This window comes from Toxotes jaculatrix, chromosome 8, assembly GCF_017976425.1.
Source record: "Toxotes jaculatrix isolate fToxJac2 chromosome 8, fToxJac2.pri, whole genome shotgun sequence".
Lineage (NCBI taxonomy): Eukaryota > Metazoa > Chordata > Actinopteri > Toxotidae > Toxotes > Toxotes jaculatrix.
Window position 1 is genome coordinate 23,788,149 of NC_054401.1, and position 69,379 is coordinate 23,857,527.

A 69,379-nucleotide genomic window follows, 5' to 3' on the forward strand; every position below is an offset into this window, starting at 1 on the left:
TGTTTTGCTCCTTTGTTCCTGTTCTTACTTTCATCTAACAGACTTTAGCATCACTGTTTAAAGAACCCTCCAGAGGAAACTATAATTGTCCATACCCCCACACCCAGGGCAGGCCATGCTTTTCATCCCTTTGTTCAATCAAGCTTTAAAATCATTCATTATTCATTTAAAGAAACACTTTGTTTTATTTAAAAAAAAAAAAAAAAAAAAAAAAAAAAAAAAACACTGTTGGACAGAATTCAGGCATCAATGGATTTGAATGAATTACTTGATTTAAATGTTGTGAGGGCTACTGCACCTGTTGCACCATGATCCTCAAACAAGATTCACAATAATGACTCAAACTGATTTTCTTGGCAAACCAGTTTCTACTGTCTATAGTCACATAACAACAAGTGCCAATGATTACAAGGTTAACTGTTCATACCATTAAGCAAAGAAGCACACTAAACTGATGCACTGTGTCAAGACTATGGGGGCAAAGACTAGGACCCAAATGCACGACCCCTCAGACGTAGTCAAAAATAATAATTTTATTCTAACAAAGTAGCAAAAGAAAATTACTCACGAAGGAGGAAGGCAAACCAGCTGGACAAAGTAACAAACAAGAATCACCCATAAAGGGGAAAAAGGCACAAGAACAAAAGTTACAAAACATGAACACAAAATCACTCTTAACGAGCAGAAAAGGCTAAACAAGAAACAAAACCTAACAAGAAACAAAGTGACAAATTCATACAAAACTTGACCTGGGATATTATGAAGACGAGAGATCCAAAATGAAGCAAAAGACATGAGCCAAGGGCAAGAGACAAAGCAAGAGACAAAAGCATGGGACACAGCATGAAACACGGCTTGAAACATGGCAGGAGACAAAAACAAACTGACACGAGACAAGGGGAAACGCAGACTATATATACACAACAGGTAAGGGGAAACAGGTGGAAACAATTAGGGCAGGGAAAACAATTACAAAAGCGGGAAACAAGACAAAGACAGGAAGTAAAACAAGACCAGATGCACAAGGGCAGTGAATTCAAAATAAAGCAGGAACTACTAACAAACTAAACAACCTAGACAAGAGTCCCAGAGTCCAAAAAGGGGTTCAAAACATAAAAGTTTTCAGAAAACAGCCCCCTAAGGGGCTAGTCATGACACACTGTGTCTAAACGACAAACCTTCAGCCTGAATTTCATTTTGGGGAAGAAGAAGAAGAGGTCACAGGGAGCCAAATCTGTTGAATAGGACAAGTATGGAGTGACAACTGTGTGCACCTTGTCGTGATGGAGCAGGCTTAGGGTTAGGGTTGTTTGGAGTTACCATAGCGCCACAGTTCAGGTCATGTGGAATACTGGTTGGAGCAAGATACTTTTACTTCCACACTTCTGCCACTGGCATCAGGTGCAGGCACACTCCAGCTAATCTGTGTTATGAGCCAGGACGTCCACGGTAGCTGGGGGTCAGTGATCATCACAGTGTCCCCTATTTGAAGGTTTATAGACAGAATTCCACTCCTGTCATATCTGTAAACCAGGCAAGAAGAATGGGACGAAAACTCCTCCAAAACTGCCCACAGTTGGCTACTGCAGTGTTCACTGGAGAGCTCTGATTCTGGGTATATCACCTGGATCAGTGATGAATCAGGCCATTTCCTAGTTGTACAAATCACGTGAGCTGGCTTTGTCCTCTTGAAAGTTTTCAAAAAGCCTGTAGAGACAGATATATTACAAGTATGTCAAAGATCTTGGGTGATTTGGTCTGAGTGGAACACAACAAGGATCCACTTTCTGGTGGACTAAGCAAAGGAAGCGCATTGCTGGCCCCAGTAAAAAACATTTGGTCTTTGTAAATGGAATCCATGTTGCATGTTTATTTGCATATAGAGCAGGGAATTGAGATCTGATCACAAGTGGTCACTCGAGACACGTGGAGATGCATTTTAATACCAGGTGTGAATTGACGACCTTAGAGTCGTCCACTTATGATTGGATTACCCAGGAGTCATTTTAATGCCAGGTCTGAACAGGGGCCATTGTGCCTGTCGATCTCAGCGGGGGCACAGGGCTGCAAAGACAGGTCTCATTCACAATGAACGAGAGCAGTCTCAGCTTTTGGAACCTGTGTGTGTGTGTGAACGGTCCATTATACACCTTCACTCACAGACTCACACCTGCTGGGTTCCCCTCCTTCTCTAACTGAAGAACCGTGTCAAACTGCTCTGAGGGTTTTTTGAGCCCTGAACTCTCTGCTCTCTGTAGATTGTGAGACAGAGACACAGACACACACACACAGACAGACAGACAGACAGACAGACTCCTGGGAAAACTTCATGATTATTTTGCTTACTGTTTTGCTTTTATTTTTTTTACATATACTCACGTGTAGGTTTACAACCATCTTCTTAATACTGAAAAACTGCATACTTCATATACAGTATTTACAATTTACCCATATCCTCCAAAGCTCAGACTCTTGTCAGCTCCTATCTATGGCTCCCCATGTCCAGAACTGTCCCAGCTCAGCCCATTAACACCATCCAGAGGGGAACAAATCATTACAGTGAACATAGTATACAAACATGTGCAGCATGTACAGCTTCATGCTCACCCTCAAGCTGATCTAAACACAAACAGTAAACAGAGACAAATGCACCCGCAAAAAAAATATATATATACACAAACACATTCACATCAACCATGGCACTTAGAAATTACATTTATTTTGTGACCTCAGCATTATTACACTGTTTTATTGTTATATTTAGACTCTCACAGCACTGGCTTAAGGTTAGTGAATGATGGTGGTTTGGTTTAATAAAGAAAAATGTGTGATGTTGTTGCTCAAACCTAACCAGCAACAGGACAGTGGATGTAGACCCTGGTTCTCTGGTGTGCCATTCATGTACTCTGTACACCTGCCATCCACCCCAGCCAACTCCTGATGCCTCCACTGCCTGCAGGTAAATGTCATACTTCGTTCATTTAAAAAACATTGTCCCTGAACATAATCCCAGAGGTTGCATTGCCACCACAAGGTAACTGCTAAATCAGTTTAGTTTGATATGAGCATATACACCCAGTGAGCCACGGTTTCAACTGGCCCAATGTGTACACAGGCATAAAAACACATAAAAATAAATCTGTACATATACTTTTTAACACATCTACTCAGGTACATGTGTTTGTATCCACACCCCTGAAAGCCTTTTCTCTTCTTTCTTAAATTCACACTTTTCTAAATCTGCTGTTTTCTTTTTGTTTGTCTCATTTACTTTCATGCTTCTTTTCTCTCGTCTCCAAAGCTCAGTCCTGCTCTGTTGACACATTCTTTTAGTCACATTTCTTTGCATTTCCCAAATTGCATTTAAATATGCTAATACGTTTAACACTGAGTGCTTCGGTCTGCTTTGAGTCTTACAGCTCCTCCTCTTACACCTTTTGCTGAAGTGTATGCTGAAAGAGAATCACAGAGAGGAAAACAACAGAGAGGAAAGAGTGACATTCAGACACAAACATGGCCTGTGTTTAAGGTGGAATGATGTCATTTAATCATGTTATAATAGTGACCAATTGGTGAGTCTACCATGCCCAGAACTGGAAGCGTAAACATTTTTAAAAAAAATATCAGATGTGTTCTGTTGAAATTCATATTTGGATTCAAGTAATTTTGGATGGAAGACAATTGTATTGTCTCATGAATCACAGACAACTTTCTCTGTCTCTAGTCTTCCATAGTAAAGAAAACAATATTCCTTTGTGCTACAAGTACTGTGTAATGAACCCAAATGTTTTTGCTGGTGGCTGAACCTACTGAGAGAACAGAGATGAATAAAAGATGAAGAAACAATGGTGCAAAGAAGAAGAAGGAGGGAAAAAAAAAACTTTGAACACACCGAAAGTTTTCATTAAAGAGTCTTGCATTAAACAGACATGAAATATTCTGTTGTTTACTCTAAGAAAATGGGCGTCTCTTTTCATCACGGCTTTGATCAGAGTGACACAAACAGATCCGCAGAGAGAAAAACAGGAAAAAAGAACTAGTCTGGTTCCTGATTGACAGCTTTAATTAACAAAAGAAGAGTGGGCTCTGTGCATTTCCTCTCACAGCCTCTGGGGGCCTGAGCCGTGATAACAGGGAAATGCCAGAAAACAATACCTGACTTTTCAAACAAATTATCTATTCTCCTACCGGTTGCATTCGTGTATATTCATGTAGGATTTTTTAATGAGGATTTTGAATTTGCTGAGATACATCAAACTGGAATTCAGCTCGATTGTGTGGAGGTGCTACCGAAAATATTCCCTTAAGGAAATTAGTGAAAGACCATATGTTTCACTTGGTAAGAGGTTCACAGTTATACTGTGTTGTCTGTATAAGAAATTTTCACCTTCAATACACATGTGATATGATAACAACAAGTTGAGAATGCATTCTGTGGGATAAATGGAAAATAGATAAGGATAGTTTTATTCCACAAATATCAAGCATTTTCTTGCTGAGCCTTTATCCATAAAAACCTGTGAGACTGTGATTATCTGTATGTGGAACAATAAACATGAAGGGTAATATGAAGGGATTTGAACAACCAGAGACATTTAAATTCTACAATTAAAAAAAAACCTTACACATAGTCTGTATTTTTTTTATGATGATTCCAGTATTATAAGACTCAAATATTATAATAATTATAATTGACCACCTTTAGGCCAAGAAAATGACTAAGTCAAGAAAATATTGAGTATTACCCCCAGAATTTTATTCCTGGCTTCACAAAATGGCATTTAGAGTAGTGAGAACTCATCAGGATGACGAGAACAGGATTAAACATTTAACTGAATGAATGAAATGGGAAAATTATCAAATAAAAAATATTTAGACTTTCTTTTTGGTGTGTGGGAGGTGCTGGGATGGGCTGTGGTTGCACTTTCTGTACTGACCTTATACAGGAGACCCAATTTGCTTGACACGAGGAGTCTGCTCAGCCTTTGAAAACAGTTATATAATGAAATAAATAACATAGGTCCAGACATTATGTTACAGTTAGTAGACTTGGACTCAGTATCTTTAAAATCCTGGTTACAGACATGACTATATTATTTGTATTATGTTCAGAAGAAACAGCCTGATTAATAGAAGGTTAATATTAATTAATATAAAGATCTGTTCTGAACTTTATGACATAGAAAAATATTCTTGGAATAACAGTTTGTGTCTGATATGGTTTTTTGTTTTTTTCCCATATAGGTGAATGTGAAAACACAGTCTGTACACACATCAGTCTGCCCGGTGAAGCTCAAAGATCCATGTGAAGGAGCAATATAAGCAAAATACATTTTTGAGCGTATGTAGGGGATTTTACATTTTCAGAGGCCTAGAAAAAGTGAAAATATCCAGTATCTCAAGTAAAAACGGGCTTCTTTGTAAATTACAAAATGATGTTCCACTTATTTTGAGGCATAACATGATAGTTTTTTCACTGACAGATGTTGACAGATATTATAAAACCTTTTTCTCATAATGTCTTAATTTTTGTCCATCAAGTCCTCCAACCTTAACAACCACATAGGCTGCTTGTCCAGATGCTTGGATACAGCCCATAGGAGCAGACCAGACCTTATGGTGACAATAATAAACACTTAGTTAAGGTTGTGTTATAGTGATGGTTTGGTTAGGTTTAGTCAGAAAAACAAGACTCTGTGTTTCCTAGGTGACCTAATGTCTTCTTTTTCTCCCGTCTAGAGGTCACCTAGCAATAACCTACATTATCGGTCATAATAGGCTGCTTGTGTAACCTGTGGGGTTGTTTTTTTAAGGGAGGACAGTATCTGTTTGTTCCCTACATTTTAAGGTTAAATGGCATAAAAATGTATATATTTTTAAGTATTTTATTCCAAACAGATCACATTAGTTCTGATTGCAGCCTGGCTGTTTTAACTGTCTTAATAATATTACATGTGTGGGGTGAAAGTGTTTGATCAGAGGTTTTCTTTTTTTAATGCCAGGCACTCAGCAGCTTTCTGTCAGAAGACATCCAATCACTGCTGGCAAACAAGACTAAAAAGAAACAGTACTATATGTGCTGTATTGTACCTATGAATTCCTTACACAGCTAATGAAACGCAGCTCCTATTTAAACACTAAGTAACTCAGTGATTATGGTGAAGAGCGGTACAAATAGCAGGCAATGGCAGGATGGAATACAGGGACAATCCACTCTCTATTACTGTATGTACTTACAGAAGTCCCTGCATCTGAATCATTATGTGCAGCGCAGGGAAGTGTGTAACAGTCACTGATTAGGGTTTACAGGAGCAGAAATGGCAAGCAGGCATTAGCGCACACACATTAGCATTGTCCCAGACAGCCTGTTAGCTGAAGTGGGTTTTAATTAGCTATTTTCCAGTTAGTAAATGGGGGAATTATCATTGGCCCCAAAACAAGACTGAAACTGGGCATGCAACCCACGCACAACAGCACAAAAACACACATGCACAACCATGAGAGTGCTCACATGTATTACCTGATTGTGACAAATACAAAGCCTGTCTTTGTATGTCTTTTCAAGGCAAACAGTCCAAGTAAATGACAGATACAGGCATGTTATATTAGCATAACTTTATTATTATTTTCTATGATATATTATTTGATTGTTATTATCTATGCCTTCTTCTGTAAGCAACATGAAGTGGAGTTGGGCGTTGGGTGTTCAGTCTGCACCAGAAAGTCATGTTTTATAAGGCCGTCATGTGTTTAGGTCTGTGAAAAATCTCAGAACAATAAATATTACATTTTTTCTTGAAATGAAAAATGAAAAAAATATCTACTATATTTAAATGTTTCCAACAGAAATCAGCATGTTTTTTTTTTACTGAAAAGGAGTTCTTTGCTGTAGAATCGAGAAAAAATTCCACATTCATTAAACCAGTTCATTTCTACTGGAAACAGTTCAAAATGATTTCTTAGAATATCATTTGCAAATTTTTTTCTCTTTTCATTTTTCACTTTTACTTAAATAAACAGTGAAATGAAAAATAAATTTTCCAAGTATAAGCCTGTGTTCATGTATCTCTTGTATCTCTCTTTTTCCTTCTTCTAAAACATACAAACATTTTGGATGACTCATCTTGAATTGAGGGGTGACACACATTTACCTTATGAAATGCTAAGACCCATCATGGTGTATTGTGAGTAGCTTTGAATAGCTCTACTCTCCAACGTTATTCTTTTCTGCTCTTACCTGTACTGAGTAAACAACAGCTATGTGTATTAAAGAGATGACTAAATTCTTCTGTTCATAAATACTTGTGTTAGTCCTTTGACCTGAGGACAGTTCAATTACATTTACACTGAGGTCTGGCAGTAAAAGAGAGGTTTGCCTATCAAGTCAACACACAGTGTTTGCCTGAGAGGCTTTAATGCTGTGTTGAGTTCAAAGGAGAAATTTTGCCACAGAAAGTCCTGAGGCTTTGTCAAACAGCGTGGAGGAGACTTAGTGGTGGTGTGAATGAACTGAAGGTGAGCAAACATCTGAAGCTTTTCCAAAATGAATAACAATTAGTTGATTTGAAAAAAAAAAAAAAAAGTGGTCCACTCCAAGTGGTGTGTAGGAGAGACATCTGTTCCTGCAAGTAAGCTGAGGTGAACAGAGAATAGACACTAAACTCCCTGATGCGACAATGGAGCTGTCGACATTCTTGTTTCACAATTTTCCCGGGGCCTTGCTATGTTCGCAGGCTTGCTTTTGCCCTTATTGCACTGTGGTTAACGTAATAGCAGCACAATGATACTTCAAAACAAGATGTGCACACCAAGATGATCAATGATGCCCAGTGGACACCAGGTGTTACGCTCTGATGAGGTGTGATTCCAAGACTTCCTCCAGGAAACAGGCCTGAACTTTCAGCTGTAGCTGAGCACAAAATTAGCAACGATCATGTCAATAACACAATAACACTTGGGTACAGTCTTAGCTAGTCTATATAAAGTCACCCTCACAGGTGGAAGGACCCTCCATATCAAGGAGCGAGGGTGTAAATTAATACTTACAGTCTGCCCCACACACTCTCCCCCTTCAGCAGGAAACAGCTGTCGCCATGGTTACTGATAGACGACTTGGCCGCCCAGCCGCTGTGTCTTTCTGAAAATTTAGATGAGGAAATACAGTATAAGCTGTAAGGCTGCAAAACAGGTCACTTTAAGGACAAAGGGATATTTACATTTTTATTTTATTACATTTTTTTTTATTTTCTCTAAAAAGAAAATGCAGGATCATAGCTACCGGTCATGGACAGTGGCGTCATGGGGGAATGTTTTTTAGGTTTTAGCAACCTGAGGGGAGTTCAGTCTAAAATGAAGAATTTAGAAATAGCTGGCATTTTGTCCCACCCCAAATCTGAGGAGGGAACACATCAGGAGGTCCTAGAGTAAAGACTTCAGTATTTTAGAAATCCTGGCTGTAGCCCTGCTACAATGAAAATGTAACAAAGGTCTATGGACACAAGTAGAATAATATTCAAAGCTGCTATAATCAATTATTTTTGTGAACATCACTTGAGCCCATAGGTTCGTCCATTAATCTAAAGTTCAGTGGCCTGTATGACAGGCCTATGATCACACAATGTACATCCCAGTCCACATATTTTAAAAGTTAGAAAACTGATCTTTTTGAATTAAACTGTAACTTGCTGCATAAATTAGACGTCTCCCTCATGAACAGATGCCATGTAAACATTCCCCCATCTTTTCCAAATCGTAACAGCCTTGAAAAAGTCATGCATGGAGTCATGGTGAATTCTGATTGACTGTGACATCTCTGTGATTTAAATGGAAGACCTGTGTACCTCCGAAGTTTACCAACATCAAATATAAAACAAAACAAAACCTCCTCGCTCCAGTGAGACCGCTTCACTGTTAAATATTTCAAAAACCTTCCCCCTTTTCCTCTTGCCGGCAATCAGGAAACAATCTTTCCTTGTCTCTCCCCAGCATCTTCAGGGACTCTGGGTACAGAGTGTGAGGGAAGACGTCTGAATTCAAGATGACTGCTCCAGATCCGATGGCTGATGGGTGTAGCTGGTGGAGGGTGGATTAATTGGAGATGTGGCTGGCTTCTCCTGCGGAGGGAGAACAGGAATATGAGTGGCTCCCAGTGGCTCGGCGCGTCGCATAACCAGTGACCTAGAAAAGGAACACTTATCACTCCCTGGAGCGGACAGCAGAGGAGCCTCACTGCTAACGAACACACGTAGCTGAAGTCTGCCGCTGATCAGAGGAAACAGAGGCATTGTGGGTATGCGGGAACGAGCAGGAGCGAATGCGAGCCCAGCGAACTGAAGAGGAAGAGATGCAGTGAGTTATTGCAGACTGCTTTATTTGAATAAAAGGATGCAGACAAAATCAAATCAATCCATAAACATTTAGTTGCAAGATCAAAAATTCTGCTGTGTGTCATGTGACAGGTCAGGTGTACTCTTACAGTGTAGTGCTGAGTCATCACTGGGACAGAGCTGGACATTTAAGGACATAACCTGACAGGACACGGTAGGGACAGAGGTTGCTAAGGAGGCAAGACTCTAATCTAATCTGGAGCACCTCCAACCCAGAACTAACTAACACTAGCAGAAAACATTCTTGCTTCTTGCAGCTTCTTTGTTATTTGGCATTTATAAGCACTATATAAACATTTGATGATTGCAGTTGATTGCAGCTGATTGCAGTTAGCAGACCACTCTTACTGATTCTTCGTGTATTGTCAAAGCATGGAAATGCTAATGTACTCTGAGAACTCAGACCACAGTGAGCTAGGCTCAGCTTTGTTAGTGAACAGAACCAGTCCTCCCAGTTGCCTCTCTGCTCGCCACTGGAATATAAATGTATGAAAGTGAAATGTGGCCTGAATAGTCATCAGCACAGCTGTCATTTACATATGACCTATGAGACCATCTCTACCCTTAAAATGCCCTGAAAATGCTAAATTTGAAGCATCCGTTTCCCATCTAAAACCAATTCAAGGGTCCAGGTACCTGTGTGAAACGCGAACGTTTCCTCTGACCTTCCCACACTCTGTGCTTTATAATGAGGTGAATCAGGCGGAGAAACAGAGAGACTCCCATTAGGAGGAGGGGAAATGACTCCTGCATATCCTCCATCAATTAGTACTGCAACCAAACCAACGGAGAGCTGCTGATTACTGAAGGAGCTGCTCCAGCCAGCAAACCTGCCAGTCAGCCAGTTCTTCAATCAGTTGATATGGCAGCATAGTCACTGGATAGACTTTGATTCAGCAGGCTCTGATGGGGGGAGGGGGGGTCACAAAAAGCCAGCCCCAGGATGAAAATCAAGCAAACTCTGTGCACTCAGACACCTACCACCGGGCCGTCAGCAGGACAGCTCAACACACACCCAGGTAGTCCATTAGCCAGCTACGTTATCAACAAGTCTGAGGTACGGCTCAGCCAGTCCTCTGATGTAGCTCTTTACACTGACTCATTTTAATTAGCCTTACCTGCATGCTCTGGGTGTTTCTTTATATGGTTACTGCTTTTATACCTCAGTATTACTGGACAATGTCACTGCAGCACCCTGGACATTTCACGGGCTCTGATTGTTTGCAAGATTCTTACGGCATTAGTTTGTGTTGTGTTGTCAACAGTTATGGCAAGTTGATTCTCATTTGTGGTGACATGTTTTATGCTTCTTTAATGCATAGTAAGTGATTAATGTTAGAAGGTAAAGCTAGCTTTCAAAGCTAACGCAGGCAAGTGGAGCATGTTGATGTACAGGAAAATGCAGAGTTTAACTGCTGATGTGAACAGTATTCTCTTAGTGAGCAGGCTGCATGTTTCATATTGTATATTGATAATTCCTTTACGGTTTGACAGTTTAAGTTACACTGTTTACTGATTGTTGGCTGTTATCCTTTATGTGGTAACGCAGGACAGTCAGAATAACAACGAAGGAAGCTGATACTTAATCAAGACTGTGTTTTTGTTGTATTTTCAGTACAATAAATTTATCTGGCACTTGGATAGAAATATTAAAATAAATGCATTAAACACTGCACTTGGGTTGACCTTATCCTAATACATTCATATATTCAACCAGTGGCAATAGGTCACAACGAGACTCTGCCTTGTTTTTGGAGTCAGAAGCCAAAGAGGTTAGGAACCGTTGGATTCTATGTCTTCATGCTCAAGACGATTCCTCAAATAATCTACTCAAATACTCACAATAACAGGGCTCACTGCAAATGAAAAATAAATGCAGAGTATCTAATATCACACAATCTTAATCTAGGTGATAACATCAAATATGGGTTTAACTGTATTTTTATAGGCGCAAATTTTTACTATATTGCGTCCTCTTTTCCTTTTCAAAGAAAACTCCTCTCCTTCCTTTCATTTGTCTCCCCATTGACGTGCATCACAGCCTTCACATTAATCACCAGTCTGTCGCTGCCTTTCTCTCCTCCTCCTCCTGGTCTCAATTTATTCACATTCCTCTCTTTCCTCTTCCTTTACCGTGAATCACGCCTAATTAGGCGCTCTCTAGATCTGATTTTCATAAAAGGCTCGGGGGAAGGGGTGGGGGTGGGGGGGTTGGTTATGACAATTATTTTTCATATATGGAACAGGGACAAAGTATAAATGGTTATTAGCATACATCGCCTTAAAGAAAATTACCAAAAGATCCTGCTTTGATTTCGATATTACAAAGAGACGCTGCTGTTTTTGAATGTGCGGGGACAATGTCGAGGCATGGCAGATAACAGGCATGGTCACGTTACTGCACAACTGAACGTATCATTTGGGAAACTGAACATTTGATCTGATAAGAAAATAAGCATGTACTATATGTTTATGCACTCTGGAAAATATAAAAAAATACCAGTACACAATTCTTGCAAAATATCAGTAATACTAAATTAGAGATGTACTGTTGTGTTTTTTTTGGTCTGCATTTGGTTCTCTTCAAAGTGGGTCTACTGCATTAGGCCCTTTGTTCTAATTAGTGGCTACCATGGTTGCAAATGCAACACTCTCAAGTGGATCCATGTTAAAAACAAGTGATAAGAAACTAACAAATAGAGTAGAAATAAACAGCACATGCCAAAGACGGACATTAAAAGATACCAACATAAATGACCAACATAAAAGGTGAAATCGTCCAAGAACTTTGTTCTCATCAGCACATATTATACACACACAGAGAAAAACAAGCATATGTTCCAAATACACACACATACACACACATTCTCCAGCTTTTAAGTATTGAATGAATGAGTTTTTACATTATTCAGAATGTATGTGCCTATTGTCCCATTAAGAGCAGCAGTACCTAACAGCCTCAGGGTGGATGCAGGGGGGTGAGAAAACATTGGTTTAGGTGGGGAATATCCGATGATGTCCCCTGTTATATTAACCACACACACACACACACTCATATATTCATGTACACTGATGATGTGCCATACTGAGTGCGCTCTATTGTTTACAGCCCCCTGGACAGGGTCTCCAGATGGCAGGGTGCCTATTACTGCGGCCCCTACTGTGAGGACCCCACTGCGTTTGTGCGTGTGTGTGTGGGGTTGCATGAGTTTATCTGCGAGTGTGTGTAGATGCAAATACACAGAGAGGGAGAGAGATTTTCACCCCTGTATTTGTGTGCATTTCTGTAAATGCGAATGTCTGCAGGGCAGGCTGTGTCTATGTGTGTGTGTGTGTGTGTGTGTGTAAAGGTGAGCCAGAGGCAACATACAGTGAGACACCGGTGTGGCATTCCTTCAAAGGCCTCATCAGAGCCTTTTCCCCTACAAAGGAGAGTGCAGTGTGTGTTCCTCCAGAGGATTAGCTCGGCCTCGGTCATTAGGCCTCAGCCAAATACCCCTGAGGAGACGCTGGCTGGATCTATAGCATGAAACACATACAACACTCACACAGCTGTATGCTGGGCCCAGCTCATGAATATCATTACATAGTAATGGAAGATAACTACCCAGGGATAAAGCTCAGCATCACACAATATGTTTTACTGTGCAGTCAGGATGGGATTCAGAGTCCATGGACATTAAATAAAAGTCTGTAATTTTAAAGATTCTTGCCTTTTAGAGTTGAGGGAAATGTTTTGAGTCACTGCTGTAAAATTGTGGTTAGGATGAGAAGCAGGGCACTGTCATTGTTTGAAATGGTCCAAAATGAAAAAAGTTGAAAAGAGGGGGGGAAAAAAGTCAAATTAAAAGTGTGACACAGAAGAGAAGATGTAATAAGAGAAGAGAAGCTTGTTAAGTCAAGATGTTTTTCCATCTCTATCAGTCTTCATTGACAGCTATCCTCCACCTCTGACCTTTATCACTGATGGAGCCCACTGTTCAACATCACAACACATTGATCAGCAGAGGAAGAACCAAGCATCAATAGTTGAATCAATCTTCATAGGTCACTGAGGTTAGGAACAAACAGATTGCATCTAACAGTACTATGGCAGATTGGATTAAAAAGACTGGTAGACTGATGGTTTATTAACATTATTAAAATCAAACAATTATGTAAAAGGAATGGTTTGAATAGCAGAAGAGGTGAGACTATTATACTGTAATAGTATATATTATATACTACTATATACTATACTATACTATACACTACTATTAAAAAACTATTTTGTAATAAAATATATTTTTTTTGGAGTGATGAAATATACTCAACTTACTGAATAATCCTTCCAATAGAACTGACTTGTTTATCATTTCATCCTATGAACTGTGTAGTAAAAATCTGGAGTATTTAAATAGTAAATGAGTTTGGTTCTGGTTTGTTTGGAGGTAAAATGATCTGTTGATTGGTTGATAGACAATTAATTAGCCACAGATCTGATAAGCAATAAATCATTGTTATTTGAACAAAATTCCTATTCCTATACGAGAAAACCTGCATGTCTAAAGTGAATACCTTTGGAATCTGGAATATTGGTTGGACAAAACAAGTCATTTCAATTTGTCAGCTTGGGTTTGGGGAAATTGTGATTGGCATTTTTTACTATTAATGAATAGACTAAACTATTAATTGATAAACCCAGAGCAGAGCAAATGAATGATTAATTGACAGAGAAAATAACTGTTGCATCCGTAGTTTGTGAGATGACTGAAAAGTCCCCTACGAAAAATGAAAACAAAAAATGATTTTTTTAAAATTATATCTGTATAGTTTTCCTTTATTTTTCTATTCCCAAATTAATTAGTTTGTCTGTGTCTCTTTTTCATACTCTGGTGTCCTGATCACCCTGGAATCTGTGAGAAGAATAGATATTCAGACAGGTTGTACCTATTGTGGATTTTTTAATTGTTTTACTTTAAATATTTTTCTTCTGCTTCTGCGTATTCTTTGCGCCATTGAACAAATGAATCTGGATTTTAAAATTAAACTTGATTTGATTTGATTTAATTTGAGTGTTTGACAGACCCTGACAAAAATTCCTTCCAACAGCAGTACACAAGTCTTTCTAAATCTATAACCGTGCTCTTTGTTTTTAATACATTCAAACAAGTCAAAGTAGAAGAAGTAGAATCTGCTGTGTGCAAATTACACAGCCACAGAGAATAGATAGAGAAAAAGATAAACATAATATCAACAGAAAATTCATGGCTCGGTCTATATTTCCTGCCATCACAGTGACAATCTGAACTGTAGAGACAATTCATTACCTGCAGGATAGCTGACAGGACGTGCTGTGACGCTTCCCTTTGTACGGCACAGAGAGACACACTGACATTTCAACATAATGGTGCCAATAATGCATTCATCTGTTCACCGTTTATGGACCAGCAGTCAGGACTGATGTGATAGTCAGGAGTGACATGATATGCAGCTCAAGCTGCTGCTGCATCTTTGATGGGAAACATTTGACTTTTAGCATTTGGATAAACAGAGAATTGAAAAAGGTAAAGGGAGACAAGATGGGTTTTATAATGTTTTGCTATCTATTTTTAATGATAGAAATTCAGCACTATAATACACTAATGTTCATACAGAGAGTTAAAATTCAGTATTGCAAGATTATTTAGACTTAATTGGAGTTTATCACACATTTGCATCTGCAGTACATCCTGTAGTATTTTTTAGTCATTTATAGTAGTTTACTCTCTCCTCCTTCATTCATCATCATCATTCTTTTCTGCCCAGCATTGCTCTCCCTCCTGTTCCCCTTTTCAGTCAGTGATAAATTATTTACTCAGAGTATGGATCTACAAGCTCTCAACTGTGTTGCAGTTGCTGAGCCACATTGCCCAGGGGCGGAGGAAGGGGCTGGGTGAGACGGGTGGCCGAGTATTTTACAAAAGAGCGAGCAAGCAAGGCAAAAATGCAGCACTCTCCAAAGGTCATCGCCACCCACTGGGTCTCCTGTGATATTTTCATCTCTGAGGTGAAAAACAGCCGCTCTGCCGCACTCAGCTCTCTGTGTACGTGCACCACCTTCAGGCCTGCCGCGGTAACCCCCAGTGGCTATATTACGTGGTAAGTATGATGAAGGGGAAAGGAAGCGGGGTGTTTCTGGTGTGCGTCGAGCTGCGTTGGGTAGAGAAACTAGGGAGGAAACACAACGAGAAAGGGAGATAGGGAGGAGAAATTAGAGGAGAAACAGATGAAAAGGAGGGAGAGCATGTAGGGGAAAGGAAGAAGGAATAAAAGAGAAAAAGACAAAAAGGAGATATAAAATACAACACTGAATGAAAGAACAGAGAGAAATGGAAAGACAAAATAAGACAGGAAAGGGGAGCAGATGGAGGTAAGGAGATAAAGGGAGGAGGAGAGATGAGGGAAAAAGAGGAGAAATAAGAGACTGCATTACAGCGACGAGAATCCTGCTAAAGCTAGAAATCAGATAGGCTCTGATTGTTTTTTCTTAGATACACTGTAATCTCACTGATCTCCAAATAGTGCTGTAATTGGATTCTTCTGGGATGATCAGGAAAAAAAGGTCCTATTAACTATTGTCTTTTTATATCTAAACAACAGGATCGAGACAAGGAAAGATGATAACCGAAAAAATAGAGAAAGGTTTGTATTTCTGTAAAGAGGAATGATAAGAAATCACATGATTTTGTAATAATTAGGCTTTAAAATATTACATGTAGACATGACCTCACATATTGTGGTGCTACAATATGGATTTATTACATTATGGTAGTAACTGTTAACAAGAGATCCACTGATATTTAAAGTGTATTTATACATCTCATTATTTATGTGATGTTAAATTTTCATTTTGGGAAATATGCATATGTTTTCTTGCCAAGAGTTAGATGAGAAGGTTGATACCACTCGCATATCTGTCTATTAAACATAGAATAAGGTGACATCCAGCAGCCTGTTAGCTTAGCACAAAAACTTGGAACAGGGGGAAGAGAACAAAAAACTGTTCAAAATCCTGGGAAAGTGTGATGTTCTTGCCAGAACAAAGATATTGTCAACAGAGTAGACATGGATTCTTATGACTCCTTTCATTCAAGAGATGTAATTAAACACTAGTCTGTTCCAAATCAGTCATCATTTTATTTTCAAGAGCTGGCCAAAGCGGTGATCCCATTTATCTGTTTGGATGTACCCTTTATTATTGCAAGAGAATATTGTTCTGTTGCAGGTATTTCTGATCATCTTCATAAATATGTGTAATAAATTATATAAGAAATTATAAATTGCTGTAGGTAATTTATCTGAGGAGATGCTGCTTAAAGAAAGTAATTGATTTCTCTCTGTGTTGGTGATCAGTAATCAGAGGTCAGTGATTTTTTCCTCTGACGTGAGCTGTACACATAAATAAACACAGAGCAAACATCTGCCATACCGGAATACCAAAGCAGATTCCTTTTTAATTATATGACAAGATATTGTGCTTTGAACATTTCTCATATAACCCTGAAGCAATTACTGTCATTGAAGGTGTGTCAAATTGGTGTAAAAACGCTAAAGCTGGCTGTTAATTAATTCTCCCTTTGAAATGGCATTAAAACTCCCCTGAAAATATAAATCACTAATTGCCATAGTAAACTCTTGAAGGGATGGTGAGGAGGATATAAACCGGGCCGAGCAAAACAACTTTGCCGTAAAAGGTTCATTTAAAATCTTTCATCCGTTAACATTTTGTCATTTCTCCCCCTCTGCCATGGGGCAGGAAAGTGAGCGAGTGGAGGGAAGGGAAGGCGGATGGTACAGAACACTTTTACATTTCACTTTCCCCAACAATCCCGGCTTTTTTCTTTTTTAATTTTTCTTAACCTGCCTGCTCCTTCCCTTTCAATCCATTTCTCCTCTCTCTCTCTCTCTCTCTCTCTCTCTCTTTCTCCATCAGTTCCTTTATTCTGCAGCCAGGGCTTCCATTAGAGGTTCAAATCAACTGATGTTCCTCTGATGCCAGGGCCAATTGAAACTTCTTTCAGTGCATCTATTGCTCTTCTGAGCCGGTACCACCTCCCTCTCTCTCTCTCCCTCTCTCTCTCTCTCTATGTCTCTCTATCCCAGTAAACAGAGCCACCGAGGGTTTTTCTGTCCCTGCTGGTTTGACCTTTTAATGAGACTGGCACATCTCTGGCTCCTAACCAGTACCATCTCCTGTTAGCAGTCTAGTGCCACCGCTTTCCATTTAGATTCAACACACACACATCTCTCCATTTTTCTTTTTCTAAAAAAATATGTGGCCAACTTCTGATGGTGCAATAAGTGGAGCAAGTCAAATCTGTTTATACCACTACAGAAGCCACTGACACTGCCCTATCATTAAAAATGATCAGAGATGGTTTTTGTGCAAGCAACTATTTGTCACCCATTTTACTGATAAGCAACATCTAGAGGTCGAGTGAAAAAAACATGTCATTCTGGAGCAAATATTCCCAATGACAAAGCTTTCTAATTATGATGGAAGCAAAGGAGGAAGGCAGGTGACATTGTTATATAGTGACAAAGTTAACGTAGGAGGAGGTGGATGGATGGGTTGACAAAACACTGAACATTAACAGGCTAGATGCTGTTTGTTTCCTGTTTCCAACCAACAGCCAACACTGTTTTTTCATCAAAACAAGTCACGATCATGACAAATGTTTCTATAACCTTAACCATGTATCCATGACAATGAAGGTTGTTTAAGCTTAAAGAAAAACTTATTTTAACCCCGATCTTTCCCTAAACCTAACCTAACCAAATGTTTAAAATAGTATTACCATATCATAAAAGGGTTAGTTTATTAGTTTAGTTTATCTTTCTGTGATTTGCATCACTTGATCTGTAGGGGGACTAATTCAGGAGATGCTCCTTTGGGTTGTATCAGATGGCAGTTAGCAATTTTACCCATCTACCCCTTTATAACATTCCCCATTTGGGAAAACATGGAAATTTGTAACAGTCTTTCCCACTGGATATCACATGTAAATAAATATTAACAGTAATACAGCTGATTTAATTTGATTTAAAAGGAGCGACACAGTTTGCTTGTATGTGGTTTCACTTGGTAACAAACCCACTCCAAAAATGTTAACAAAGCAAAAGCAACCAAATTAAGCTATTTGCCTGCTGTGATAAAAGGCTGGTAGTAGAGTAACCGTCTTGGAATAATGTGTGAAGGAACTACAGGAAATGTTCCCGTTTTTACACGCATACAGCATAACTAATGCTAACAAATAAAATTTTAATTTACACTTTTTATAATTACCTCTAGTCACCTCTAGTCTTGTTAGACCTAACTTTTCCACCAAATATTTCATCTGCTATATTGTTTTCTTGCTTTTATCCCAACATTTTCTTGACATTTCTATTTCTATTTCTTTCACACTTTCCTTTCCTCTTCCATTTTCTTCCCCCTCTGCTCCATTTATTCCTCTTTTACCGTTGCTTTGGCTCCTCTGTGCTGCTTCACAGCCCGCTTTCCCCTCCGACCTCTCTCCCTTTCTTTTGATTGACCACCATTTCAATAGCAGTGGCCAAGGTTATTTGGCAGCCACCACAGAGCACATTTGTTTGTCCCCCCTCTGCAACTGAAGAAGACACTCTGCTATTCTAATGGACTCCAGAAGAGAGAGTCCTTTAAATTGGTTTAAAAAGAAGGCCAGCAGAGTCCCCTCTTTCTCTCTTTCCTCTCTCCTTCTCAGCCTTTGTAGACGCGGACAAAGGACTCTCTCTGTGTTTGCCATGGGACCAGATGTACCCAGGCAGTAGACAAGATGCTAACCCCTGGAAGGCCTTATGTTCCTCATGCTATAGAACATTAAAGCCAGACTTGGCAGCTTTGCATGTTGGCAGCTCCAAATTAGTGAGAAGTAACCAAAACCTCTGATTCTCAGTAAACATCAAGCATGTCGCGTGATATCACTAAATTGCACTTCACTAACTCCTGTTTTCCAACAAGGACGGGCCATGATACTTTACAATAGAGGAAACCAAAGGGATGAAAGACGCAAAAGATGTAAGACTGGTGAGTCCAAACATTCATTCAAACTAAAGGACAAAACAGACTGTTCCTCATTCCAAAAAGAATATATATGAACATTTTCTGATATGATGCCCCGCTCAGCAGTAAGGTTTGGTTTCATTAGGCACAAAAAGCAATTTGGTTAATGTTCATTGCAATCATCAATGCAATCATCAAAGATTCAAAGAAAACAATGTTTTAGTCTGAAACACAGGGTCGGAAACAGAAAGAAAAAAAAAAACAGTGTCCTATGCCTGAGTAATACACTTTCTTAACCCATCAGGAAGAAGTTTTGCAGTATTATTATTATATAGTTTTTGGATTATGGAAATGTGGAGATTTCTTGCCATTTATTGTTCCCCACCAATTTTCCAAGCATGCAAAACACCAGTAAGCCTCATGTATTGACTATAGGACTTTTTTTTCCTGAACATGTTATATAGATCTTGGCATCTCGTGGCACTGGACCTGAGACTCTGTTGCAGAGTCAAAGTGGTCGAGTAGTACCCTCATACATTTTCCCTTCTTTTGTAATTCCACATTGTTTTCAAAGCACAAAACTATTCATATAACAGTTATATGAATAACCTATTCAAAGCACATAATCAGCAGCATTTGCTAAATGAGTAATCCAGAAATAAAATCCCACTTTTTAAGGCATCATCATTTGTCCCATTGTGAATCACTTTCTTCCTCAGTTCTCACATGGAGCATAATCCAGCTCAGTATTAAAGGCTTCACTTCTGCCACCAGCTCACAGTGCAGCTCTGTATCCCCGCTGCTTCATGCACACAATAGCGGACAATCCAGAGTTGGACTGGAGTCACGTAGGGGTCATTGGGTCCCGTGTGAATGTTCTCCCTGCTGCGCCGCCTCTCTGGCCAACACGGAAACAGAAAATGTTGATGCATCTCTGGGTAATAGAGATACAGTAGCACTGAGACACTGCTGTGGAAGTTAATTTTTAATCATTGACTTTGCTGACAGCAAAGAATTTCTTGAAACAATAAAGGGTAATTTTCACCTTACTTCTATTTGTCCTATTTATTTATTTTCTAAATACTGGATCCAGTTCAGTTGATGAATACATTTGCTCTATTTAGGATGTTTTCATTCAGCAATGTTTCTTTGGTTTCTAGTTTAATTTGATTTCTAATCCACCAGGTGCTGCAATCTGAATCGTTTGAAGTGGGGTAGTGGGAGGCTAAAAACTTTTTTTTTTCTTGATGAATCTTATATTTGGGGTTGGCTCTCAGGGTTTTCCTGAACCATCCCCTAGTTATGCTGCTATGGGCCTAGACTTGATGCACTCCACCTGCGCACATTCATATCTCATTAATACATAGTACTAACTTGGCTTTTTCTCTCTCTTCAGATCTGCTGCTGCAGGCTACCCACTGCCTCCATTATTAGTCTCATTAATTACTATCATTAGCACTATCATTATTATGGTCTTTCATTATTTTTGCTATTGTTATTGTTAGTCTTATTATTAGTCCTTCTTATTTTTATTCTTATTATGGAACCTGCACTGTGACGCCAAGTGCTTGCTCATGGGGGAAGTGTTGGGTCTCTGGAAATAATATTATAAACAGTGTAGTGGGAAAGTGCTTTATTTCTGCTGTTTGTTGTTTTTTTGGATCCATACAAACGAGAGGAGGATGTGATGTGAGCTGGACAGAGCAACTGGATATCAATGTGGACACTGGAGACACATATTAATACTAGTTGTAAATGTAATGAGGTCACATTGTAAAGAAGAAGCTACCCACTGCAGTTCAGAGCAGATAAAATAAAGTGATTCAAATGTAATCAGTCACATTTTGTAGTTTTGAAGAAAGCTCCGACACATCATGAAACATCTCTGCTTCAGAGAATTGGAAAAAGGCCTCGTAACACAGCATCTGATGCAACATCACCAGTAAAATACCTATATCTCTTTATTTACACACATTTATAGTATATGGATGTACATGGATATTGCTATGGGTGTCTCTAGACACGTATGTACTCTATGGATGAACTGTGGAAACAAATTTCTCCCTTAGGGTAAGTCCAGTGTTTTTATTAATCCATGATTATTTTTGAACAAACTGTGCAGCTGCTCTTCATTATTTTTGTGAAATAAGAGATATCGTGTCAGGGTTCAAGTTATGGAAAGAAGCAAATACTCTGACTATTTTCGCTGCTACGTCCCAGAATTGGCCAACATCACAGCACAAGTGAATGCACTGATGAAGGTGGTGTCAGAGGAGGACTGGGGGAGTTGAGGATCCTGCCTGCATCTCCTGTTGCTCTTTTCCCTGTCCTTTCTTCTCTTGCATCCAACAACAAGCTCATTAAACTGCAGGCAAACTGACATTTCACCCCAACTTCTCCCTCTCTCTCTTGTTTTACATCATTAAGTGCCAGCGTCAGGCTCAAAGGTAGTCGGGCAAACTCTTTGAGAGAAATGGCTCGCCTGGCATGCAGGCGTTTTGATGAGCATGTCACTCCCTCACCCCAAACATGCCTCATTAGTAGTTCAGTCGAAACACCTATCTGCACTCCCTCCATGTCCTTCTCCTCCTCCCTGTTACACACACACACACACAAACATTTTCTTTCTCTTTCTGTCTCTCCCTCCATCTCCCATCTCCCTCTCTGGCCCCCCTCCTGTTTTTCAGCACTAATTAGCTGGCTTCTCCCTCTTCTGTGCTTCCCCAGTCACATCTCAAAGGGAGATGGATATGATTTTTCTTTAACCCAAAGGCCAACTTAATCAGCTGAATTAATGACTTTATTACCCGATAGGCTCCGGGCCATGCAACACATTTCTCTCCAATGCCCAGCGCTCCTCTCTGTATCTCTCCCACTCCTTCTTTTACCCCCTGCAGGAATTTTTACATTTCAAAAATAGAAATAAGACAAGAGAAATAGAGGTGCAGAGACCAGGCGATGGGTGGCAGGCAGATATTATTATCAGAAATATAATAATTGCAGAGATATACAGTTACAGGTGCACTCTAATGACTACTTTAACAATTAGCTTCCAGTCATTTATGTGTAAACAGTGTGTGTGTGTGGGTGTTTCCAGAAAATGAAAAAAAAGCATACATAATAAAATTGTCATTTTTTTAAAATAATCATGTAATCTCCATATCTGGAAATAAAAGAAGCTATCTGTGGTTCTTACCATTTTTGTCACATCAATATCACCCATTCTGTCATTTTAATATGTTTAATTAATCAGTACCTTTGTCTGTCAAAGATGGCGAGACACACACACGCACACAGTAACCACAATGAAAATGACTGCAGACCTCAACGTCTAAACACTCCTTTTTATATGGCTAAAATACGGTAATTAGTCGAAACATCAGTGTCTGTCAGTAGATATATTACCACAATTGAAAAACACCACTGATAAGGAGATGCGCCATTAGTCTTCTCATTTACTTGACAAACTCTAACAGAGCCCAAGGCCTATACATTGAATTAGGTTCATCTGGTGACAACAAAATAATGAGGTGGTTCTACAACTACAGGAGAGCAGCCTTGGGAACTCGCCTCTTATTGCTGTGACGAAAGGAAACAGCAAAGCTCAGCTACACCTGCGCTCAGTGTGTAGAGACAAGCTTTTGTTCTGGATGACTACCAGGGATAAAGAATATTAGCAATACTTAGCCAGCAAAGAAATGCATGCAAATGCATAAATGCATTTGTATTGTTTCATTATGGTTTGACCTGTGTATCATGTCTTTCCTGTGATCACTCCTACGTTCTGTTATAGCTCTGATTATGTCTTAGCTGAACTCCGAGGCATAAAAAGAAGGATTAATCTAAAGCAAGGCTGTAGCTGCTGTTGAGGAAACCAGGTTCATGAAGTTTTTAGCAAAGTTGGGGGATTTACATTAAACACTGTAACAAGACTCAGAGCCTGCGGTCATGCTAGTGGCTGTGGGAGGCTGTAGCCTACTTAGACAAAAAGAAGCTCTGAGCTAACTGCTAATGTAAGCAAGTTAATCAGAATTAAATTCATTAAACCTTCGAGGTGGCAGTTAACCAGTAACGCCTTATTTAGCTGTCCATAATTTCCTAATATTGTCCTGGAAATCTCCTGGAAAAGACTGTGAGATGTGGTGACTGTAGAGGCCCTTGAAAGAAAGTGTGCATGTTCCTTCACCACCTTCATGTAAAAACAATTTAAAACTATGCATCCGTAGGACAATCATGAATAACTGTTAATAATACATTTAATGCTTCTAAAATCATCAGAATATGCACATCTTGCATATCTCCAACCTCTGCAGCCTCGACCTTTAATCTAACAGTAATGCTTTAATGCTGACGGCTGTTCTTGCAAAGTGCAGGTCATATCTACTGTCCACCCATAAATCACAAAACATTAAACCTTTTTTTTAACTAATTAAAATACATTGTTGATTATTATATTTCTTAAAGTAAAGGCTTCTTTTTTACTCACTGCTAATTGTGAAAACAGTGTGAGTACCAAACCAGCATCTTCAAAGGCCCAGGTGTGTAGCAGAGGTCTATGAGATACTTTTTTTCAAATTAGTATCTTTCCAGTTGTTAAAAACACTTGTTTTTTCTGACATCTATTACTTGTCAATGAATTATCAATGTCTGCAAGGCACAATAAACAAACATGCCGCAGTAATGAGGTACAGATAGCTGTGAGCTACAATATATTTTTCCCAATCAACACCATTACAACTGATGATATAGTTATTGACAATACTTGTGAACTGCAGGTGAATTGTCTACGGGAGGAAAAGACTCATTAGCAGTTTATGCCACCTTGGAAGAGAAAGATGATTATATGAGTGAAAAATAAAGCGTCTGCACGATAATTCAAACTGAATTCAAACATCATTTTCACCTGCAACTTCATTCTATCTATACCCAGTTTATTACCATTACTAATTACTAAAGTACAGGCTGCAAAGCTGTTTATACTGTGAAACTGATCTTTTAGTCGTTTTACATAATCAATTCATTGTTTATGATTTAAAAGAACATTTACATTCTCTCCACACTTTTACACATGACTAGATACCAAAGGTGATACTTGCAACACCAACAGAATTTTTTACAGAAATGTTTAATTTGAAAGTCTCACCTGAATGCAAACACTGCACGTCAGCAGCAGTGTGGAGATGGAAGGTGTGACTGATGGTTTTGTTACACTCAGTTTTGCTCGAAACCAGCATCCCCTCTCCTCTCTTCCTGTTTTATATAGTAGTTCCTGTCCCACAGGGCCTATTAGTCAATTACACCTTAGCGCTGCTGTTTAATATGGGCTGAAAACATACCTGAGTTCCCAGCATCAAACACTTCATTTGCTGTACATATTTTCTGTGGTATACTGTACTGAATAGAGCGAAGGTGGGTATATGTGTGTGTGTGTGTATGTGTGTATGTGACATTCAGGAAAAAGGGAGGAATTATTCATTAGCTCCTATTTCGCTCTTTCAGCCTCCCTCCTGATCCTCGTGTTCAACAACTCTGGGGCAAATGCAGAATTGCAAATTAGCTCCCGGAAAAATCGAATTAATTGGCCATCCTCACAGGCTTTTTAGTCAAAGTTTGGGCTGATGTGTCAACGATTCCCCCAGAACTCCAAACAGCGCTGTGCACAATATGGCACAGAGCGGGGGGGGACACAAAGAGGCAGAGCAAAGCCGTCCGTAAAAACAAAACTACCCTCTCTGTGTCAATTAATAGAGCACTTCAATCAGAGCAAAACTTTCTGAGTTGACTTCTTCTAACAGCGCAGTATCTCACTCAACCAGGCAGCTGTCACTTCGCCTTCTCTGCAATTTCACAATCAGTCAGTCTCAAATTAGAAATCAACGCTCGCCTGTGGGGCTTCAGTGGCTCTCAAGCCTGAATTATGGCCTGACTGTGCTTTCTCCTCACTTTAGAAAGTGAAAAATATCTTTGGAATTTCGTAGAATTACTTGTCATCTTTTAGTTCTAACTACAGTGGGAGTTTTCTCAATGATTATTCCTCATTTATACATCTCCACTGATTAAATCAGACTGGAATGGACCAGTGAAGTAGCCACAGTCATGTTACCAAATCTGTGTGTAAAATGCCTGTTAAGAGCTGTAAGCATACGGGTCTACTGTATTGTGCCGAGCACACCAGGATGGAACGGAGAGCTGCTGCTGCTGCATCCTCTGCGCCAACATTAGTGTGAAGTCCCCATCTAGTGTTGTGTTAATGTATTACAAATGAATATACATTATTCAGTATTAATGACTGCTTTAGCTTAGTTTTTACAACAGTTTCTATGAGCAAAGTTCATAAAGCAAAGAGCCAAACTGACTCATTAAATTCTTACCTTTAACACAAAATACTGTTCTTACATGCAAAGCTGCAAAACACCAAATCAGTTGCTCCCTGTCCTTAGAATACAATTAACCCACATAAGCCTGAGCTTCAATTCTTTTTTTCTTGTTCAAACCTATCACTGAATCAGTCCTTAGAATATGAACCAATGTTATGTTTGCAAGCATCATTCCTTATTTTAACAGGAATACCACTGCCATACAACTTAAATACATACATACATACATACAAGACAAAGAAAAAAGAAAAGGAAAGTGTTTCTTTCCTTTTGATTACTGTCAAACTGTTGCAGTTGCAGTGTGTAAATTGTGTTTTCATGTCCATCATGAAGAATTAGCTTAATGTATATCACATGATTACTGTAATCCTTAGAATAAAGACACTTTATATTAGGGGCCTGTGTTTACAACAACAAATGACTGAAAAACCTGAGTTAAAACAAAGATACAGGACACCATAAATTAAGATTGCACTACTACTCACTTAAGTGAGACTCTACACTTCACTATATATATTTACAGTACTGCTACATGTTCAATAATTAAAATCATAGTTTTTCTTTCAGTTTTTTCTATTAGTTGCTAAATGCCATGATGAAATGACTCCCGCAGACTGTTTTGATGGCATTTTTTATGTAATTATGACCATTTAACTTTGAAATGCAAAAAAAGATAATAATAATAATCAGCATAATCAGCAAGTGAACATATATGTGATGCTTATAAACCTTCTGCATCAGCTTCTACCTAATCTGACACACATGTTTTGAGCTAAATAAATATGAACTGAATTTTCTAGAATTATTTAGGCCAATTTTTAGCATTTAACACTAAGATTATCATGATTTCATGATAATATTCATGACTGCAAAACAGAATAGATGTCATCTACTGGAAAATGTCTTCAGTTAGGTCTTTAAAAAGTACACAGTAAGATGAACAAAGTTCCATTTATTTTAAAAAATAGATATATAAATACAATTCTGAGTGTAAAAGTCTGTACAAATGATGAGTCTACTGGACTACAAAATAAAGGCCTGAGCACCAGAGGTGAGACGAGCTACAAACATCTGTGTAAATGTTTTTATCAGTGAGTACAACTTCATTTTAATTTAGTCTTATCATGGATGCAGGTATTGTAATGCAATTGAATTGTATGCAAATACACACACACGCACACACACACACACACACACACACACACACACACAAAGGTAAAAACACCTGTGGAGTCCTTATAAATATATAAAATATTGTCTGGGGCCTATATGCATCATAGGCTGGTAGTTTTTGAAGACCATCTCTCCGTTGTTTAGAGTACTGAGCGATATTTACACGCAAACATGAGCCACACTGCACAAGCATTCTCTGGATACACAAACACCCGAACACGGACCGCCAGCCTCACATGGTCGCCACGACAACAAACTATTTCCTGACAGAATGGAGACCTGTGCAGAAAGTGACAAGAGCAAGAAAGTGAGCGCAAGAAATATGAAGTGCCGCAAAGAATTTTATAAAATGCTAACAAATAAATAATAACAGATATTAGGAACGATTCTTTTTTTTTTTACCTAAAAGCAACACTCCTGACAACCCTTACAACCCTTACAGGTACAGGTTCCCAGATAAACTATGTGCTAACACACAATAAAGACAGGAGAGGGATGAAATCACTTTTGAGCTGGATTTCAATCTATGATGTTACTTATATGTAATCTGTCTGTGGCTCAGGACACAGGTGAGCACTGTGTGTTCAGTCTGCAACAGAGAGACACACAGAGGTGCTGACAGTTGACATGTGAGCATGCATTTATTTACTGTGGCTTTATGCTACTCTAATATCGCCAATCCCCTCAGCACCTACAAAAGCTGACACATCTCTTATACTCTTTACAGTAAGGTCAGAGGCTGCTTTCAGATATTTCTTCATAGCACTTTCAGAGCAGTTCTATTAAAAATGTTGAGTTCTTGCAGCCACCTGGCATGGATGCCACAAAACACATTAACCTGAGGTTGCATTAAGGTGGGATTTATTTATTTATACGGCTGCAGTAGTCAAGGACACTCAGACAGACCACATGGCTGCCAACATGAAGTCTATCTCCTGTGTAATTGGTCAAAGGGATTTTTTTAACCACCCACTACTGCACATAGTATGTTGAAAAAAAATGTGTCTTACCTGAGGCACGTTGCAAAGGCTCGACGAGCATTGCGGTGTAAGAAGTGTATGGGGAAGCCTTTGAAGGTGTGTCCATCTGGCACTGCCCTCCTCACTGCGTCCTGGAACTCCTCATTGCCACAGGACACACCGCTACAGCGCTCCAGCTCATAGGCTGATAGGGCAGAGGAGAGCAGGTAGGACAGGTGGTCATCCCAGACTGTAGCCAGCTCCAGGTCCTGGAGGAGACAAACCATACTGCCCTCTTTAATTATTTTATTACATGTTACCGCCATGACCAGGTTTGTCAAGGCTTTATGGTACATCCATACATTCATTCAACCAGTATAATGTATATTCATAACCAGTAAAACATATCAAATAAAGGTAACTTCATTAAACATAAATGTAAAGGTGTTTTACCTTCCTGTGTTCAGAAACCAAGTAGCGCATCTCCAGCTCCAGCTGGTTGCTGGAAGCAGCAGGATCCAGAGAAGGGGCACAGAGTGGAGGCAGAGGGGGCAAAGAGGTGGTCGAGCCTGGGGCACAAACAGACTTCAGAGCCTCTTCGCTCATCGCCTTCCAGCGAGACTGATTCTGAAGGAACAGGAGAGACAAACAGGGTTTTGTCTGTCCTTCTCTGGCCAATATGAATACTGAAACTCATATCACCTAAACCTGACCTTGACCAATGAAACAAATATATATTTCAGTAGATAATTTAATACTAAATTCAACAATGGACCAGGATATATGTGTAACATTTATTTAATCAGAGTGATGGATCCCACTTCCCCCATTCAGTGATGATGGTGGGGGTAACTGTACAGGGGACACCAAGCTCCTACCTGGAAGTCAAAGACACAAAGCTCCACAGCATCAGATGGCTGGCAGTTGGCCAGGAAGGTCTGATGGTTGAAGACACAGCCCACAGTACGGTAGGGGGACGAGGGTTTGGGCTGGGGGGCCAGGGGTGGGGCATCTGGGTCTATGGCCTGATGGAGGTATCTGACCACACATATGGAACAAGAGGCACACTCAGTCCCACGACAAACATACTAACAAAATTGTTGGAATGATCAAAATGGTACATGATGCAGAATTACAAATGTGTCTTTTCACAGTTATTCTGTATGAACAGATTAAACTGAAAGCACAACTATGAATTAAAGGTTATGTTTAAAAAAAAACAGCACAAAGTTCAACATTCACGGACAAAAACTGTAAAATGTTGACAAAAATATTTCAGAGAATTAAAAGCTGAGACATAAAACATTTACACGATACACAACACATCTAACAACAAACACAATACACCAGAGTTAGCTGACAACAAAAGTCCTAATTTCTATTTCTTACTTACTGCAACTTAACATACTCATTCGATATGAAACCTGGTCCTCAGAACTTCCAGAGTTATGGCAAAACACAATAACTGATGCACAAAAATTGCTGAACTGGACAAACACCAAAATATAATCAATCTGTTTTTTGGCCCAAAGCCTGGCCACCAAATTTCATGGAAATCCATTCGTGGGATTCTGAGATGTCCTGCTGACAAACACACAAAGACTGTCTAATGAGGCCAGCTGAGGCAAAAACAAGGGACTCAGTGTAGTCCAAATTGTTTCTTAGACCAAGTCTGGTTTGAGCAGTTACAGGGAAACTCAAAGTAGAAAATTTTAGTGGGATTCTAAAGAGATTTCCCCAAATATGAACACATATCTGTCTATGAAATATGGCCTTTATCCTTCTTCCACATTAAAAGTATCCATCACACAATATCTATACAAAGCTGGATTTCCACATATGTCCAACAGTTTGTAATAATTTTGAGAACACCATTGTAGAAGTTGTAGCTTGATGCTAAAGGGACAACAGAGAGGTAAAAGCAGGTATGCTACAAGACTTATCAGGTATCTGTATTATAACCCAAAAAAAAAAAACAATCAGACCTGTGTGCTGTGAGGCTCTCCCAAAAGGTAATGCTCCCATCAGTACCGCGGGTCAGGACCCACGTGTGTGGCACTCCCTTGACTTTGGTGCCCACACACACATATGCATCCAGGCCAAAGCCCAGCAGGAGGCTGCACAGCAGGGTGGCGTGGTCTTCACAATCCCCCTGGGGAGGACAGACAGTGACGGATTCAGATCCTCTCCAGAGTTTGAAATGTGTTGAAATGTGTGTAAAATCAATCAAGACAGATACAACTATAAGTCTTATTTTTTCAGTTCTAATGTTGTTAGGCACACTTCAGAAGCAAAGGGAACAATATTCAACAGATTCTTTTAATCCTCTTAAAACAATCAGCTTTAACCTGCCACGATTTAAAACTGCTCCATTCACAGACAAACACTTCTGAATTCTATCTGAAAGCTCTGCAAGATAGTAAGTGAACCTTTGAGCTTAGATTACTTTGTTACACATACAAAGTCAAGAATTAACTTCCATCCTAAATAAGCCTCTTTGTTTTTCCTGGAAGATGGGAACTGTGCAAAAAATGTATGATGGAATATTTAATATTTAATAATGTAATATTTACCAGCAATTAGTATATTAAAATATTATGACTTTTATCTTGATGTATTATAATTTTAATATTGAAACATTGCAACTTTAACCTCAAGCTATTACAACTTTATTTTTGAAATTATGTTATCCTTGAAAATATGAAGTATTTATTCTTGAATATTACGATTTTGTCCCTGAAATATTATTCCATTTAAAAAATAATACAGCATTTCTTTTTAAATATTTGACTTTTTTTCCCTCAAAACCTCAGATTGTTTCTTTTTTTCCTTAACAGTGGCCCTAATACTCCATCGTAAAACTGTACTTGCAAACTTGTGTATTCAAATTCAGCTTGCTTGAGCCATTTGGTGTCTTCATTCCCACTTTTACTTACATGCAAAAAATATTTATAAGCAAAAAAAAAAAAGATACAGTTTCGATGTGACCTCCGTTTCAGGACAGATCTATAATTTACACTGTAATAGCACAGAGCTTGATCTTGGCATATTCTGAGTTTTAGCCTTCATACCATCCCTGTTCCTTGTCTTCTTCATCATGTCACTACAGCAGTCTGTTCAAACAGAAATACAATATCCTGTTCTCACTGCACTGTTTGCCTTCCACAGAAATGTTGAACACACATGCAAAGTCTGCTGGAGGGGAAATAAGCTCTGTAGCTATCAAACTGTCCCTGACAGTAAACAACTTTTATTTGAGTAGTACAACTTCTCTGGTAAAGAGGCCTGGGTTGAGAAAAGGACTGCTGCTACTGCTGCTGCCGCTGCTGCAGTGTGCTGGCTCGAGCTACGGGCAAGTCAGAATGATAGATGTTCCACAGAAGTGCTAATATGGACGGCAGCATCAGAACAGGCTGGGGACTGATGAGGCTAAATTAATTTTCCCCGGAATGAAACTCATAAATCACAGCTGACAAGGGCCACTTTGTGAGAGTTGTGTTTTGTCTGTCTCGCCAGCCGCTCACAGAGGAGAGGCAGGAAACATTTATCCTGCGGTGGTCTGGGAAATTCCGCACTATCTAGTCGAGGGACGAAAGTGCATCAGTCAGTCAATTCTGTACAAATCCTTCTTTCTCAGAAATGACACAATCAGCTGTACTCAGAAACAGAGTCAGTGTAAACGCTGCTGAAGCAAGTTGATGAGGTCCTCTACGCGGAACAAAACTTTCCTTTTTAGGTCAACAGAAACATGTGACGTTAATTCAAAACATACATTACAGTCAGAGGGTCAAGACTGAGGTTGTATGGCTGTGAAGAGGAAATAAGAATTGCAGTCATTACAGTCTTTTTCCATTTATTTGATGAATATCTGCCAACTGTGTTTTAAGACTACAAATGCATGCTGTAAGTGGTTTTGTTATTAAATTAGGTTTCCTACATATTTTTCCGTCCTAGGTCTCCTTGTTATTTAATCAGGCCTTTGTTTTGTCATGACTGTATTCTATATTTAGTTTGTACTCCATAAAATGCCACCATGCTCTTGAGTCAATAAATTTGAATCTGAAAGTAAGGTGAGAAAATCTATGCCCGACTTAGTTGTAGCGTCACATTAGACAACGGCAGGTTCTATCATGCTGCAATGGAGAAATTCAGGAGAAGCTCAGAAAACAATCCAAGAGCTGGATGGAAAAATGTCCACGTCACATGGGACTTGTCTTGTGATAAGATCAGTGTAGACATCACCGGGCTGAGTTTTAGGTTTCTGAAACCTGTGTGTGATTTTGATGGTTGTGTGAAGAGTTTTGAGAACAAAACACATTTTCAAATGGGAAAAAAATTTAGTGTTTTAGTGTTTGTGTCAACTATTCACAAGAATTAGCTTAACAAAACATGAAAAGGCTGAGAAAAATGATAACAGAAATTGTTAGAGCAAGGATTGTTTCCCTTTTGATCATCACTGACCTCATCTTAGTAATTTTATTATCCTTGGAAAGATTTATTAATTAGCACTACGGCACTGTTTATACCATGTGACAGGGCAAAGGAAAGGTTATACTAGAAATAACATGAAGACTATTAAAGAGGGGCCAAATGGAGAATTTGGATGATTGCCTTGCACTTACTCAAGGACAGTATGTCACAAACAAGATAGTAAATCACAAGAAACATTAATATAGATGACACTTCCTGAAACATCTCACTTGACCGGTCAGAAGATGCCATTATGAGGTATAACTATATGTTCCAATGAAGACAGAGGTATCTTCCATATCCTTAGATCTATGGGATTCATATTTAATGTATACAGACTGATAAAAAAATATTATTGTGGATTTGAAAGTTAAGTCCAGAGACTCAGACAGGTGAGTGACAGACATTTTACAAACTTAGGATTTATTTCCATTTAGTGGAACTAATGAAATACGTTACACTTCACAAGAACTTTGGTATGAAAAGCTGTAAATCTGCCACTGAATCCATCTCTGGTATTAAGGATCTAAGAATACAGGAAGTGCACTGTCCTCTGAAAAATGAGCTGTGGCTGCCAGAAGCCCATTCTCCTTACCTTCCCTCTGCACAGGAAAGCCAATAATGTGCACCACTGCTCCTGCTTGCCTCCTCCTCCCACCACGGGGGCCTTCTCGTGGGCCAGCAGGCTGACGAAGCGGGCCGCCTGTCGAGGACTCTCCAGGAGCCGGCCCGCCCGGAGGACACGCACGTAGGAACACACTGGTCTGTTGATGCCGTTCTCATCCTGCATAATGCACAGACACATACACCCAGAGGTAATGGGGGTAGCATGGAACCAGATATGAATCTGAGGAGTTCAGGATTCAATAATCACTAAACTGGTTAGGAATATGAGAAGTCCTCCTCCCAAACCACTAACACACTAAACCTGTGTATCAGTGGCACACTGCAAATAAAAGCGGTTGTTCTGAGTAACTCCCTCTTCTGTGTCTGTGGTTTACTGTTAATAAATATCACTGAACAACCTGTAAGGTTCTGGAAACATCAAACAAACCACGTGATATAAAGGTCTCATTTTTGTCTACAACACAAGAACGTAGATGAACCTGTGCAAATATCTTGACCATTTTGGATTGGTGTGATGGTCGGATCTCAAGGAACTCCCTCCACCACTGTTTGGCATAAACCAAGAAGAGCCTCTCCTTCTCTGCCGTCCTCTGCCTCTCCAGTGATTGCTGAATGGGAAATACACAGTGACATCATACGCTAAAAATATGGCCTTGATCTTCCTTTTACAACGGTGCCTTCATATCTACTCTCAGGAATATTGATTCTTAACAGCATTCTGCTGTACTGATTCACAGCGGTTCATTTTAGGCATGAATAATGAAACAGATGAATAAACAGTGAATTCAACAGACGCAGAGATAAAGAGACTCCAGTGTACTGACCTGTGTGCTGACAATGTCCGGGCTTAGAGTCTCTGTGAGAGGAGGGTAGAGCTCCAGACTGACTGTCAAAACACCAGCTGGGACTTTACATTCACTTCCTGGTGACACACACACATTTAAAAAAAATTCTTGTGTTGCTAGCATACCATTGCAAATGAACTGCTTGAATTAACCGTTAATGTAATTTACAGCAGTGGCTCCCAGCCTTAGGGCCAGGGCCCCTCCATGGGGTCACCAGATGATTGATGAGATGTATAAGAGGAAAAATATCCACTTTGCAACTCAAATTTAGATAGTTTTATAATTACTCTTCTCTGATCTTTGCTTATCAAACACAATGTTCCACCTTCTGGCCTCTGACATTATTCAAACTTATTCAATAAAGAAATCTCAGAGGTTTAGAGGAAGAAAAACTGTCTTCGGCTAAACTCACAGCTTACAACTCACAGACATGTTCAGCCTGTGAGGAGCAGGTGTAAGCAGACACTGCTTTATAATAAGGGGACATCAGCCAGACAGGTCGGGAGCCAATGTTTTACAGCTTAACAGGTTTAACCAGTCAAATACATTTGACTGCAAAAATGTAAACGCTTTCAGTGTAGCCTGAAGGATCAGCAACAAAGAGAATGCTTATAGGCACAGTATATATGTCTGTGTGGGGTGGGCACTTATTTGTGCATGGCACAATAAGCAACTACTCTACCAATGAAGTGCATTTGTTATTCTTAGCTCTTAGCTATAGATGTGATACATTAAAAATACTAAAATAAAATAAATAATTCAGTATAACACCATCACTCTTACTCACCAACTCCCATCAGTTCGACATTAAAGCAGGTCTTTCCGCTCGGCGAGCTGAGGACTGTCCTCCAGTCCAGAAAGTAGGATGAGACCAGAGTTGTCTCACTGGAGGTGTCTGTCTTGATCAGCACAAAGTGAACCGGGTCACACACAGACAGCATGGTGGTCGCATCCGCCATTTTACTGCCCTCTCCTGCAATGGCGAAAGTGGGGACATGCATTGGTGAGGTTAAAGCAGTAGTTTGCAACATTTTCATGTGGGAAAAGTTGAAAGCTCATTACAGATACTGTCTGAAGCAACATGACGCAACAGCATACAACACTTGAACCTGACTGACACCAATACTGCTGATTTACAAGTACCTATTTCATCTTTATGAACCTCTAAGAGGAAGCCCTCCTCCAGGCTGGGTTCACAGGCACAGGGAACTGGCTTTGAGCGAAACCTCTGGTTGCGGAAGTGCAAGTAGAGTGTGAACGTAGAGCACACTTGACCAGGCAAAGGCTCCGGCTCCTGGAGGTGCTCCAGAAAGGCCTTACCTCCAAGCACTTGCAGATAGAGGTACCGCCTGGAAGGGTCAATATTGGCTGAGAGAAAAGAAAAGAATGTTTTTACTTAAATATTCAAACATTAACAAGGATATTAGTCCATTTTGTAGAAAATCTGTAAGGTGGTGTGTTCAACTCTACAAGATGTCTTAATAGTTGGAAGCAGAGAAAAAGCAAAAATACTTGCAAAGAGGCAGGTGCACATTAAAAGTTATACAGCACAGACTTTATTCCATAAGCTGACATTTTGGCATGAGTGTGCCATGTCCAGAGATTAAAGAACAGAATTAAACGTCTACATAAAGACAGTCCATGTCAAAGGAGCAATTACAATATATTTAAAATATTACAGAATTCAACATACAATATGTAACAACACAGCTCATTTATCCTTAAGCCCTACATAGATACAGTGAACATTATAGGGTCGAGGGTAGCAGCAAAACACAATATGGGTGTGAGTACAGAATACAAACATACAGAAGTAGTCCAATAGATAAATATTCCATATTACACCTTTAATAGTTGGCACTTAATATTTTCTGTCATGTGTTACTTTAATATCCCTGTTATTTGTATTATTTCTGTGCACCCATGTTGGGTTTTACTGTTTAGCTTTACATTTTAATGTCATCTGTTTTGTTCTTTAAGCTCTGAATAAGGAATGCTAGCACCACAATGTCAGCACACGGAATAAAGTCTGGGCTGCATAACAGTTTCCTGCCTCTTTGCAAGTATTTTTGCTTCTTTCCTACCTACAATGGAAAAGTATATCTTTACTGCTAATATGGTGGTTTATTTGCATGAGTGAATGAAGTTTCTTACATTTCTTGAGCTGAGTAATATCTTTGTCAACAAAGTGAGTAGCAGGCTTTGGAGGAGATCCTGCTTCTGTGGGTGCTTCCTACCCAAGCAGACCAACATGACAGAAGAACAGAACAATCAGCAGGTGATTAAATTCATACATTGGAAAACTTTTATCTGGATATAGGTTTAAATCAGTATTTCAATAATGAAAATATTCAAGTAAGTATTTGTTTTCGACATTCAGCTGGGAAACATCTATTTCAGTTTTGAATTGTAGTTAACCGTTTCAACCCTGATCATCAAGTATGCAAATTTAAAAATTGCCTGCAAAATGGTGAGCAAACCTGAGCAAAGCGTAGGTCCCTCATCACATTATCTATAATTCCCCTGCTCTGCAGAGCACGTAGAAAATCTGCCTCAGACAGAGTTCGATGTGCTGGGCCCTGGTCATCCCTCAGAGACTCAGCCAGCACCTCTCGGATCTTCCTGTGGATATCCATCTGATAACCAGAGAAAACAGAATTAACACATGCTAACAAAACAAAAGACATAAAGACACATTTCAGAGTTTATCTGTGAAGGCTTTGCAATCATCCCCACCTGTAATGCTGATAATCTGATTATCCTCCTTAATATAGACCCTTTGCCATTTAAAGTTATAATGTATCTTTGGCACAGCACAGCAAATTCATGATTGATGAAAGTGAACCACCTCTATTAGGGCTTCTCTATTGCTCTGTTGCTTCTTATTTGACCTATCTGGTTAGTCTAATGTCAGGCTGCCTGCAGACCTCTGTAGGCCAAACCCGTCCTTTAAAGGTACTCAGGATAAATTAAGTACAGCGAAGCATATAAAAACAAACTTGTTCTCATCATATTTATATTCAGTATAGTCAAACTTATTAAAGGGCGCACTTTAATGGTGCAATGTATTAAAATAAAACCCATAGTGTGTGCGCTTTTGTCAATGAACAAACGTTTACATTCGCTACAGGATACATTAAGTATCCTTTCAAGGATATATGTCATTTAACTTTTAAATAATTATGGCATTGAAAGGGACATTGTTTAATAACTCAAAAAAAAAGTTTGGGTTATGTTTTCGTGTAGTTTGCTCACCTTCAGCAGATGGTTGTGAATGATTTGTTTCAGCTCGGAAGCTTTCTCCGGAGGCAGAGACATTACAGCTCATGGGCTCTTACCAGCTTTAAACTTCGACAGCTAGCGACGTTAGCAGCAGGCTACTGTCACGAAAAATAAGCTACTTATCTTATTTGAGCTATAGTTTGTATACATTTGTGTACAATCTGTAGCACAGCCAAATTTCTCGTCCTGACAGTCACAACTGTCAGTTTAAACTGTGGCGGAAAAGCAGGCGTGAATGCGGCTGTGCTGATGCCTGACAACGTCTGTGCTCATACCCATAGACTGTGCTCATACCCAATTCCTCAACACGCCTGTTTTGCAATAAAATGATGTACGTCGATATGGGATACCACAGATGACATTCTTCGATTTAGGGGACATTTGTCTTGGTTTAATTGAAATTTGCTTGAAGAAATATTTCACATTTTTATTCAGGCGCCGTATCGGCTGCCCGAGTTATCGTCTGCAACAACTTCCGATTTGCGACAACGGGTACAGGACTCTTTTGTAGTACTATTTGTAGTTTTTACCAATGGCCTGTAAGATCTATGAACTTGTCACTATATATTTTTTAAATGTAAAATCAATCGGTTTTGTACAATAAAGACAATATATATTTTTCTCCTTTCATTTTTAAATTAAAATATAGTATTTATATGATTATTCTGTCTGTATTTCTCAAGAAAAAGTTGTTTCTTCAAGTGGACAGCTACATACAACTCTATTTCCTCATCCACATACCATCCCACAGACTAGCAAATAAAATTACAAAGGCAGTCTGTATGAGCCTCTTCTTGAAATACTGAATCAGTTACTTGAATTCACGGTGTCGGGCCTCCAGTCTGTCTGCACTGATTTAGCTCATGGTCAAAATGCAATGATGGAGGGATATTGTGGATGGACACTGTAAAGCTGATTTACTGACATCAAATTAAAGAAAAAATGCAAACAGACAAGCAGAGTTAGGTAAAAAAAGAGATTTTATTTTAATCAGTATATCATGTTTGCTTTTTTTTTTCAAAACACTATCCATCATGTTCTTATTACAGCTCAGCAATGTACAAAACTCCCCTGAAATCTTATGTGGAAAACAAGAACGAATGGAATGTTATGGTCAAACATATCTTTTCTGGGTTAAATGAACACTGAGTAAAAGCCTTGTCAAACAGCGGCAACCAGCCAATCATCAAAGCATCATTTCATCTCAGGAGTCAGTACAAGCTACGGTAAATGTCACATTTGGTGTGCACGCAACTCTGATACTATTTATCGTATCACACCTGTTACTACAAACCGGTCAGTGTAATGTTATTCATGCTACCTGGAAAACAACAGCTCACATGAATTTTTTTGTACTGATCATGCTAGAAAACCTTGGAGCACACATTTTTCCATTTAACTCACTTCAAGGCACATTAAAAACTTCTCAAACCAGCAAACAAATGGGTTCAGACATGTTGGCTATCATTCTCTTCTAACTTAGAAATCAATTCAAGGTGCTCTGCTCCAGCTTCCAAATTGCACTATTATCGCTGTAGATTGGTCCCAGTGAGTTGAAAACCAATTTGGTGATAGTATAGGTTCAAATTAAAAAGTCACGTGCAATGCAAAGGTGCTATGACTAGTATGATTTTGTACTGCAAGTGTCAGTTATGTCAAAGATCCAAAAGAAAAAAAAAACATTCCACATAAAGGGAGTACAATTTAACAGCTTGCTTGGCTGGTATTTAAAAAAAAGAAAGAAAAAAAAAAAAAACCCAGAATGGACAGCTTTGCTTTGGTTTCCTAAAGTAGGATAACCTGAACACACATGAACCCATCCAGTGGGTGAATACACACATTAAGCTGTTAGGGACCGGACAGCCACTATGATCCATGTGACAACCAAAACGTAAGGAAAACAATGTGCTGATTTAACAGAAAATGAAATGTTAACATTGTAGCAGGGTCTGAAACCTACCAACCTACCTAACCAACCCTGGGATGCCCTGCTAAATGTGAATGGAAGAACAAGTGGTTCTCTGGTAACCCTCTAAATGCATGCATGAAATGCAAATTTCATTACAGAAAAAAACTCAACAAAAAAAACATAGCTGACTGTGAACTCTACGGTGTGGAATCTTCCTACATATCTATTTTGAAATGCAAAATGTAAAACATGTCCACAGATGATCGACAAACATCTGACCATTACAAATAAAGAATGCAAAAATAAACCTGTCAGAATATTATTTTTCTTTGTACTGCACCTTTAGTAAGTTTCTTTCGAAGCAATCTGCTATGATACAGTACATTCATCAACAGTGACGAGGAGGAAAGGAAATTAAATCATCGTGCTGGCACCATGAACCTGAGATGTTACTATTTTTGTTAAGATCTTACATGAAAAATATACACACACTCATTTGATCTAGCGCTCCTGCATTTTGACCTTAAAGAAATAAATACCCTCAGTTATGCACATCTTATCATCTAAATCTGCTTAGAGAAGTACCTAACCCCAGGTACTGGTGCAAAGTAAGAGTCAGTTTTAAGAGACCCAGAGTGTGTGTCACTCTGAATACATCCAGCAAACCAGCAGGCCAACAGCCAAAGCTGCCCCGGCACCGATGTTGAGCAGGAGGGGCCTCCAGTACAGCCACTTCTCTCGTTTCCTCTCCGAGTCGGTCAGTCTCTGTTTGATCTGCTGGACCTTCTGTGCGGTGCAGGCAATCCTCTCCTCACGGTGTCGCTTTCTGATGCTGTAATGTGGGTCAGTTAAAGGGAAGCAGTTAGCAAGCAACAGGGTGAAAAACACATCAATATGCACTGTTCCACTGCTGTGTCCGAGAATTCTACTATTATTAAATAAGAATTTCAAATGACACTGTCAGGAGAAGAAGGAGAGGTTAGAGTCTGACTTCTCTGAGGTCTAAGATTCTCTTTAACACGTCCTGAGCTCTGTTACTTACAGCCCAGAGTGCTCAGTCATGTTGTGGTCTTGGCTGCTTGACTCTGACGCCAGCAGGTGGTCTCCTGAGTCGGCTTCCAGCTCCACACAGGGTGCTGGCTGGCCATTGGGCCTGCTGTCGTTGAGGTGAGGTCTGGGTGGAGGCGGAGGGGGCAGATCTGGCTCCAAGGAGGGGGCAGGTCTGGGCAGCACTTGCAGCTTGTTTTGCTACACAAAGACACAACACACAAATTAAAACAAGTTTTCTTTGGATTCCTGACTTCAGACAGAATTTGTCTGTCAACAGTGATGAGCTATGAAAATATTTTGCACTGCCTCAGACAGTCATCTCCTCTACACTTGGACTAAAAGTTGTGGCTACTAAACATAATATGATACCGAAAGACAGATAATGTTCAGTGCTTCATTTCCATGGTACCGGTGTCGTGCACGCTGGCTCACTTGTCAGGGCTTATTGGAAAACTTTAACAGAACAGAGCCATTGTTGACTTGATTACATGTGTGCTTTTCCAACTATGAGAAGTTAAAATGTCTGGTGTGGCTCATGTACATATGGCCATGTGAGAGCTGTATTTAGATCGACTTAGCTACCCTTAAAGAATAGCTACCTCAACTAGGTGCCGATATGAACACAGATTGTACTAAAGCTAATGTTTATAATACATAACATTTAAGGCTCCTGCTGGCAGAGACTTAACCTTGACAACTTGGTGGCTGCTTGAGTTTCTCAGTAGTACTTTATGTGGCCTATTTTGAAGATAATCTTTTGTTGACACATTGTAACAGCACTAAAACTGGGTTTCTACAGGGGTAACACTTTATGACTTAAAGCTTTAATACTAAACAGAATGCAACTGACTACCTGTTTCATGATCGTACAGGCCAAAGTTTTACAATATGAGGGTAAACCAGTTGGGGCGACATGGCCTAAAGAATTACTATTCACCATTTACTATCAGCACATTTTTCAGTACTTACCAGCAGTATATAACAATAATTTATACCAACATAATTAAGGCAATACAACCCGGACCAAGATAAGCATCATAAAACGGATGGATCAACCAATGAAAAATGATTTATTCATTATAATTTTTGTTAAAATCAATGCTTATCCATTATGTGATGAACATGATTCCTAGCTACTGTTGCTTGTGATGGTGAGGGTGTTGTGACTGCAGCTCCACAAAAAAAATAAGTGAACCAACAACCCCACATTTAGTCTAAAAGTGCTCGCTGTCAGAAGACATTACACAATGAGATACCTAAAAACATCTTATTATGATATAATCTCATAACAGCCCAAATATGAGCCTGAAATCTTTTGAAAGTACAGTCTTGCTCTGACTGAGCTACCTGTGCAGCTGAGTTGTCTGTCACGATAAGCTTGGCTCCCTCAATGACAGCCATGTAGGAGAAGCGGAGCTGGTCGGGGGTCTGGATCAGGCCCATACGGTATTCCCTCATGTCCAGTAGCACCTTCTGTATGTCCACTGATGATGGATTCCTCCTCTTGTCCATCTGCAAAACAGATTAGCATGTTTAGAACACTACTGCAATGGAACACAATAACATTCAGTATCTCCATAATCTTCTGCCCAATTTTAAAATTGATCATGACATCAGTAACTAAGAATTAGCTAATTATTTTCAAACCGTCCAGGCCTGCGTGGGAGTGCTGGAAATAAAACAGAATTTCCAAGGTATTCTGTGACATCTGGCTTTTCTGCTTCAGTGCAAGAAACCCCTGAAAGATGCTTTATGCTTCTATGAATATTACTGGCATGTCACAACTTCTCCCTTTGCAACTGTCACTAATTGAGATAATCATGACAGGAGTACCTCCTCTTATTCTCTTGCCAAAACTTGAACTTAGTGAGCAATGTTTTAACTCTTTGTTTGACTCATTTCATTTCCCATTTCCCTTTAATGTTCCCATTTGGTGAAATTCCCCCTCCCTGTTCTCACCAGGACCAGGCAGGTGTCCACCAAGGCGAAGGTCCCTGAGCGTCCAATCCCAGCGCTGCAGTGCACCACTGAGGGCCCGTGCTCTGAGCTCAGCGAGCCAGACTCCCGAACCTTTAAGAGGAAGTTGAGGAAGGAGGCAGGAGATTCTGGGACGCCAAAGTCAGGCCACGTGGTGTAGTGAAAGTGGTAGATCTCCCTGAATTCCCCTGTCTGCGACAGAAAACGTGTGATGTTGGCCATGACTGGAGAATTACGCACACAGTTCTGCATGACTGGGGTGATTTTTTTTTTTTGCTAGGAAAACATCACCACACCATGAAATCACAGCATTTATCATCTCCATGCATTTAGATTGAGATACTGGAAGACGGGTTAAGTTCACGTTCAGAGCCTGTAGCTGCAATGACGCAATGAAAAGAACTTATTTTAGTAATGGACTTTAGTTCCTGGACTAGACACATACCAGTTTTCACCACACAAAATCCTGGACCGCTCCAGCTTATAAAAAGGTTCCATTATCTAATAGTTTCCCTCCCATGCTCACCTTTGTGTTTTGCAGTTCTAGCACTCGGATTGTGTAATAGGATTGGTCCTCCTCTGAGAGCAGCCTGACAACAAACCCTGTATCTGGGAAAGACATCTGTAGCTCCTCTCTGGTAGGCCAGTACTGTGCACACTTTTCCTGTTGAGACAGAATCAATTAACTCAGTCTTGGATAGGGAGCCACATGCTCTGAGCCCTATGACGGATGTGTTGACTGAAGCATTGCAGGAGAGATGCACTGAATTTTGTGTCTCAATCTTTATCAATACCAAAACACAATTACCAGTTTAAAGGAATGTGCTGTATACAAAAAAAAACACATCTGATTATGATACTTATTCTCTGGGTCATTATAGTCAGTAATACTGTGTTATTATACTACATAGTCCTTGGCAGCTTGTTCCCACAAGTCATAAACAGACACAAACAGCAGCCACAAAGCACTACAAAACATTTAGCTGACACTAACTCTCAACCCTGATGACACTGCATAAATCTTTTGAGGCAATTTTAAGCATTTTGGGCTTAGAAGAATTTCTGCAAAACATACTAAGCTACAAGCTAAGCTAACTGGCTGTTGGATCCAGCTGCACACTATCTTCACACCTAACTCTCAGCAAGAAAGCGAGTTACTGTACTTCCTAAAACATCAAACCAAATTCCAAATATTAAGGGATGCAATGGCACAAACGAGCATAGAAAATTATGCAGTGTGCTCTTTGTTTCGCAGAAACATCCATAGCTAATGTTAGTGTCAATATATGACACCTTGTTCCATGTGTCCCAGAGCTTTTGCATAAAACAGGCAAGAAGGGGGTGTGATGAATGAATGACTAGCAGGTGCCAAAATGTACTCACAGATCCCTTTTCAATGACTCTGTTGAGCATTATAACAGCTTTGGAACATTGCTCCCAAACCATCAGCCAGAAATGACCACAGGTATTCCTCAAAGGCCCCTGTGGAAGCAAAAGAGAGAAATATATGTAGTAAAAAAAATAATCCAGTTATTATCCAAGATCCCAGAACATCAAAGTGGCATCCTGCACATTCTTCTTCAAGTGGTCCACAGATTTCTTCAATGTATACTCATGCAGACAGTGGCATATTTACCTTGCCCATACTACACCGTACCTGAGAAAGAATGTAAGCTCTTTGGGCTTCCTCCATCATGACTAAACTTGCATTGATGTAGTCATTTTCCGAGTTTTCAAGTTTTACTCGACTGTGATCGTCTGAAACCAGAAGGGAGATCACAGAGAAATCACAAATGACAAAGACATCGTTCGCAAAAACACTAATTTTCATTCACAACCTTATTTGTCATAAAACTCACATGGGCTGACATCTCTGTAGCGGTTCAAACTCCGATTCTCTGCGAGTTTTGCCACTTTGTATGGATATACACTAGCTTGGTTACGGATTTCCTGTTGGAGGCAAGACAACAAGCAGAACGTTAGCAGTATCTCTTTATGTCAGTTAAGTGAGCAGCATCAATGACAAACCACAAACCACACACAGAAATAAAAAAAATTTTAAGCACCTTTAATGCAGTATGACATTTGTGCTGCATTCATTGGAACTGTAATCTGTACTGACGTCTACTGGTCTGCTTAGCTCTCATTTGTCAAAGTACTGTTTCTGTTGGTCATGTGCTGTTGCTTTTACTAGATTCTTTACATTGTGAATATAGTTTTGGCCAAATATCATCTCCCAGCCTGTACAGGACAATAACTTGACAAAAGTGACAGATGAACAGAAACTGTTTTACTGATGAAAATAAAAGCCACTAAAGAAAAAAAAGACTTCTGGCAATCACCAGAATTATTTCAACATTTCCATTGTCAGCATATACAAATTACACTCTGAGATGTTGCATTGTTTTAGGTTGTGGGTTCTTCATCGGGATAGTTGATCTGTGTACTTTAAGAAGATTAATAACATCTCTAAACGTATAAACTGAGTGTTTACGCTGTAGCACCAGTATTTTAAGGTCGAGTGCTTCCATGGAACTTCTAATCTGGGTAACTGTTGGCTACTAAACATCTCCAGTTACATACTATCCTCCATTTACTGGCGACATATTACAGGGTCGTAGCCAAAGTTAAACCGGAACAGAAATATTATAAACTAAATGCCGGGCTCTTTTGGACAGCTGGTGGTAAAACACATGCGCTATTCTCTGGAAGTCCTCATGAATTCTCAGAAACTGCAGCTGACGTCTGCTAGCGTCAGCATGCATTAGCTAACTGAGCTCTACTATGTGGACTGCCGCTGCACGTTTTCTAGCGATAAGCTTCCTAGCTACGGAAGTCAGCAACCACTACCGTGGATTGCCAGTTTCCCATTCGTCTTTACTAACTGTTTAACACCATATATAACATTTGTAGGTTCAGACAGTTGAATGTGCCACCCCAGAGGCTGAAAGTAACAAAATAGTGGAAAATGTGTCTAACGGGATAGCTATCAACTTAGCTAGCTATGTAAGTTAGCAGCCGATCGTCATAGAAACACGAGAGGCCCAGTGTCCGGACTTACATTGAAAAGGTTTTGCCATCTTCCGGACGAATCAATGTCTTCAAATTCTTGCTCCATTATATCGCGATTAGTGCCCTGGGACACTTGCTGGATAATCACAGAGTGTTTGCAGCACCGTTCACCAAGTTACTCCAGTCTGTCAGCCATGTAAACAGCAGTCTGTATAATCCTGGGGATCCCTGCAGGACGTCTACTGCTCCTGCACAGTACAGCATGCACTCTGACTGACTTGGGTTGCCAGTTACGTGTTTATCTCAACGTACCACGTAAAATGGCCCCAGCCCCGTACTGCTGTGTGAATGTTTTATTGTATTTGTCGGTATATATCAATGTTGACTTTTGAACTGAATTTGAATTATGATAGCCAGTTCGTTGAAGCTAATCTAAATTATTTTAATAATTAAATTTGAATGTACACGTTTTTGTTTTGTTTTTACGTTATACAAAAGGGAAAGTGATAATAACAGACAAATTATGTGAAAACATAAAAATAAAAATAAAAATAGATATTTTACAAAAAGTTATGTTAAGAGTCCTCTCGTGTTTATGTGTTCAATACAACTGCTGATATGTTATTCACCCAAACCTGGCAACCCCGGTGACAGGGCAGTTGACCAAAAATGTAACGTTGTTGCTTTCAAACTGATTTTAATATGACAGCTGTGCGTTTTCATATTTTTAAACATTACATCTAGGTTGCCGTTTGGTTAGACACGACAAGTTTCAACACAAACGTTAACATAATGTACCACAAAACATGGTTTACTGACAATTAGTGTAGTTGCGCCCCTCTGTGGTGAAGATCGGTGCACACACTCACTGCACACACACTACGAGGACCCGCCAAACATACACACACTCGAGGGTACACATGACAGGCCTGCTAGCTAAGTTGTTTAGCTAGTGTTGTTAGCACATTGTAGTTGTAATCATGTTTGTAGCGCGTAGTATCGCAGCAGATCATAAAGATCTAATTCACGATGTGTCGTATGATTTCCACGGCCGGAGAATGGCAACCTGCTCCAGTGACCAAAGCGTCAAGGTAAGTTACCTGAAGCATGCATCGTTGTGCTGATGTTAGTGTTAGCTGCAGCAGCTAGCTTGTCAACATCACACACGTTATCAACACCCTTAGCTCACTATTGAATTTACTGACTCTCATTTTACTCCAGTAGTTGACAAACGTAACGCTAGATAGTTTGTTAAATGTGCTGCTAATTGTGTCTCTTAAAGGCAGATTTACTGTAGTGTATTTAGCTTGTTTGCTAGCCGGTATCCTTGTAGCATACAAGTCAGGGTAGCTGGAGTGAAGTTGTTTGGACGTTTTATGTAAACACTGAAGAGTTAGTACATAGCAGCAAACTACATTTCTATTACCCCCTGCATGTATAGTACACCTGCGACTTAAAAGGTGAAATCTAATGTTAGTTGTAAATCAGTTAATGATCTCAAAGTGAAGACCTTGCCACATTCAGGTATGTCATTGAGTATCTTATGTTATTAGCTTAAAAGTATCTTGTGTTATTAGCTTAATGTGTTCACACAAACTTTACCGCAATATGTCTTAACATTGTGATCTTATTCCTCTCAGGTTTGGGACAAAAGTGAAAATGGAGAGTGGCACTGCACGGCTAGCTGGAAGGTAAACCACCTGCTGCTGCTCGATCAGTTTTAACCAGTAAAAGCTTTCTTTGCAAAACATTTTATCAGCCAATGTACCTCTGCATAACAGCACATTATATTTGAAATTGTCTTTCCTATTTACTTCCTACTCTGTCTCCTGTATACTAATACATACACTGATTATGGATACAGATTGAAATTGGAGTCTTTTACTAGTTTTGGAGTTCACTGACTTGATAGAAACTCTTTTCTCTTTTCCTCAGACTCACAGTGGATCAGTGTGGAGAGTTACCTGGGCTCATCCAGAATTCGGGCAGGTCCTAGCTTCCTGCTCCTTTGACAGGACAGCTGCTGTCTGGGAAGAGATTGTAGGGGAGTCTAATGACAAACAGAGAGGACTGAGCCACTGGGTTAGTACAACTGTAGCACCTGTCTAAACTAGCGGGACAGAGATGAGACACTCTTCAGTTCAGTAGCTCCTGCAGCCTTCAGAATGATGGAACTCAGTAAGCTGCGGTTATGACAGTGAACCTCACTAACATGAAATACAAAGGCTGTTCTGTTGTAGTTGCCTTGTTAAGTCATTGCTAATGGTCACTTTGCCATACTTTTCTGTTTGACGCAGGATCTGACCCAAGTATGTCATATTGTTCTGTTTTAGATAAAGAGAACCACACTAGTGGACAGTAGGACTTCAGTGACTGATGTGAAGTTTGCCCCTAAACACATGGGCCTGATGTTGACCACCTGCTCTGCGGACGGAGTGGTGAGGATTTACGAGGCTCCTGATGTGATGAACCTGAGTCAGTGGTCCCTGCAGCACGAGATCTCCTGCAAACTCAGCTGCAGCTGCATCTCTTGGAATCCCTCCAGGTTAGAACACAGGTTTATTTTCTAACACAAATGCTGTGACAGTCAGTATTTAGTGTATTTGTAATACTGACTAAATTGTATCTTACTTTAAAATAAATGCTAGTGTGAAATAAGATTTTATTTACTCAAGAACTTTAATTGATAGATGAAAAAATAATGATTTACCCTCATGTTAGTGAAAACTTTTCTGTTAGTATAATGCACATCGTTCTCTAGATGGGACCACTCTGTCTAATAGAAAAATATAATGAACTTATTATTGAGTAGCTCCTAAACAGAATAGAATAGAATAGATCTTTATTGTCATTGTCACAGGTACAACGAAATTTAAAGTGCTCTCCAGTCAGTGCATTAAGAAAAATATTAAAAAGAATAAATAAATAAAACATATAGAACATATAGTAACACTAGCAGCATACACAACAGACATATGTTGCTGTATGATAAATTAATATGAAGATGAATGTGAACAAAATAACTATATATTTCTCACAACAGAGAATTAGAAAAAAATAGTTTAAGTTGTTAAGGATGAGGCTACATGAAACAGTATATGTTAAGTTCACTGTAATGTCACTAAACACTATCAGGTACATTGTATAGGATTAGTAATGGAGTATTATACAGGGAGATATGTACTCGGATTAATTCCATGGGTGCTCAGCTGTTGTGCAGTGTGACAAATGGCAGTTTGTTTGCTTTTAGGCCTGCGTCATACTGACTCAGCTGTTCCTCAGACAAATTGATGAGTTGATCGTCTCTCATCTCTGTCCAAAACTCTGCCATTTTGACCAGCTGACCTTTCACTGTGAGCTGATTGGCTTTGAAACAGATGATGCGCCTTTTGTTCTAAAACTAGCCACTGGCGACTTGACCACCCGAGTCACATGCAAAGCCACCAGGCAGTTTGAGTCGATCTGAGACGGGACAGTAAACACAGCTGCAACATTTCCTTGTGACGGTCTGAAATGATTTTGTCTGGTCATAAACTTTTGGTGTAAACTGGCCTTAAGATGATGTAGTGAGATGTTAAATAATAACGGAAAAAAATACTCTACACAGCAGCATTTATGTCATCTGATAATAAGCTATGTGCCTTTTTCACTGAAGACATTTTGACAAGTCACAGTACACACGTGTAAATAATAGAATGAAGGATGCCTGAATTCAGTGTAGCTGCTTCCGTCTCAGGGTCGGTCATGATATTGTGCATGCTGGCTCACTGTCACACGGTCATGACTGGAATGGAACAAAGCCATTGTTGATGTTATTAATACCTGGGCTTTTCCTGCTATGACTAGTCAAAATGTGGGCTGTGCAAAAGGGCCACAGTTTTTGGTCTGAAATCTAATACAAAATCTGTTAATATCTCCTGAAAATTCCCCCATTCACTAAGTTCCCGTTGCTCTTTAGCGACCTGGTCTTACTTCAGAGTTGAAAGGCATAAATACAGCTTCACAACTCATTACTTTTTATTTCCAATTCATATAAAATTGTGCACCAGATATACCATTTGAAAACATATGAAAACATGGAAGCTGTTAACCCCAGTTTGTGTGTGAGTATTTGTAACAGCGAAGGACTCATTCAATCTTTGTACATCTTTTTCTACAGAAACACTGTACAGAAACATTTCAACCCTTTTGAAACATCTGTACAGCTGTTTCAAACATCCTGGCAGACCAGTGTTAAATTTGACAATTTAACCTTTTTAACTGAAAGGTTTTCTGCCTTTAAAACCATCAGCTAATGACCTCCTAACACACTGTAGGGCAATAGTGGAGTCTGAGGATCTGTCAGTGTTAAATTGTGTTTTGTTGTTGTTTTTTTCTCCCACCATCCAGCTCTCGTGCCCACCCGCCAATGTTTGCAGTGGGGAGCGACGACAGCAACGTAACGTACGGTGGGAAAGTTCAGATCTATGAGTACAATGAAAACACAAGGTCAGTATTCCTGTAGCGTTGTGTATGCCACTCTTAAATATAGTATAAACAATTGTACGTTTTTTGTAATTGTTTAATTTTCCAATGTGAAAAAGGAAATATGCTAAAGCAGAGACGCTGATGACTGTCACCGATGCAGTCCACGACATTGCATTTGCTCCAAACCTGGGAAGATCTTTCCACGTCCTTGCCATAGCAACAAAAGATGTCCGAATCTTTAAGCTTGTTCCTATGAGGTGAGAGATTCAGGGATTTTTTTTCTATTTATTGTTGTCATGAAGGACTCATAAACAGAGATTAGTGTGATCACTGAAATCCTGTGTGTTTATCAAAAATGACAGGCATGAAAATCTAACACAATGAAAACTGATTTTCCATATCCCTATCCATCTTAAAGGAAGGAGAGCACCTCTACAGGACCCACCAAGTTTGAGGTGCAGATTATGGCTCAGTTTGACAACCATAACTCCCAGGTGTGGCGTGTGAGCTGGAACATCACCAGCACCTTGCTGGCCTCCTCAGGGGATGATGGCTGTGTGCGCCTCTGGAAAGGTTGGAGATTTTGTTAGCTACGGTTGATGACTGCTCATTTGTCTTCCTTTCATTTTTGTGTGTGTGTGAAACATGTTTAAAATGTTGTTGTTTTTTCCAATGCTGAGTAAACAGAGACTCTCACCAGGTATTGACTGATTTTGGCTGATCCATTGTTGGCATCAGCCAATTTAAAATGATGAATTGGGCAGCTCACTTTCACAAAGAGAGCTGAAGTACTTGGATAAGCAGTTTTCACATTTGGACACCAGGCAGTATCTGGAGCATGCAACAGGAGACTGTCTGTGTGAGATGCCTTCTCACCCACTGGAAATACTGCTGTTTGGTTTAGGTGAGGTGTGGTGCCTGGGTCGACCTGGGCTGCCATCTCAGCTGCTGCTCAGTTTTAAGATATGTTTCACCTCACCCAATATCATTTTCTCCTCTGTGGCCTCTCTGTCCTGCTGCCTGCTGTGTGTGTGCGTCTGTCTGTGTTTGTGTACTTGTATTACTTATGTTGCAGGGTCATAAATCTGTTTTTACAGTCACTTTGGTGGACTCACCTGCCTTTTGGGGACATGAAGCAGGTCCCCACAATATAAATCAGTCAGTTTTGGGGTGAAGGGTGAAATCCCACACACTGGTCTCTTCAAGTGCAGATAAAATGTTCCCTGTCCCAATACAAATTTAGAATCGACTCAGAGCTGACTTCCCTAGGAACTTAGTCATTCACAGCAGTGAAATGCTCACACTGTAGAGCCTAGAGATGTAGTATGCTGTCTAAATGGACTCACCAAGCCAGATTTTGATGGAGACCAGGGCAGCAGATGTTAAAAAGTCTGTGTTTGTTCTGTTGAGAAGCAGCAGTTCATCTATTTTGTTGGACAGAGATTGGACAGTAGCTAAATGTGTTGACAGGAGGGCAGTTTGCAGCCCCTGCTGTCGTGGTTTCACCAGCACTTCAGTGCACCTTCCCTGCCATTGTCTGGTTATTGTCCTATTGAGAGCTGCTGCTCCTCCTCCAACTAAAATCTCTAGCGAACTAAGCTGTCGGGTTGAACAAACAACCAAAAACAAAAAATGACCAGAGAGCCATGGCTGCTATCCACCGTGCCATCTTAAAGCATCTTTGTATGCATTACATTTAAAGTATAGTCAGTATACCCTTTGTTTAGGTCTGCAAGAAATGACCGAGCACTGACTTTACCTCCTGTGTGTCTCTGCAGCTAACTACATGGACAACTGGAAGTGCACAGGCATCCTGAAGGGAGACGGCAGCCCGCTCACCAGCTCATCCGGTCAGCCCACAGCCATGAGCACCGTGGTGGGCTCCTCCGTTCAGACCTCCCAGAATTCTCTGAACGGGATGTCTGCAGGAAGGTAGGTGGTGTGGTGCGTCTGACGCCACTCACCCAGCCCAACCAGAGCCAGTCAGAACTGACAACTTATTATGCCTCACCCTGACTGGGACTGCAGCTGCTCACTGACAAACTCCTGGGCCCACACTGACCCAATGCTGCACTCATGCAAAGAGCTTGGCTTCCAGCATACGAGTTGTGAGCATCAAGCCTGTGGAGCCTGGTGTGTTGTGGTGTTTTAGTGAGTTCCTCTTGATTTGTACTGATGCATGTTTTAAGAGTGGTTTCATGTTTCCAATTTGCATTGTCAGTGTCAGGGCCAAACATTTTCTCAATATGAAAAGTAAAATAAAGATGTTTATATGAATTTGATATGTGACTATTATTTTGAGTCCTAGTTATTTTGGAATAAACAGAAGAACCATTGTATAGTTAAGTAAGAGCATTTTGTAAATGTTGAGAAATTTGATTTTGTTCAGTCTACAACATCTCAACATCCGGTATCTTTATTACTATTACCATTAAATGAGCTTTTAAATTGAAGCTCAAAACTTTCTCCTAATTTTAGTTTCTTGTTTTTGAATGTATCTTTGAGCAAACATTGCCAAACTCTTTGCTGAGCAGAAGGACAGCTTGAATGAATCTAATTAACCACCTATAATAACATTAGAAAATAATATAAACACATACAGTGTGGACATGAATACAGCCATTGACACTGGCAGCTTTAAAGTGCAACTGTAACTTTTGAAAGAAGAGATAACACAAATTTCCTTTTACAAACGACATGATTTATAAGCAACAAAACGCACAGTTTCTTCAATTCAGTACACTCAGGGGTTTTGTTGATATAGCCTTACTTGCTCTGGTATGACCATTACTTTATAGTTTAGCTAGAAATGTCTGTATAAAAGGCATTATTGAGTGACATTGCCCACTTGTTACATAATGTTTCATCGTGTTTAAGCACTTACTGTGATACCGTAAATGTCACGAGTAACCACAGCAGCTGCTGTTCAGCAACAAGGCTTTAGATTACATATCAGCCAATATGATAATTCAATATCATATTTACAGACATTAAAGTGCCAGTAAACAAATTGTGTTTGAGCTACCACTGGTTTTGTCAGAATTTGTATGTGGCTGTATTTATGTTTAATTTAATAACCTCTGACTTAACAAAACCTCTTTATTTACCATTCTTTTTTTTTTTTTTTTACTTAACTCTTGAGTTACCTCTAACCTGAGTAACATTCAGTCAGTGTACTGTATTAACTTGTCTACCAGTTTGTAAAATGACTTTGGATCAAGGTTTTCTTGCATTCCATCTTCTGGTTGACAAATCTGTGGGACGTGGGGTTTGTTGAAGTAATGCGATATCGTACTGCTTGTTGCATGCAGGATTGGCAAGAGAGCTCCCTTTGCCCCTCCCCTGCGGCAGCTGACCTCTCCAAAGATATACCAGCATCCTGCACATTACTAATGTCTGTTCTGCATCAGCTACCATTTGCCCCTGTGGTAATGCATTTCAAATGTGTGTCTGTCATATCCTAGCTGAATACTTGGGTATTACTGGTTAAGGGTTTTATTTTGGCACAAAAACTGCATGGTATTGTTGTTCACAGCCGTCACTTTGTTTTGGTTACAGCATGATGTTACAGACAACTTTAAGAATAAACCTCTAGAGAACAAATGCATCCTTTCTTCTTTAATTTCTCTCTAATTTAGATTCAAATTTTTCTACTTCCTTTTATGTGTTCCCCCTCTGTATTCCATTGTCACTGTCTTCGCCCTGTCCATGTATTTGTTGTCTTTGCCTCCTCCCATGTTTTTTTTCCCATTGCTTCAGGTATTTCTTTCCTCCTCTGGATCCTCCCAGAGCAGGGACCAGATATGGTCACCTGCTGCCTCCCTCCTCCCTCATAGAGCACTGTGATGCTGAGCCCATTCAGCCTCAGCAACAGGCTCTTCCCCACAGACTCTCCTCTAGAGCACTGCTGCCCTTACCAGAGGCTGAAGGGCAGTAATATTGGGGTGTTTTAGATAAAATAAGCAGGGATATGGTTGGGAGATGGGGATAGGCTTCAAAAGTGCCATTCATTTCTAATAAAGACTTTTTTTCCCCTCGGTTTTCTACTGTTTTGTTCTTCTTTTGTGCAGAGATTAGAAAAGGTAATGAAAGATGTCATGAAGATTTTATGAAAAATGCATTATAAGGCCAGGCCAGCCATTTTGATAACTATTTTAACAGTCTAATGTATATTGTAGTCTGTGATTAATAAATAAAATGTTCTCAATATTTAGCTTTGTCTTCTAGTGCTTTAAGTACATGTAATGTGTAATTTTAAAAAAGCACATCCATGTATTTATTTCCATGTATTTGGGATCATGAAACAATGTCAATATCACTGACAAGAGCATTGACAAAGTACTTGTCGTTATCACTCAGTGCTCATGGAGGTTTGAAATTGCACATGGTGCATGTCAGAATACACACCATAAGATATTAAAAGAATGATATTCTTGGTAATTTATCCTTCACATTCAAACAGAAATTAAGCATTAATTCATGACTGACTGACTGACTGTGTGAAATGCTGTGCGGTTTTTGTGGGAAATGGATGTGAATGAAATTCTAGGTGCGATTCTCTATAGACTGACTGAACTGGATGGGGCCTATTTTAGGAAACTGAAAAATCTGGAACGGCTCTGATCAGATTTAGTCTGTTTTCAGGTATGAACAGCTGAAGTGTCACTGAGCAAGCAGCTGATCCATGGCCTTTGTGCTGTGGTTGAACCTGACTTCTCAAGGCAGATACAAGAGATCTCCCAATGGCAGGGGTCTTCAACGTTTTTCAGGCCAAGGACCCCGAAAGATGGAGCAGGGACCCTCTACCCCCCTATATTTTATAAAACTGTGTTTTATATTAAACTGAGCCTTGTGCCATGGATAAACATACCTTCTTATTGTGCATTCAATACTAAGCTATTCAATCAATACACAAGTTCATATATTAATGTTTTTATTTTAAACGTGCACGGTACAGTGAGTAGGGTGGCCGTGTCACTGCCATTTATAAACATAGGTATCATCTTTTCAAATGATGCAGCGTGCGTCCATGTGTCTGGGATCTTAGCTGCAGGACTGAACAGGCTCTCGGCCAATTGAATTGTGCGAATGATTGGCACAGCAGTGAAACGGGCGGGGGTCTTCCTCTTAGTGTACAGGAGGCTTGGAGGGACAGGTGTAGTCTCGTGCAGTGAGTGAACCGGTGCTCAGCTTGAGAAAGCTCCTGTGTGTCGCTAAATGTGTGCATTTCTGACTGAAAGATAACATCTTCTGCCTCCATTTATCCATTCGCTAATATGTTCAATTCAAGTTAATGTGTTTTTAAAGACATTTAAATTTTTTGGAAAAAAATAAACATTTATAAAAAATTGTCTAATCAACCTGTACCTCCTGCTGACAGCAGGGATTTGATCATTCGATGACGTCACATATGATCAACCGCGGTAACGCAACAAAGTACGACTTTGCTCATTCGATGACATCACAGTGACTTTGTACAGGAGCTGATAAATTGAGCACTGCAGTCTGTAAACCGCCAGAAGGACAACACAGACCCAACAAAGACCAAAGAGGAGCAGACCCCAGGAAAAAAGAGGAGCAGCAGGACACCGCCAGCAGGACACCGCCCACAACATGTCCAAAGAGGAGCAGCAAGACACCGCCCACAACACGACCAAAGAGGAGCAGCAGGACACCACCAGAAGGACACCGCCAACAACACAACCAAAGAGTAGCAACAGGTGCAATAAAATATTTGTATTTGTATTTTATTAATGACATATCTGACATGTATGTTTTTATGACTACACCGCCCACAACACGACCAAAGAGGAGCAGCAGGACACCGCCAGCAGGACACCACCCACAACACGACCAAAGAGGAGCAGCAGGACACCGCCAGCAGGACACCACCCACAACACGACCAAAGAGGATCATCATGTGCAATAAAGTAAGTATTTGTATTTATATTTTATTTATGACGTATCTGATATTGTTGTTTTTGTGACTACACCACCCACAACACGACCAAAGAGGAGCAAAAGGACACGCGCACAACACGACCAAAGAGGTGCAGCAGGACACCGCCCACAACACGACCAAAGGGGAACAGCAGGACACCGCCAGCAGGACACCACCCACAACACGACCAAAGAGGAGCATCAGGACACCACCCACAACACAACCAAAGAGGAGCAGGAGGACACCGCCAGCAGGACACCACCCACAACACGACCAAAGAGGAGCAAAAGGACACGCCCACAACACGACCAAAGAGGTGCAGCAGGACACCGCCCACAACATGACCAAATAGGAGCAGCAAGACACCACCAGCAAGACACCGCCCACAACACGACCAAAGAGGAGCAGCAGGACACCGCCAGCAGGACACCACCCACAACACGACCAAAGAGGAGCAGCAGGACACCGCCAGCAGGACACCACCCACAACACGACCAAAGAGGAGCAGGAGGACACCGCCAGCAGGACAACACCCACAACACGACCAAAGAGGAGCAAAAGGACACGCCCACAACACGACCAAAGAGGTGCAGCAGGACACCGCCCACAACACGACCAAAGAGGTGCAGCAGGACACCGCCCACAACACGACCAAAGGGGAACAGCAGGACACCGCCAGCAGGACACCACCCACAACACGACCAAAGAGGAGCATCAGGACACCACCCACAACACAACCAAAGAGGAGCAGGAGGACACCGCCAGCAGGACACCACCCACAACACGACCAAAGAGGAGCAAAAGGACACGCCCACAACACGACCAAAGAGGTGCAGCAGGACACCGCCCACAACATGACCAAATAGGAGCAGCAAGACACCACCAGCAAGACACCGCCCACAACACGACCAAAGAGGAGCAGCAGGACACCGCCAGCAGGACACCACCCACAACACGACCAAAGAGGAGCAGCAGGACACCGCCAGCAGGACACCACCCACAACACGACCAAAGAGGAGAGGGAGGACACCGCCAGCAGGACAACACCCACAACACGACCAAAGAGGAGCAAAAGGACACGCCCACAACACGACCAAAGAGGTGCAGCAGGACACCGCCCACAACATGACCAAATAGGAGCAGCAAGACACCACCAGCAAGACACCGCCCACAACACGACCAAAGAGGAGCAGCAGGACACCGCCAGCAGGACACCACCCACAACACGACCAAAGAGGAGCAGCAGGACACCGCCAGCAGGACACCACCCACAACACGACCAAAGAGGATCATCATGTGCAATAAAGTAAGTATTTGTATTTATTTTATTTATGACGTATCTGATATTGTTGTTTTTGTGACTACACCACCCACAACACGACAAAAGAGGTGCAGCAGGACACCGCCCACAACACGACCAAAGAGGAACAGCAGGAAACCACCAGCAGGACACCACCCACAACACGACCAAAGAGGAGCAGGAGGACACCGCCAGCAGGACACCACCCACACCACGACCAAAGAGGAGCAGCAGGACACCGCCCACAACACGACCAAAGAGGAGCAGCAGGACACCGTCAGCAGGACACCACCAGCAGGACACCGCCCACAACACGACCAAAGAGGAAAGCAGGACACCGCCCACAACACGACCAAAGAGAAGAAGCAGGACACCGCCCACAACACGACAATAGAGAAGCAGCAGGACACCACCCACAACACGACCAAAGAGGAGCAGCAGGACACCGCCCACAACACGAATAAAGAGGAGCAGCAGGACACCGCCCACAACACGACCAAAGATGAGCAGCAGGACACCACCCACAACACGACCAAAGAGGAGCAGCAGGACACCGCCCAAAACATGACCAAACAGGAGCAGCAGGACACCGCCAGCAGCTCCTGCTGCTGCTGTTTTTTCATGGTTTGGGCGGTGTCCTGCTGCTCCTGTTTGGTCACGTTTTGGGCGGTGTCCTGCTGCCCAAAACATGGACACCGCCAGCAGGACACCGCCAGCAGGACAACACCCACAACACGACCAAAGAGGAGCAGCAGGCGCAAAAAAGTATTTGTATTTTTATTTGTATTTTATTTATGACAAATGTGACGTTTTTGTGTCTACACCACCCACAACACGACCAAAGCGGAGCAGCAGGACACCGCCCACAACATGACCAAAGAGGAGCAGCAGGACACCACCCACAACACGACCAAAGAGGAGCAGCAGGACACCACCCACAACACAACCAAAGAGGAGCAGCAGGACACCGCCCACAACATGACCAATGAGGAGCAGCAGGACACCGCCCACAACACAACCAAAGAGGAGCAGCAGGACACCGCCCACAACATGACCAATGAGGAGCAGCAGGACACCATCAGCAGGACACCGCCAGAAGGACACCGTCTACAACATGACCAAAGAGGAAAGCAGGACACCGCCCACAACATGACCAAAGAGGAGCAGCAGGACACCACCCACAACACGACCAATAAGGAGCAGCAGGACACCACCAGCAGGACACCACCCACAACATGACCAAAGAGGAGCAGCAGGACATCGCCCACAACACGACCAATGACGAGCAGCAAGACACCGCTAGCAGGACACCGCCCACAACACGACCAAAGAGGAGCAGCAGGACACCGCCCACAACACGACCAAAGAGGGGCAGCAGGACACCGTCCACAACACGACCAAAGAGGAGCAGCAGGACATCGCCCACAACATGACCAATGAGGAGCAGCAGGACACCATCAGCAGGACACCGCCAGCAGGACACCGCCTACAACATGACCAAAGAGGAAAGCAGGACACCGCCCACAACACGACCAAAGAGTAGCAGGAGGACACCGCCAGCAGGACACCACCCACACCACGACCAAAGAGGAGCAGCAGGACACCGCCCACAACACGACCAAAGAGGAAAGCAGGACACCGCCCACAACACGACCAAAGAGGAGCAGCAGGACACCGCCAGCAGGACACCGCCCACAACACAACAATAGAGGACAGCAGGACACCGCCCAAAACACGACCAGAGAGGAGCAAAAGGACACGCCCACAACACGACCAAAGAGGTGCAGCAGGACACCGCCCACAACACGACCAAAGAGGAGCAGCAGGACACCGCCCACAACACGAATAAAGAGGAGCAGCAGGACACCGCCCACAGCACGACCAAAGATGAGCAGCAGGACACCGCCCAAAACACGACCAAAGAGAAGCAGCAGGACACCACCCACAACATGACCAATGAGGAGCAGCAGGACACCATCAGCAGGACACCGCCAGCAGGACACCGCCTACAACATGACCAAAGAAGAAAGCAGGACACCGCCCACAACATGACCAAAGAGGAGCAGCAGGACACCGCCCACAACACGACCAAAGAGGAGCAGCAGGACACCGCCCACAACATGACCAAAGAGGAGCAGCAGGACACCGCCTACAACATGACCAAAGAGGAAAGCAGGACACCGCCCACAACACGACCAAAGAGGAGCAGCAGGACACCGCCCACAACATGACCAAAGAGGAGCAGCAGGACACCGCCTACAACATGACCAAAGAGGAAAGCAGGACACCGCCCACAACACGACCAAAGAGGAGCAGCAGGACACCGCCCACAACACGACCAAAGAGGAAAGCAGGACACCGCCCACAACACGACCAAAGAGGAGCAGCAGGACACCGCCCACAACACGACCAAAGAGGAGCAGCACACAACACAACCATAGAGGACAGCAGGACACCGCCCAAAACACGACCAGAGAGGAGCAAAAGGACACGCCCATAACACGACCAAAGAGGTGCAGCAGGACACCGCCCACAACACGACCAAAGAGGAGCAGCAGGACACCGCCCACAACACGAATAAAGAGGAGCAGCAGGACACCGCCCACAGCACGACCAAAGATGAGCAGCAGGACACCGCCCAAAACACGACCAAAGAGAAGCAGCAGGACACCGCCCACAACATGACCAATGAGGAGCAGCAGGACACCATCAGCAGGACACCGCCAGCAGGACACCGCCTACAACATGACCAAAGAAGAAAGCAGGACACCGCCCACAACATGACCAAAGAGGAGCAGCAGGACACCACCCACAACACGACCAAAGAGGAGCAGCAGGACACCGCCAGCAGGACACCGCCTACAACATGACCAAAGAGGAGCAGCAGGACACCGCCCACAACATGACCAAAGAGGAGCAGCAGGACACCGCCTACAACATGACCAAAGAGGAAAGCAGGACACCGCCCACAACACGACCAAAGAGGAAAGCAGGACACCGCCCACAACACGACCAAAGAGGAGCAGCAGGACACCGCCCACAACACGACCAAAGAGGAAAGCAGGACACCGCCCACAACACGACCAAAGAGGAGCAGCAGGACACCGCCCACAACACGACCAAAGAGGAGCAGCAGGACACCGCCCACAAAAGAACCATAGAGGAAAGCAGGAAATAGCCCTCAATTCAACCAAAAAGTAGAGCAAAAAAGTAAGTATTGTATTTTTATTTGTATTTTATTTATGACAAATGTGACATTTTTGTTTTTGTGTCTACACCACCCACAACACGACCAAAGCGGAGCAGTAGGACACCACCCACAACACGACCAAAGAGGAGCAGCAGGACACCGCCCACAACACGACCAAAGAGGAGCAGCAGGACACCGCCCACAACACGACCAAAGAGGAGCAGCAGGACACCGCCCACAACACGACCAAAGAGGAGCAGCAGGACACCGCACACAACACAACACAACCAAAAAGGAGCAGCAGGACACCGCCAGCAGGACACCACCCACAACATGACCAAAGAGGAGCAGCAGGACACCGCCCACAACACAACCAAAGAGGAGCAGCAGGACATCGCCCACAACAGGACCAATGAGGAGCAGCAGGACACCATCAGCAGGACACCGCCAGCAGGACACCGCCTACAACATGACCAAAGAGGAAAGCAGGACACCACCCACAACACGACAAAAGAGGAGCAGCAGGACACCGCCCACAACACAACCATAGAGGACAGCAGGACACCGCCCACAACACGACCAAAGAGGAGCAGCAGGACACCGCCCACAACACGAATAAAGAGGAGCAGCAGGACACCGCCCACAGCACGACCAAAGATGAGCAGCAGGACACCGCCCAAAACACGACCAAAGAGGAGCAGCAGGACACCGCCCACAACATGACCAATGAGGAGCAGCAGGACACCATCAGCAGGACACCGCCAGCAGGACACCGCCTACAACATGACCAAAGAAGAAAGCAGGACACCGCCCACAACATGACCAAAGAGGAGCAGCAGGACACCACCCACAACACGACCAAAGAGGAGCAGCAGGACACCGCCAGCAGGACACCGCCTACAACATGACCAAAGAGGAGCAGCAGGACACCGCCCACAACATGACCAAAGAGGAGCAGCAGGACACCACCCACAACACGACCAAAGAGGAGCAGCAGGACACCGCCCACAACACAACCATAGAGGACAGCAGGACACCGCCCACAACACGACCAGAGAGGAGCAGCAGGACACCGCCCACAACACAACCATAGAGGACAGCAGGACACCGCCCACAACACGACCAAAGAGGAGCAGCAGGACACCGCCCACAACACAACCATAGAGGACAGCAGGACACCGCCCACAACACAACCATAGAGGACAGCAGGACACCGCCCACAACAGAACCATAGAGGAAAGCAGGAAATAGCCCTCAATTCAACCAAAAAGTAGAGCAAAAAAGTAAGTATTTGTATTTTTATTTGTATTTTATTTATGACAAATGTGACATTTTTGTTTTTGTGTCTACACCACCCACAACACGACCAAAGCGGAGCAGTAGGACACCACCCACAACACGACCAAAGAGGAGCAGCAGGACACCGCCCACAACACGACCAAAGAGGAGCAGCAGGACACCGCCCACAACACGACCAAAGAGGAGCAGCAGGACACCGCCCACAACACGACCAAAGAGGAGCAGCAGGACACCGCACACAACACAACACAACCAAAAAGGAGCAGCAGGACACCGCCAGCAGGACACCACCCACAACATGACCAAAGAGGAGCAGCAGGACACCGCCCACAACACAACCAAAGAGGAGCAGCAGGACATCGCCCACAACAGGACCAATGAGGAGCAGCAGGACACCATCAGCAGGACACCGCCAGCAGGACACCGCCTACAACATGACCAAAGAGGAAAGCAGGACACCACCCACAACACGACAAAAGAGGAGCAGCAGGACACCGCCCACAACACAACCATAGAGGACAGCAGGACACCGCCCACAACACGACCAAAGAGGAGCAGCAGGACACCGCCCACAACACGAATAAAGAGGAGCAGCAGGACACCGCCCACAGCACGACCAAAGATGAGCAGCAGGACACCGCCCAAAACACGACCAAAGAGGAGCAGCAGGACACCGCCCACAACATGACCAATGAGGAGCAGCAGGACACCATCAGCAGGACACCGCCAGCAGGACACCGCCTACAACATGACCAAAGAAGAAAGCAGGACACCGCCCACAACATGACCAAAGAGGAGCAGCAGGACACCACCCACAACACGACCAAAGAGGAGCAGCAGGACACCGCCAGCAGGACACCGCCTACAACATGACCAAAGAGGAGCAGCAGGACACCGCCCACAACATGACCAAAGAGGAGCAGCAGGACACCACCCACAACACGACCAAAGAGGAGCAGCAGGACACCGCCCACAACACAACCATAGAGGACAGCAGGACACCGCCCACAACACAACCATAGAGGACAGCAGGACACCGCCCACAACACGACCAAAGAGGAGCAGCAGGACACCGCCCACAACACAACCATAGAGGACAGCAGGACACCGCCCACAACACAACCATAGAGGACAGCAGGACACCGCCCACAACAGAACCATAGAGGACAGCAGGACACCGCCCACAACACGACCAAAGAGGAGCAGCAGGACACCGCCCACAACACGACCAAAGAGGAGCAGCAGGACACCGCCCACAACACGACCAAAGAGGAGCAGCAGGACACCGCCCACAACACGACCAAAGAGGAGCAGCAGGACACCGCACACAACACAACACAACCAAAAAGGAGCAGCAGGACACCGCCAGCAGGACACCACCCACAACATGACCAAAGAGGAGCAGCAGGACACCGCCCACAACACAACCAAAGAGGAGCAGCAGGACATCGCCCACAACAGGACCAATGAGGAGCAGCAGGACACCATCAGCAGGACACCGCCAGCAGGACACCGCCTACAACATGACCAAAGAGGAAAGCAGGACACCACCCACAACACGACAAAAGAGGAGCAGCAGGACACCGCCCACAACACAACCATAGAGGACAGCAGGACACCGCCCACAACACGACCAAAGAGGAGCAGCAGGACACCGCCCACAACACGAATAAAGAGGAGCAGCAGGACACCGCCCACAGCACGACCAAAGATGAGCAGCAGGACACCGCCCAAAACACGACCAAAGAGGAGCAGCAGGACACCGCCCACAACATGACCAATGAGGAGCAGCAGGACACCATCAGCAGGACACCGCCAGCAGGACACCGCCTACAACATGACCAAAGAAGAAAGCAGGACACCGCCCACAACATGACCAAAGAGGAGCAGCAGGACACCACCCACAACACGACCAAAGAGGAGCAGCAGGACACCGCCAGCAGGACACCGCCTACAACATGACCAAAGAGGAGCAGCAGGACACCGCCCACAACATGACCAAAGAGGAGCAGCAGGACACCACCCACAACACGACCAAAGAGGAGCAGCAGGACACCGCCCACAACACAACCATAGAGGACAGCAGGACACCGCCCACAACACGACCAGAGAGGAGCAGCAGGACACCGCCCACAACACAACCATAGAGGACAGCAGGACACCGCCCACAACACGACCAAAGAGGAGCAGCAGGACACCGCCCACAACACAACCATAGAGGACAGCAGGACACCGCCCACAACACAACCATAGAGGACAGCAGGACACCGCCCACAACAGAACCATAGAGGAAAGCAGGAAATAGCCCTCAATTCAACCAAAAAGTAGAGCAAAAAAGTAAGTATTTGTATTTTTATTTGTATTTTATTTATGACAAATGTGACATTTTTGTTTTTGTGTCTACACCACCCACAACACGACCAAAGCGGAGCAGTAGGACACCACCCACAACACGACCAAAGAGGAGCAGCAGGACACCGCCCACAACACGACCAAAGAGGAGCAGCAGGACACCGCCCACAACACGACCAAAGAGGAGCAGCAGGACACCGCCCACAACACGACCAAAGAGGAGCAGCAGGACACCGCACACAACACAACACAACCAAAAAGGAGCAGCAGGACACCGCCAGCAGGACACCACCCACAACATGACCAAAGAGGAGCAGCAGGACACCGCCCACAACACAACCAAAGAGGAGCAGCAGGACATCGCCCACAACAGGACCAATGAGGAGCAGCAGGACACCATCAGCAGGACACCGCCAGCAGGACACCGCCTACAACATGACCAAAGAGGAAAGCAGGACACCACCCACAACACGACAAAAGAGGAGCAGCAGGACACCGCCCACAACACAACCATAGAGGACAGCAGGACACCGCCCACAACACGACCAAAGAGGAGCAGCAGGACACCGCCCACAACACGAATAAAGAGGAGCAGCAGGACACCGCCCACAGCACGACCAAAGAGGAGCAGCAGGACACCGCCCACAACATGACCAATGAGGAGCAGCAGGACACCATCAGCAGGACACCGCCAGCAGGACACCGCCTACAACATGACCAAAGAAGAAAGCAGGACACCGCCCACAACATGACCAAAGAGGAGCAGCAGGACACCACCCACAACACGACCAAAGAAGAGCAGCAGGACACCGCCAGCAGGACACCGCCTACAACATGACCAAAGAGGAGCAGCAGGACACCGCCCACAACATGACCAAAGAGGAGCAGCAGGACACCACCCACAACACGACCAAAGAGGAGCAGCAGGACACCGCCCACAACACAACCATAGAGGACAGCAGGACACCGCCCACAACACAACCATAGAGGACAGCAGGACACCGCCCACAACACGACCAAAGAGGAGCAGCAGGACACCGCCCACAACACAACCATAGAGGACAGCAGGACACCGCCCACAACACAACCATAGAGGACAGCAGGACACCGCCCACAACAGAACCATAGAGGAAAGCAGGAAATAGCCCTCAATTCAACCAAAAAGTAGAGCAAAAAAGTAAGTATTTGTATTTTTATTTGTATTTTATTTATGACAAATGTGACATTTTTGTTTTTGTGTCTACACCACCCACAACACGACCAAAGCGGAGCAGCAGGACACCGCCCACAACACGACCAAAGAGGAGCAGCAGGACACCGCCCACAACACGACCAAAGAGGAGCAGCAGGACACCGCCCACAACACGACCAAATAGGAGCAGCAGGACACCACCCACAACACGACCAAAGAGGAGCAGCAGGACACCACCAAAGAGGACCAGCAGGACACCGCCCGCAACACGACCAAAGAGGAGCAGCAGGACACCACTCAAAACATGAACAAACAGCAGTAGCAGGACACCGCCAGCAGGACACCACCCACAACATGACCAAAGAGGAGCAGCAGTACACCGCCAGCAGGACACCACCCACAACACGACCAAAGAGGAGCAGCAGGACACCGCCCACAACACAACTATAGAGGACAGCAGGACACCGCCCACAACACGACCAAAGAGAAGCAGCAGGACACCGCCCACAACACGACCAAAGAGTAGCATCAGGACACCACCAGCAGGACACCGCCCACAACACAACCATAGAGGAGCAGCAGGACACCGCCCACAACACAACCAAAGAGGAACAGAGGAGCAGCAGGACACCGCACACAACACAACCAAAGAGGAGCAGCAGGACATCGCCCACAACAGGACCAATGAGGAGCAGCAGGACACCATCAGCAGGACACCACCCACAACAGAACCATAGAGGAAAGCAGGCAATAGCCCTCAATTCAACCAAAAAGTAGAGCAAAAAAGTAAGTATTGTATTTTTATTTGTATTTTATTTATGACAAATGTGACATTTTTGTTTTTGTGTCTACACCACCCACAACACGACCAAAGCGGAGCAGTAGGACACCACCCACAACACGACCAAAGAGGAGCAGCAGGACACTGCCCACAACACGACCAAAGAGGAGCAGCAGGACACCGCCCACAACACGACCAAAGAGGAGCAGCAGGACACCGCCCACAACACGACCAAAGAGGAGCAGCAGGACACCGCCCAAAACATGACCAAACAGGGGCATCAGGACACCGCCCAAAACATGAAAATACAGCAGCAGCAGGACACCGCCAGCAGGACACCGCCAGCAGGACAACACCCACAACACGACCAAAGAGGAGCAGCAGGCGCAAAAAAGTAAGTATTTGTATTTTTATTTGTATTTTATTTATGACAAATGTGTCATTTTTGTTTTTGTGTCTCCACCACCCACAACACGACCAAAGCGGAGCAGTAGGACACCACCCACAACACGACTAAAGAGAAGCAGCAGGACACCGCCCACAACACGACCAAAGAGGACCAGCAGGACACCGCCCACAACACGACCAAACAGCAGCAGCAGGACACCGCCAGCAGGACACCACCCACAACACGACCAAAGAGGAGCAGCAGTACACCGCCCACAACACGACCAAAGAGGACAAGCAGGACAATGCCCACAACACGACCAAAGAGGAGCAGCAGGACACCGCCCAAAACACGACCAAAGAGGAGCAGCAGGACACCACCCACAACACGACCAAAGAGGAGCAGCAGGACACCGCCAGCAGGACACCGCCTACAACATGACCAAAGAGGAGCAGCAGGACACCGCCCACAACATGACCAAAGAGGAGCAGCAGGACACCACCCACAACACGACCAAAGAGGAGCAGCAGGACACCGCCCACAACACAACCATAGAGGACAGCAGGACACCGCCCACAACACGACCAGAGAGGAGCAGCAGGACACCGCCCACAACACAACCATAGAGGACAGCAGGACACCGCCCACAACACGACCAAAGAGGAGCAGCAGGACACCGCCCACAACACAACCATAGAGGACAGCAGGACACCGCCCACAACACAACCATAGAGGACAGCAGGACACCGCCCACAACAGAACCATAGAGGAAAGCAGGAAATAGCCCTCAATTCAACCAAAAAGTAGAGCAAAAAAGTAAGTATTTGTATTTTTATTTGTATTTTATTTATGACAAATGTGACATTTTTGTTTTTGTGTCTACACCACCCACAACACGACCAAAGCGGAGCAGTAGGACACCACCCACAACACGACCAAAGAGGAGCAGCAGGACACCGCCCACAACACGACCAAAGAGGAGCAGCAGGACACCGCCCACAACACGACCAAAGAGGAGCAGCAGGACACCGCCCACAACACGACCAAAGAGGAGCAGCAGGACACCGCACACAACACAACACAACCAAAAAGGAGCAGCAGGACACCGCCAGCAGGACACCACCCACAACATGACCAAAGAGGAGCAGCAGGACACCGCCCACAACACAACCAAAGAGGAGCAGCAGGACATCGCCCACAACAGGACCAATGAGGAGCAGCAGGACACCATCAGCAGGACACCGCCAGCAGGACACCGCCTACAACATGACCAAAGAGGAAAGCAGGACACCACCCACAACACGACAAAAGAGGAGCAGCAGGACACCGCCCACAACACAACCATAGAGGACAGCAGGACACCGCCCACAACACGACCAAAGAGGAGCAGCAGGACACCGCCCACAACACGAATAAAGAGGAGCAGCAGGACACCGCCCACAGCACGACCAAAGAGGAGCAGCAGGACACCGCCCACAACATGACCAATGAGGAGCAGCAGGACACCATCAGCAGGACACCGCCAGCAGGACACCGCCTACAACATGACCAAAGAAGAAAGCAGGACACCGCCCACAACATGACCAAAGAGGAGCAGCAGGACACCACCCACAACACGACCAAAGAGGAGCAGCAGGACACCACCAAAGAGGACCAGCAGGACACCGCCCGCAACACGACCAAAGAGGAGCAGCAGGACACCACTCAAAACATGAACAAACAGCAGTAGCAGGACACCGCCAGCAGGACACCACCCACAACATGACCAAAGAGGAGCAGCAGTACACCGCCAGCAGGACACCACCCACAACACGACCAAAGAGGAGCAGCAGGACACCGCCCACAACACAACTATAGAGGACAGCAGGACACCGCCCACAACACGACCAAAGAGAAGCAGCAGGACACCGCCCACAACACGACCAAAGAGTAGCATCAGGACACCACCAGCAGGACACCGCCCACAACACAACCATAGAGGAGCAGCAGGACACCGCCCACAACACAACCAAAGAGGAACAGAGGAGCAGCAGGACACCGCACACAACACAACCAAAGAGGAGCAGCAGGACATCGCCCACAACAGGACCAATGAGGAGCAGCAGGACACCATCAGCAGGACACCACCCACAACAGAACCATAGAGGAAAGCAGGCAATAGCCCTCAATTCAACCAAAAAGTAGAGCAAAAAAGTAAGTATTGTATTTTTATTTGTATTTTATTTATGACAAATGTGACATTTTTGTTTTTGTGTCTACACCACCCACAACACGACCAAAGCGGAGCAGTAGGACACCACCCACAACACGACCAAAGAGGAGCAGCAGGACACTGCCCACAACACGACCAAAGAGGAGCAGCAGGACACCGCCCACAACACGACCAAAGAGGAGCAGCAGGACACCGCCCACAACACGACCAAAGAGGAGCAGCAGGACACCGCCCAAAACATGACCAAACAGGGGCATCAGGACACCGCCCAAAACATGAAAATACAGCAGCAGCAGGACACCGCCAGCAGGACACCGCCAGCAGGACAACACCCACAACACGACCAAAGAGGAGCAGCAGGCGCAAAAAAGTAAGTATTTGTATTTTTATTTGTATTTTATTTATGACAAATGTGTCATTTTTGTTTTTGTGTCTCCACCACCCACAACACGACCAAAGCGGAGCAGTAGGACACCACCCACAACACGACTAAAGAGAAGCAGCAGGACACCGCCCACAACACGACCAAAGAGGACCAGCAGGACACCGCCCACAACACGACCAAACAGCAGCAGCAGGACACCGCCAGCAGGACACCACCCACAACACGACCAAAGAGGAGCAGCAGTACACCGCCCACAACACGACCAAAGAGGACAAGCAGGACAATGCCCACAACACGACCAAAGAGGAGCAGCAGGACACCGCCCAAAACACGACCAAAGAGGAGCAGCAGGACACCGCCCACAACATGACCAATGAGGAGCAGCAGGACACCATCAGCAGGACACCGCCTACAACATGACCAAAGAGGAGCAGCAGGACACTGCCCAAAACACGACCAAAGAGGAGCAGCAGGACACCGCCCAAAACACGACCAAAGAGGAGCAGCAGGACACCACCCACAACACGACCAAAGAGGAGCAGCAGGACACCACCCACAACACGACCAAAGAGGAGCAGCAGTACACCGCCAGCAGGACACCACCCACAACACGACCAAAGAGGAGCAGCAGGACAACGCCCACAACACGACCAAAGAGGAGCAGCAGGACACCGCCCACAACACAACTATAGAGGACAGCAGGACACCGCCCACAACACGACCAAAGAGGAGCAGCAGGACACCGCCCAAAACACGACCAACG

General features: G+C 43.0%; 3 protein-coding genes across 3 annotated transcripts; 1 reads left to right on the plus strand and 2 right to left on the minus strand.

Moving 5' to 3' along the window:
- Positions 1-26,756: 26,756 nt before the first annotated feature.
- On the minus strand, positions 26,757-37,383 carry cep76 (centrosomal protein 76). Its single transcript, XM_041044651.1, has 13 exons — positions 37,135-37,383; positions 36,360-36,515; positions 36,034-36,112; positions 35,023-35,247; positions 34,667-34,852; positions 33,859-33,956; positions 33,514-33,642; positions 33,003-33,191; positions 29,923-30,089; positions 28,816-28,975; positions 28,391-28,564; positions 27,989-28,206; positions 26,757-27,257 (listed from the first exon to the last, which is right to left on the minus strand). The coding sequence occupies exons 1-13, from the start codon at positions 37,195-37,197 to the stop codon at positions 27,119-27,121; spliced, it is 1,983 nt and encodes a 660-aa protein (XP_040900585.1). The 5' UTR covers positions 37,198-37,383; the 3' UTR covers positions 26,757-27,118.
- Positions 37,384-38,130: 747 nt separating this feature from the next.
- On the minus strand, positions 38,131-45,372 carry ptpn2a (protein tyrosine phosphatase non-receptor type 2a). Its single transcript, XM_041044652.1, has 9 exons — positions 45,159-45,372; positions 43,957-44,047; positions 43,755-43,855; positions 43,481-43,579; positions 42,624-42,761; positions 42,080-42,289; positions 41,468-41,632; positions 40,113-40,318; positions 38,131-39,902 (listed from the first exon to the last, which is right to left on the minus strand). The coding sequence occupies exons 1-9, from the start codon at positions 45,213-45,215 to the stop codon at positions 39,713-39,715; spliced, it is 1,257 nt and encodes a 418-aa protein (XP_040900586.1). The 5' UTR covers positions 45,216-45,372; the 3' UTR covers positions 38,131-39,712.
- A 625-nt stretch (positions 45,373-45,997) lies between these two features.
- seh1l (SEH1-like (S. cerevisiae)) lies at positions 45,998-53,710 on the plus strand. Its single transcript, XM_041045250.1, has 9 exons — positions 45,998-46,200; positions 46,750-46,800; positions 47,045-47,191; positions 47,443-47,654; positions 49,499-49,597; positions 49,693-49,833; positions 49,995-50,149; positions 51,355-51,508; positions 53,336-53,710. The coding sequence occupies exons 1-9, from the start codon at positions 46,090-46,092 to the stop codon at positions 53,511-53,513; spliced, it is 1,248 nt and encodes a 415-aa protein (XP_040901184.1). The 5' UTR covers positions 45,998-46,089; the 3' UTR covers positions 53,514-53,710.
- Positions 53,711-69,379: the final 15,669 nt, after the last annotated feature.

What these genes read in the sequence shown, in the direction of transcription:
- cep76 (XM_041044651.1), bottom strand. Translation starts at nt 37,197, where the DNA reads ATGTCTCTGCCTCCGGAGAAAGCTTCCGAGCTGAAACAAATCATTCAC. An exon ending in CGGACATTGTCAGCACACAG is followed by an intron (nt 33,643 to 33,858) that starts GTCAGTACACTG and finishes TTTCCCATTCAG; the next exon opens with CAATCACTGGAGAGGCAGAG. An exon ending in TTTGTGTCTTTGACTTCCAG is followed by an intron (nt 28,565 to 28,815) that starts GTAGGAGCTTGG and finishes CTGTTCCTTCAG; the next exon opens with AATCAGTCTCGCTGGAAGGC.
- ptpn2a (XM_041044652.1), bottom strand. Translation starts at nt 45,215, where the DNA reads ATGGAGCAAGAATTTGAAGACATTGATTCGTCCGGAAGATGGCAAAAC. An exon ending in TGGACACCTGCCTGGTCCTG is followed by an intron (nt 41,633 to 42,079) that starts GTGAGAACAGGG and finishes TCTGTTTTGCAG; the next exon opens with ATGGACAAGAGGAGGAATCC. An exon ending in ATGACTGAGCACTCTGGGCT is followed by an intron (nt 39,903 to 40,112) that starts GTAAGTAACAGA and finishes CCCACATTACAG; the next exon opens with CATCAGAAAGCGACACCGTG.
- seh1l (XM_041045250.1), top strand. Translation starts at nt 46,090, where the DNA reads ATGTTTGTAGCGCGTAGTATCGCAGCAGATCATAAAGATCTAATTCAC. An exon ending in ACTGCACGGCTAGCTGGAAG is followed by an intron (nt 46,801 to 47,044) that starts GTAAACCACCTG and finishes TCTTTTCCTCAG; the next exon opens with ACTCACAGTGGATCAGTGTG. An exon ending in AGAGAGGACTGAGCCACTGG is followed by an intron (nt 47,192 to 47,442) that starts GTTAGTACAACT and finishes GTTCTGTTTTAG; the next exon opens with ATAAAGAGAACCACACTAGT.